Raw genomic sequence first — 72,089 nt, 5'->3', positions numbered from 1 at the left:
GTGATATATTGAAGAGGTGGGTAATGTCTTGAAGAGGCTTTCTAATAATAATCCGGCGGCATTTGATGCATTTGCTGTGAAAGTGAACAACTGTGTTGATGTTGGTGATTTGCTTTGAAGAAGAACTAAAGGGAGGGATGGTCTCCTTGTTGCTTTGTTTTGAGCTCCCCATTTAACTTCTCTGAGAAAAGAATCAAGAAGAAGGATAGATCTAAACTATGAGAACTCAAAAGCCGGTTTGGTTCGGAAGGGTGGATTAGGGAAGGTGTTTGACAATGGTTCAATGGAGAATGAATTGAAGGAAATGAGGTATGTAGGAGATTAAGGCGGGAAATTGAGTTTTCAATTTTTGGTTTGATGGGTGAATTTCTCAACTTTGAAAAGCTTCTCAAATTTGGAATATTTTTAAATCTGAAGGAGTAAAAGAGTTAAGAGAAGGGTAATTTGAATTTGTTGGGAATTGGCCAATGTTTTAACAGGAAATCAATGATTTAAAGGAGCATAAGATTCCCAAAATATGGGATTTGCAATGTTTTTGACTAAAAAATTGAGCCGCGCAACTCAAGTGTCAAAATTTGAAGGCGCGCTTTGGGTTTAGCAAGAAAGGTAGGCACATACCGCAAAGTTGAAACACACATGAAAATTTGCTGCCAAAAGAAAAACAAAGATGACCACCATCTCAAAAACTCAATTTTGTATTTTTGTAACTTTTTTCCCGCTCCAAATTGTCAGACTTGCCAACAACATTACTTATCGTTTTATTTTTGTAAATTACCTTTAAGATTTTAACTTTTACAAATAACTCCTTTTATAGACCCTATAATGAAAACATTCACGGAGAAGTTATGTTATATATAAAACAGCGCGTCTCCTGTAAGACCAGTCACACCATCAATTTGATGGTGTGACGAGCACGAAACCAATAAGGTACCTCCCCTAAAACTATAAAAACAAAGTAATAGATCTAAACTATAGAAATAACATATCTAAACTGAAAAAGTACCTCCTCTAAAATTATAAAAAAAAAAAGTAACATGTCTAAACTATAGAAGTAACATACCTAAACCAAAAATGTACCTCCCCTAAAACTATTCCGTATAAAATAAGTAACATGTCTAAACTATAGAAGTAACATACCTAATCTAAAAAAGTACCTCATCTAAAATTATAAAAAAAAGTAACATGTCTAAACTATAGAAGTAATACATAAACTAAAAAGGTACCTCCCCTAAAACTAATCCGCATAAAAAAGTAACATGTCTAAACTATAGAAGTAACATACTAAACTAAAAAGGTACCTCCCCTAAAACTACTCCGTATAAAAAAAAGTAACATGTCTAAACTATAGAAGTAACATACCTAAACTAAAAAAAATATCTCCTCTAAAGTTATTAAAAAAAAGTAACATGTCTAAACTATAGAAGTAACATACCTAAACTAAGAAGGTATCTCCCCTAAAACTATTCCGTATAAAAAAAGGAACATGTATAAACTATAGAAGTAACATACCTAAACTAAAAAAAGTACTTCCACTAAAATTATAAAAAAAAAAAAGTAACATGTCTAAACTATAGAAGTAACATACCTAAACTAAAAAAAGTACTTCCACTAAAATTATAAAAAAAAAGTAACATGTCTAAACTATAGAAGTAACATACCTAAACTAGAAAGGTACCTCCCCTAAAACTACTCCGTATAAAAAAAAGTAACATGTATAAACTATAGAAGTAACATACTAAACTAAAAAAAGTACCTCCTTTGAAATTATAAAAAAAAAGGTAACATGTCTAAACTATAAAAGTAACATACCTAAATTCGCAAGTGTGAACTGGTCTCACCATCAGTTGATGGTGAGGACAGTCTCATATAAGAATTTGGTTATATAAAATGACAATGGTTTGTAATAAAAAAACACTTTTCATAATTATCACCTTATAAAAATCAACTTTTTAGACTTACTACTTATAAAAAAAGTTATTTCAAAATTACCACCTTAAATTTGTCTAAACTTTCAAAGCGTCACTGCTTAATGGAAACTGTTAAGTATTTCGTTTCTGGGTCATTCTTTTCATTGCTATTATAAGTTACTCGTAACTGACAATGGCAGTAGCATACACATGCTAGTCTAAAGAAAAAAAAACAACCGTCGTGAAAGCCTTGAAGATATATTGATAGTGGACGATAGACATGATACGACAGCTGGGTAGGTTTTCTTGCATGTGCGTTATGTATAAGGTTAATCAAGAACAGGTCCAGGAGGTGCATGACTGTGCGAGGAATGCAGTTCAAAGGGGTTTTCTAGGGATACTTTTGCTTGAGAGCCTGATTAGCTTGATTTTTGTTTTATTTCTTGTTACTTTTCCTTTCCTTTGCTTTTTCTGAATGTCAAAAAAAGCCCCCGAATAAAAGCCACTAGTAGAAAAAACCTTGTTATAACCCCCTTGTTGCAGCGTACATGTATTAATACGCTTCAACATACAGTAGGTTAACGCGGGTCAAACCCTTTAAAGGTTGTTGCAGCGTACAAATTAATTGCCCTCCGCAAAAGAGTTTTTTGCAGCGTACAAAGTAAAAGCCCCCTGCAATAACCCCTTTATTTTGCAGCGTACGTGTAAAAGCCCCCTGCAATAACATGTTAGTAATTTTCTTCGGCTGCAAAGTTAATTCAGACCAAATATTTCATCTCAAACCTCAAATACCAAATTCGAAAATCATATCCGCGCTCACTCCCTTCTTCTTCCCTCAGCGTTCCCTGCATCTCGCTCGTCGTTGGTGGTTCTCGCCAGTCACCGTCGCCTCTGGGTCTCTCCCGTCGCTGGTGGTACTCCAGCAAGGGTCTGTTTCCTCGTCTCCTCACCGGTGGTCCCTTGCTCAAAAAAACCACCTTCCCTGCTCGAAAAACCACCGATGAAGTCCATCCTTGCTCGAAAAACGAAGCTACTTTCCTCGGCCGGTGGTTCCAAGTGATATTGTTGCTCGCGAACCCTCTTCTCCGTCAATCCTCGCCGCGGCAAGTAACTTTCTTCCCTTTCCCTCTTAATTTTCGTTTTCAGAATTAGGGTTTGTTCATTTTTTTTTTTTTTTTTTTTTTTGTGGCAAGTTGTTCAATTCGTTATTAAGACTGTAATTTTGTTTAGAAAATTTCAGGTGAGTGCTGCTCTACTAAGAGTGTAATTTTGTTTAGAAAATTTAGCTAGTGGTCTTTTCTTTAATCTTACTTAGCCGTATTGTCAAGGTTTTAGCTTGCATTTATGAGTCAAAACAAGATTTGGAAGCTCATCATTGATTCTGCTTGGTCTTTTTTTTGTATCAATGCTGATTATGTTTTGCTGGAAACTAATTTCACATTTTTGGGAACTCTTGAGGATTGGATGCCTAGCATGTTTTAGATCAAGCTCTTGCAGATAACAATTGAAATTGGGAAAAAACTGAACTGAAACTTACTGCGAGATTCAGCACGCTCTTGAATTGATTCAGTTTTGAGTTGAAAATGGATCTAACTCAGAGTTCAGCCTCCAAAAGACGATGGACATATTTGATTTTTCATTCTTGATCTCCTTTTTTCTTTTCCGGTTGAATTCTTGATCTTTTTATTGTACCAGTGCTGTTGATATTGATGCTTGATATTACTTCGTAGATAGCCTTAGTTATACCCTCTCTGTCAAAGTTGTGTTTAGTTTAAGTGCTATTCTTAGAAATTGGTAATTGCAAATTGAGATTCGTATTAACATGAATCTGACGCAAAGCGTATGAAGATAATTGGAGTGATGGGCCTGAAGACTTGGCAGGTCATTCTCGGTTTGGAGTAAGCTTGATCACCTCTTGCTGCTTGCAGTGTAGTGCAACTTTGATTGCCATGCTTGCTAGTGTAATCGGCTTTAAAGTACGAGTAGACTGCTTTTGATGTTTGCTAAAGATTAACTGTAGAACTTTGTTATTAAATCATTGTATAGGCTACATAAATAGCCTGATGTTAATATGCAAACTTTTCACTTCCCTTTCATATCTCGTTGGTCTTCATCAAGTACTTACTATGCAGTTTTATCACTTTATGTAAACTAATGAAGTGGGCAAGAAATCAAATCACACATCAGGTAGTGCTGTTATTTAGTTGTTTGAATCTATTGTGACTATGAAGTGATCCAGTCGGGATAGTTCTTTGATTGTGAATCTATTGGGAAATCATAGAGTGCAATGTCAATGCATTGCTAGTTGTCTTTACAGATGAGGCCGGGATAGTTCTTTGATTTCCAGTGCTAATAATTGTGTCGACAAGTATTATTTGAGTATGTTTAATTGTTTATCTATGTTCTTTCTCTTGCAACTGCATTACAGCTTGAATTGGAGATTCGATTTTTCTTAAGTTCTGTTGTGGAAAATGGGGATTTGATGCCTATATATTCTATGGACTTGTGGGGGAGTTCAGATAGTCAATGTTATTCTGATTTGATGCCTATATATTCTATGGACTTGTGGGGGTTTGATTCTTGTATATTATTCTGACTTGCTAAAATCTCTATCAGGTATGAGTTTAAAACAAATCATGGAGAATGGATCACTTCAATGAAACCAAAGTTTGGGGACGTGTTCGTACAACAATCAAGTCAGTACCTCAGAATGTAAAAAAAGTTCTGTATAAAGTGAGGACCGAATGTACCTCAGAATGTACCTCAAAATCCTATTCCCATTTCCTGTAGTTTTCTGTTTTTATCACTTAATCTTTTGGTGTTAAGAGTATACTATTTATGTTTTTTGGTGCAGATTTCGCAAACATTATACATGCCGTATATAGAAAAAGCTCCTCTTTTTAAAGGATGTTCTCCAGAGTTCATCAATCAGCTGGGGCCTCCTTCATATGAATATATTGCTCTTGAGAAAGAATTAGTTGTGGATATGGATTATGGCAAAGCTGTAGATGATGACGCAGTACTGCATTCAAGAGCATCCTTCTCAAATGCATCTATTTCACAAGATCATTCTAATGAAGGCGTTCCCTCTACACCACGACCTGCAGTCACATTAACACCTGAACTTATTCCTACACTTCACGCATTTCTGCCACCCAATTCCCAATCTCCGGTGGCTCAGAGTGCTCAGCCACAATTAAGTACTTCCACAACAGCACACTCACATCCTCATTCGACAAATGAGAAAGGAACTTTCTCGCAGGGTTGGAGCCAACAGCCTCAAGCTACTGATCCAACTGGACAATCTCAACAGTTTGGGGTACAAGGGTATTCAAACGCGCCCCTTTCTTCTAATTTCCAGTCATATGCGTCCAACTTAAACATGGGCCGCCACCCTGTCCCAGTTCCTTCAACAATTATGCAAATGCAAAATCCTGTATACAACTTCCAAGAGCAGGGTTCTGTCTTCCAGGCCTCCTGGTAATCACCCAGTTACAACACAGAGCCAACAGTTTGTGCCAGCAATGCAGAATATGCATCATTATCACCCAGAGGCTCCTCATTACAATTTGCAGCACAAAACCAACGCTATCAGTCTACATTACAATTTGCTGCCAGTCTTCTCCTTCAAATACAGCAGCGACAACAGCAGCAGTAGGCAAGTCCTCATATGGGAAACCAGCTGTGAGATTTTGGTAGGTAAGTACATCTCATTCAACCAATTTTTTGTTTGTTTTGGCATTTCTTGATTACTGCTTTGTTGTATGATGAGCTTGGTAGCTGATTGGTGGTTTGTTTACTTCTTCATGTGCACACGATATGCAGTGTATTTCCTTTGTCTTTGTCTTTGTCTTTTTTGTTTTTGTTCTGGCCGGGGCCGGGGCGGGGGTGGGGGTGGATTGAGTATTTTGAGTCCAGCAACACTAGATCATCTTCTGATTATGTCTCCTGTTATGCTATTATGAGATTCGTGTATGTTGCAGCTTTCATAGCCATTATTGGGCTGTTCTATTTGTCATGCTCACATCGAGTGTTATACTATTATGGATTGTCTAGTCATAGAGTCCTTTTTCCATTTGGTTCAGTCGGGGAGGGGTGTCACTTTTGGTTGTGAAGATCTTCAAAATTGCCTCTATATTTGCATTCTTGTGTTTGGTTAAGAACTCATTTCAAACTTACTACATGATTCATATGATTAGTTTTAACTTTCCTAAACTCAATCCAATCTATTTATACACATCTGAGACTTGTTTGGCCATTATAGGTCATATTTAGGCTAAAATGACATTTTCGCTCCCAACTTTGAACTAACGAACTTAAGGACTCACATCCAACTTATTACATGATTAATATGATTAGTTTTATGTTTCCAAGATTCAATCCAATCGATTTATGCACATTTGAGACTTCTTTGGTCGTTATAGGTCATATTTAGGCTAAAAGTGAGGCATTTTCGCTCCCAACTTTGAACCAACGAACCTAAAAAATCATTTCAAACTTACTACATGATTCATATGATTAGTGTTAACTTTTCAAGACCCAATCCTATCTACTTATACACATTTGAGACTTGTTTGGCCATTATAGGTCAAATTTAGGCTAAAATGACATTTTCGCTCCCAACTTTAAACTAACGAACCTAAAAACCCATTTCAAACTTACTACATGATTTATATGATTAGTTTTAACTTTCCAAGACTCAATCCAATCTATTTATACACATTGGAGACTTGTTTGACCATTATAGGTCATATTTAGGCTAAAATTACATTTTCGCTCCCAACTTTGAACTAACGAACCTAAGGACTCACATCCAACTTATTACATGATTAAAATGATTATTTTTATGTTTCCAAGATTCAATCCAATCGATTTATGCACATTTGAGACTTGTTTGGTCGTTATAGGTCATATTTAGGCTAAAATGAGGCATTTTCGCTCCCAACTTTGAACTAACGAACCTAAAAACTCATTTCAAACTTACTACATGATTCATATGATTAGTGTTAACTTTCCAAGACTAATTCCAATCTATTTATGCACATTTGAGACTTGTTTGGCCGTTATAGGTCATATTTAGGCTAAAATGACATTTTCGCTCACAATTTTGAACTAACGAACTTAAGAACTCATTTCAAACTTACTACATGATTCATATGATTAGTTTTAACTTTCCAAGACTCAATCCAATCTATTTATGCACGTTTGAGACTTGTTTGGCCATTATAGGTCATATTTAGGCTAAAATGACGTTTTCGTTCACAACTTTGAACTAACGAACCTAAGGACTCACTTCCAACTTATTACATGATTAATATGATTTTTTAAGTTTCCAAGACTCAATCCAATCGATTTATGAACATTTGAGACTTGTTTGGTCGTTATAGGTCATGTTTAGGCTAAAATGAGGCATTTTAGCTCCCAAGCTCCCAACTTTGAACTAACGAACCTAAGAACTCATTTCAAACTTACTACATGATTCATATGATTAGTTTTAACTTTCCAAGACTCAATCCAATCTATTTATGCACATTTGAGACTTGTTTGGCCATTATAGGTCATATTTAGGCTAATATGACATTTTCGCTCCCAACTTTGAACTAACAAACCTAAAAACTAATTTCAAACTTATTACATGATTCATATGATTATTTTTAACTTTTCAAAACTCAATCCGATCTATTATGCACATTTGAGACTTATTTGGTCGTTATAGGTCATACTTAGGCTAAAATGAGGCATTTTCGCTCCCAACTTTGAACTAACGTACCTAAGAACTCATTTCAAACTTACTGCAAGATTCATATGATTAGTTTTAACTTTCCAAGACTCAATCCAATCTATTTATGCACATTTGAGACTTGTTTGGCCATTATAGGTCATATTTAGGCTAAAATGAGATATTTTCGCTCCTAATCTTGAACTAAAGAACCTAAAGACTCATTTTAAACCCTTTACATGATTAATATGCTTAGTTTTAAGTTTCCAAGACTCCTTCCAATCTATTTACGCACATTTAAAGCTCATTGGGTCGTTATAGGTCATATTTAGCATAAAATGACATTTTCGCTCCCAACTTTGAACTAAAGAACTTAATGACTTATTTTAAACTTATTACATTATTAGTATGTTTAGTTTTAAGTTTCCAAGACTTATTCCAATCTACTTATGCACATTTAAGGATTGTTTGGTCGTTATAGGTCTATTTAGGCTTAAATGAGACATTTTCACTCCCAAATTTGAACTAAAGAACCTAAGAACTCATTTTATACTTATTATACATTTAATATGCATAGTTTTAACTTTCTAAGACTCATTCGAATCTATTAATGCACATTTAAGGGTCATTGGTTAGTTATAGGTCATATTTAGGCTAAAATGATATTTTCGCTCCCAAATTTGAACTCAAGAACCTAAGGACTTATTTTAAACCTTGTACATGATTAATATGCTTAGTTTGAAGTTTCCAAGACTTATTCCAATCTATTTATGCACATTTAAGGTTTGTTTGGTAGTTATTGGCCATATTTAGGCTAAAATGAGCATTTTCTCTCCCAAATTTGAAATAAAGAACCTAAGGACTCATTTTAAACATTTTAAATGATTAATATACTTAGCTTTAAGTTTCCAAGACTCGTTCCAATCTATTTATGCACATTTAAGGTTCATTGGGTCGTTATAGGTCTTATTTAGGCTGGATTGACATTTTCGCTCCCAACTTTGAACTAAAGAACCTAATAACTCATTTTAAACTTGTTACATGTTTAATATGCATAGTTTTAACTTTCTAAGACTCATTCCAATCTATTTACGTACATTTAAGGCTCATTGGGTCGTTATAGGTTTTATTTAGGCTAAAATGACATTTTCGCTCCCAAATTTGAGCTACATAACCTAAGAATTCATTTTATACCTTTTACATGATTAATATGCTTAGCTTTAAGTTTCCAAGACTATTAGGACATTGTCATTAGTTGCTTGAATGTTAAAATGTGATATTTAATTTGCATTTAATCTAATGCTTAGTTGAAATTTCTGTTTTTGTAAAGGTCTACACTCCGAGGAATGCGCCTATACTAGTGAGGAAATTGATGTGGTTCGTGAGCAACGGGCTAAGTTTTTTACCCGCAAGTATTTACTATTGGCTTGAGCACGCTTGATCGAGGTGGTTTAGTTGTTATAGAACAATCGTTTACATTAAAATGTATGCGTACATTGAAATTGGAACGTATATTTGAATGTAGTACATGCACTTTGGTTTTGGGATATATATATATATATATATATATATATATATATATATATATATATATATATATATATATATATATATATATATATATATATATATATATATATATATATATATATATACATACACAAAACACCAGTTATTATTTTTTATATTTGTTCTACAGGTTGCGATATTTTATTTATTGTTGTTGACAGGTTCCTATATTTGGTGCAAGACACCCTAGGTATAGATAAATAAAACTAAAATTTTCCCGCCAAAAGCACAGCTTTGTTGCAGGGGGCATATACTTGTTCGCTGCAACAAGTGTGTAAAATTAGGCAAAAATCAAGACTTGTTGCAGGCCCCCCAGTAGAAAAAACCCTTATTGCAGCGGGCTTTTAGACCCCTGTTGCAGCGTACATCGTATGCTGCAACTGGGGGGCCTGCAACAAGTCTGAACTTGTTGCAGCGTACAATGTTCGCTGCAAAAAGTACTTTTTTGCAGCGTACATTCAAATGTACGCTGCCACAAGTGTCAAAATTTTGGCAAAAATATTGACTTGTTGCAGCGTACAAAGTCGTGTACGCTGCAAAAGACTCCACTTGTTGCAGGGTACATCTATTTGTACGCTGCAACAAGTCTGGAATTTTGCCAAATTTTTTACCCTTGTTGCAGCGTACACATATATATGTACGCTGCAACAAAGCACTTTTGGCGGGAAAATTCTAATTTTTTTAGGGATACCTAGAGTGCCTTGCACCAAATATAGAAACCTGTCAAAACAATAATAGAATATCGCAACCGGTATAACAAATATAAAAATAATAACTGGTGTTTTGTATACCAAATATCCCAAAACAAAGTGCATGTAGTACATTTAAATATATGTACGTTCCAATTTCAACGTCCGCATACATTTTAATATAAAAGATTGTTCTATAACATCTAAGCCAACTCGATCAAACGCGCTTAGGCCGATAATAAATACTTGCTGGTAAAAAACTTAGCCCATTGCTCAAGAACCACATCAATTTCCTCACTAGCATAACGCGCATTCCTCGTAGTATAGACCTTCAAAAACAAAAATTTAATGGGAGCATTAGATTAAATGTCATATTAGTCTAAATATGACCTATAACGACCCAATAAGCCTTAAATGTGCATAAATAGATTGGAATGAGTATTGAAAACTTTAAAACTAAGTATATTAATAATGTAATAAGTTTGAAATAAGTCATTAGTTTCTTTAGTTCAAAGCTGGGAACGAAAATGTTATTTTAGTCTAAATATGACCTATAACGGCCAAAGAAGTCTCGAATGTGCATAATAGATAGGATTGAGTCTTGAAAATTTAAAAATAATCATATGAATCATGTAATAAGTTTGAAATTAGTTTTTAAGTTCGTTAATTCAAAGTTGGGAGCGAAAATGTCATTTTAGCCTAAATATGACCTATAACGGCCAAAGAAGTCTCGAATGTGCATAAATAGATTGGATTGAGTCTTGGAAACTTAAAACTAATCATATGAATCATGTAATAAGTTTGAAATGAGTTCTTAAGTTCGTTAGTTCAAAGTTGTGAGGGAAAATGTAATTTTAGCCTAAATTAATATGAACTATAACGGCCAAACAAGTCTCAAATGTACATAAATAGATTGGATTGAGTCTTAAAAAGTTCAAAATAATCATATGAATCATGTAGTAAGTTTGAAATGAGTTTTTAGGTACGTTAGTTCAAAGTTGGGAGCGAAAATGTCACATTAGCCTAAATATGACCAATAACGGCCAAACAAGTCTCAAATGGGCATAAATAGATGGATTAAGTCTTGAAAAATTAAAAATAATCATATGAATCATGTAGTAAGTTTGAGATGATTTTTTAGGTACGTTAGTTCAAAGTTGGGAGCGAAAATGTCATATTAGCCTAAATATGACCTATAATGGCCAAACAAGTCTCAAATGTGCATAAATAGATTGGATTGAGTCTTGGAAAGTTAAAACTAATCATATGAATCTTGCAGTAAGTTTGAAATGAGTTCTTAGGTACGTTAGTTCAAAGTTGGGAGCGAAAATGCCTCATTTTAGCCTAAGTATGATCTATAACGACCAAACAAGTCTCAAATGTGCATAAATAGGTTGGATTGAGTCTTGAAAAATTAAAAATAATCATATGAATCATGTAGTAAGTTTGAAATGAGTTTTTAGGTACGTTAGTTCAAAGTTGGGAGCGAAAATGTCATATTAGCCTAAATTTGACCAATAACGGCCAAACAAGTCTCAAATGTGCATAAATAGATGGATTAAGTCTTGAAAAATTAAAAATAATCATATGAATCATGTAGTAAGTTTGAGATGAGTTTTTAGGTACGTTAGTTCAAAGTTGGGAGCGAAAATGTCATATTAGCCTAAATATGACCTATAATGGCCAAACAAGTCTCAAATGTGCATAAATAGATTGGACTGAGTCTTCGAAAGTTAAAACTAATCATATGAATCATGTAGTAAGTTTGAAATAAGTTCTTAGGTTCGTTAGTTCAAAGTTGAGAGCGAAAATGCCTCATTTTAGCCTAAAAAAGACCTATAACGACCAAACAAGTCTCAAACGTGCATAAATTCATTGGATTGAGTCTTGAAAAATTAAAAATAATCATATGAATCAGGTATTAAGTTTGAAATGAGTTTTTAGGTACGTTGTATTAGGTATTTGAGAAAAAAGAGCTAGAATGTTCTTGAATCAGAAACTCTGAAAAGAAATAATGCCTTGAAGTGGTATAGTTAAGAAGTAAAACCTTTATTTAGCAGTGCGTCATTTCAGAAACATAGATAATTTGTTCAACTCCGAAATAAAGCAGTACTTGAGCAACTTCCATAATTGCCCGATTATTGTAGCTAGAAATCAAAATCCAAAGTAAATTAGAAACAATTAACAAACCACATAATATACACACTGGATGTAATAGAGAAGGTTATTATTAAGAGTAGTATACCGCATAAGTTAGTACTCCGTATTTTCATTGTATTCTGTTTCAGATGTTATATTCCGCTTACATAAACAGAATTAACCTTTCAAGTAGTTCAGATGAACTTCGATGAATGAGGATGGAGGTTCAACGAGCAATCAATGGAGGGAACAGACAACCACAAACCCCACAGAGAAAAAAAACATGAGCCTACAAGAACAATGTTAAACACAAGAATATAATACCTGAGATGCATTCAACTCTGGAAGACCTGGAGCGCCAAATCGATGAGGCAAAGTATTTCAAACCACCTGCATCTCGACTTCATGTCCCAACAAATGGTGATAAATATACCTGTACCAATTTACAGACTTAAAATATCAAGCAACAAAGTGAAAAGGAATACAATGCTTATAATTGCATGGAAATGCTGACATAAAGAGATGTAAAAGAATAACTAGTATTTTACAAATTACGACAAATATCAATACATCTTGTTCTCAAAGATCAACTGTAGTTGACAATAAAATCATGTAAATATGGGATAATCAAACTATAAAAGCAAAAAATTAAACAGGAGGGGCAAAAATTGCGTAAAAATCTAATCACATGGCGATTTAAGGTCTACTTGAAATCTAAATCTCACATCATATATGAAGTATATATGTTTTAGAATCCCTCAAGTTCATCTCATGTAATTGTTCCACTGTGAGTGGGGTAAAATTTCAGCATCTCTAGAGTATACGACGCCTATACTCGGCGAAGGTAGCACACAAGTCATGTATGACTAGTTTAGTTTAGTCCTAGCATTGTTGAGGCCACTGTTGGCTTTGTGTCTCAACTCGTGCTCGTTCCTTATTGAACCATTTGGACTCCCTGAATCATCGTGCCATCTACCATGCCAAAGGATCGGAAAACAGAAATCAATCATTGAATAAAAGGAGAAAGTGGAAGTTTTGAACATTAACAAAATAGTTAACGAGGAAAAGATGAATTTGATCAGGATTTAGAGATTACGCTAAGCGAAGCATGATAGGAGCACATTACTTGGTAAAGATGAGAACACGGAGATGTCTTCGAGTTCTCTCAATTTCCTTCAAATATTCTGCATTCACCAACCTGTATAAACTTTGTAGCGAAAATATAAGTTTAGCCTTGATTATTTTGCTAAAAGTAAGAAGGCCTGTTTAATTGATTGTCTATTTTACATATTCAGTAAATGTGACAAGAAAGCTCAACATGTACAAGTTATCCTCAACAGTTACATTTCAGTCTAGCCCTAAGCTGACATGCCTGCATGTATCTTTCATTTTTCAGGCTTTCGTAGCAGAGCAGGGTGGGTGAACATCATCTTGTGTGACTCCGCATAGTGAGCGAAGAACAACTTTTCATCCTGACAATTTAATACGGAGTAGACAACTACTCTTTGGTCAGTTCGTTACTTGACAAACAAATTAAATGTTTGATAATTAAGTAGTTTATTCAAAGATTGTTAGTATTCACTTTTCCCTTTAATTAAGCACTATTAGTGGTTTTCTATTTTTTCAGTAGCAGTGTGTTTTGTACGTGGGATATTTCTTGCCCACTTTCCTTCCCTTTATCTTAAGAGCATTGCATCAAGAAAGAAGTAACCTAAGCTTGTGCAAATTTTCAGTGCTAATAGCCAAATATTGTAATATGAATTGACACACAACAACGCAAATTCGATGGAATCCCTTTTTCACAACATTTTACTATCAACACAAGCAACACTCAGCTTCATAATTAGTTCTATTTGACTTATCAAGTTACATCCAGCCAGATGTTCTTAAGGCCTCATGAAATTAATGTCTTACAAAATAATCAACATCTTAACTATCCACATTCTTCAATCACCGTGTGGAACTTCTCCAAAGATTCACATACAAAACTGACAAGTTACTCTTGGAAAACAAAGGCAGAAATAGTGAACATATGAGTATATATCCTAGCTTGTAATAGCACCCAACACACCCACAATAGGATGAGCCATCCACCTCAATGACAAAAGGGTACACCATTCGATTACAATCAGAAACTCTTGATGTTGTTGATTTCTAGCTACTTGGGAAACTACTACAAGTCTACAGATCAAGCATGTACCTTTGCAACCTAATCATGTGAATTGCTAAAAACTAATTGAACAACAACCAAAAAAAAATCAAAAAAAAATATAAATTGAACAAAACCCTAATCCAAAAACGGAAATACAGCTGGGAAGATAATTACTTACTGGTTGTGGCGAGGAGAGTAACGGCCGAGCAAGCACCGGAACAAGGACGCGACGGGGGGACGCTGAACCCTTGGCCGACCAAGCTGACCGAGTTTTCAGCGACTGAAACGTCACCCACCAGAGAGGACAGCGACGGGGGAGATGAGGCAAGAACAGACACCACCGGAGAGGACATCGACGCAGAGCCGAGCAAGGGCGGAATTCGACGGCGACGCAGGGCCGAACAAGGGCTGTAGTTCGACGGCTTGTTCTCAAAAATATGGAGATGTTTGGAGAGTTGGAGTTGAGCGGGGAAATGCGTTCTAAAATTTTGAGATATTTTGGAGTATTTTGAATTGCAGGGTATTTTGAAACACGGAGCCCGCAACAAATTTTGAGAAATGGGCTAACTTATTTTGAAACATGGATCAGGACCTGTTGCAGGGTACAATAGCATGTACGCTGCAACAGAGTATGATTTTTGCTGCGGGCTTTAATTTTGTACGCTGCAATAAACTATTTCGCAGCGAACAATAAAAATGTACGCTGCGATAACCCTTTAAAGGGTTTGACCCGCGTTGACCGACTGATTGTTGAAGCGTATACGCTGCAACTAGGGGGTTGCAACAGGGGTTTTTTCTACTAGTGTATAAGGTCCTATAATGTTCAATAAGGTCGTATAAGTTCCTACAAGTTCCAATAAGGTCCTATAAGATCCTATAAGTTATATAAGTTCGTATAAGTTCAGATAAGTTCCTATAAGTTCAAATAAGTTCCTATAAATTCAGATAAGTTCGGACAAAATAAATTCAGATAAGTTCAGATCTTATAAGTTGAAGAGAACACAATTTTTGTTTACTGTTCTTAATTCAGACATCCATGATAGGCACTTCTATCTTCTGGAACTTAGCAGGGTAGGTCCATATGGAAGGTATTTTGGATTAATCCTCTGAAGGGGGCGAAATAATCAAAAACATTGAAATGTGAAAATACAGAAGAATGCGCTTTTACGTTGTAAAAACTTTACTTTCCTCCAGGACAACAAAATCGACCATATATATGTAACTTATGTAATTTATTGAATAAAATAAAGAACTTGTGCCTCTTTTATTGGATGAAAGAAAATGTAATTGTAATGCCGATCAACCAAATATATTACATATATTTTGTAATAAGGTGTCAATATCATGAAAAGATATTTATATTTTTGGAGTTATAATCCTATACAAAAATAAATAAAAGCAGTATGGAAATTAGTTCTACAGTAGTTGGGCTACTAAATAAAATAAAAGACAGCTTAAAATGGAAGAAGTAAACTAAAAATCAAAATGAAAGTCCGTTCTTGAAATAATATGATAACTAAAAAAACAACAACAGTGGATTAGCTGGCGTTAGCAAAGAGAAAAATAAAGGGTAAGGGCTCGTTCGGTATCATATCAAATTTCAATTTTTTGTTTTTTGGTTTTATAAGCCAAATAATTTATATTGAATCATGAACTACAAAATAATCACACTTATAGTAATCATGTTAATTTTGAAAACTGAAAACCACTTTTTGTGATTTTCATATTTTGGATTTTAGTTTGGTAAAAAGTAGAAAATTGGAAGCAAAATACGATATCGAACGAGCCTTCCTAAAAAAGTGTTGTTAGCAGTAATCGAACCCACAAACACAAAATTTCACGCATACATTTCATTACTCATTCCTCTACCACTTACCAAGGTTTGAATTTGACAGGCTAAAGTCGTATCACCTTATCAAAAATAAATCTAAATTCACTAACTAAATAGCAAGGAAAGTCAGAATCGATTCCACAGGGAAACAATATTCTTTATTATTACCAATCAACAAATTTAGACTACAAATTGCCAGTAAATTTGGGTGTTGAATTATTATATTAAGGCGATAATTAAATCAAGAAATATCAATAATTAAAAGGTCTAGTGCAACGGTTCGGCACAAATGTAGACTAGGATTGGACAATGGACAACAAATTAATCAATAACCATAACTGGGGAAAACATGCATCTCTCGAATCTTATGATTCCCTTAGGAAATAGAACTAGCAGGCTCTCGCAGTTTGCTAGCAATAATCCTGTCTAATAGTCGTAGGTCAAAAACATCAGATTTATACCCCTCGACGCATAATTTAAGGCTAACTAAACTTAATCAAAATAGTCCGGTTGAACATAATTGACGAACAATTAAACCGTAATGTAGAAATTATAATTAACAATCAATATTGAAACCAACCCATGTAACCCCAAGCAAAAATTTACGGATCCCTAAACCCTATAAATAAACTACTCACGCATAATTGAAATTGAAAACATAACTAAATATAATTGAAAACATAATTAATAACGAAATTAGAATAGAAAATAAATAATACCGCAAAGATTAACGAATTGAAGAACTAAAAACTGAATCTTGGATTGAACTTGAATAATATAATAACAAAGTTTGAGAGAAAATAAGTGCTTGGAAATAAAACTAAAGAAACTAAAACGTAGGAAAAAAATATTGTTTCGGCCTAAAACACATTAGGTATTTATAGGCCCTCTAAATTAAACTAAGAAATTTAAAACAAAGTAAGTCTCCTAAAATACGGTCGGGCCGATCAGGCCTGACGCGAACGCCCAATTGGGCGCGACGGTATTCTCCTGCTGTTACGTTGCTGCACTACTCCGGCCGTTCATACCGGGGAACTCCGCCCGATCAGGCGCGAGAGTAAACGTGAATTTACTCAAATGATCAGCCGGGTCAGGCGGTGCTGTCCGATGGGACCAGACGCGACGTCTTCAGGTCGATTTCCTTTTTTCACGAGTCCCAAGTCTAACTCTTTTGCGCCTAAAAAACCACATGTGGCTTCTTGAAGTTGACTGAAATATCTCGAACATGCCCGGGATCCGTGTAGTCGTCCAGGAATATGAGAAAAGGGTCTCAAAAGACCGATTTCCATCAATAAGCGGTCATGCAACTATGTATATTACATAACACACATTAGCACTAAAAATGCCCCTAGAGAGCTCAATTAAGACCAAAAGTGCACATAGGATGGGGGTAAAAACTTTATATAAAATGTACATATCAACATTATATACTTACTACCTCCATTTCCTAAAGATCTTTACAGTTACTTTTTGCACAAATATTAATTAAGACAAAAGTAGAAAAGGTGGGTTTATTTTTAATTTTTTATAAGTAAGTGTCACCATCCCATCATTACTACATTTCTAGATGCGACGGTTTAAAAAAAGATAATGCGACGCCTCATATAGAACCGTTTCATTAGATACGGCTAATGCGACGACTTTCTCTATAACAGATCAGAAAGTTGGGCTAATATAGCGGCTGTGATAAACCGTCGCATTAGGTTGTCTAATGCAACGCCTTGTTAGGCTAATGCAACAGTCATGGTATTGAAAAGTTTCAGCGCGACCGTCTTTTAACTTATTTCCTCCTATTATCTCCGAAAATTTCAAAACACGCGCCCTTGAATGGTTACCAATTTTTTTTTTAAAAAAAAATAGTAAAACAATAATTAGAAAAAACACAACAATTTCCTTGTTCATTACTCCACCAAAGAAACGGAGAGGAGAGAGACTGAGAGCGTTTACAAACACTACTACAAAATAGGGAATGGAAAACGCTGAATAGAGGACGGTTAAGTTTGTTAAGCGTTGTCTAGGAGTATAGAGAACGCATTTTCCTCATAACAGTTGTGTGAAAAAAAGAATAGAGGACGGTTATCTTACCTAACCGTCTTATATTCTTTACCATGAAAATAAAAAATAAAAAATAAAAATACTTAATACAATATAAAACTGTTCTCAAGATAACAATTTTGTATTCTTTTACAAAATTATTTTACAATAAAAAAAATAAACCTTAATTTAACCAAATCAAATTTCTCACACAGAACTGCAGAAGCGTAGACTACATACCCGAAAGCTAAAGGTCACTATTTCTCTCCTCCCCCCCCAGCGCCGCTCAACCCTCTGAGGCTCTGAGTCACCGTTACCGGCACGACGGCACCACTCACCAGCCGCATCCACTGTCCGCGGCTCACCTCACCGGTCATCGGCAGCTTTCCGGTACTCCGTCTCCAGTCGCCCAGTTCTTTAATTGCTCACCAGTCACCTCAATTCCTCAAGTTACGCGAGGTCGCGAGAGCCCAGCCAGTGAGCCAGAGAAGCCTCCCTGGCCGGCGGCGCCCACCTCAACGTGTTCTCATCAGGAACTCCGGCAGCCGCCCACCTCACGAGTCAACATTCACCATTCGGTCCTGTCCATTCTTCAAGGACGCAAGTATGCAACTCACGCTCACGCAAGGTTGGTCTCTAAATCTCTAATTGCTTCATGTTTTTATTACAATTTATGAATTATGATTGATTTCTCATGTTAATTAGTCAAAATTTCAGTTATTGCATTATTGGTGAATGGTGATTGACTGATTGGAATTGAGATATTACTCAGATTAGTATTGTTATGATTTGTGATATTGGTTATTGCTGGATTTTAATTCATTTATGATTGAATTATGGTTGATTGGAATTGGAATTGCAAATGAAATGAAGCAAAAAAAATTGAATAGCAGAGCGTTATCCACCATTCTGTAGTCCACTGACTTGATTTTTGAGTTTGTTTTAAAATTTTCAACATTTAATTCATGAATTTGTTTTAATTGTTCAATTTGTTGTTGTTGTTGTTGTTGTTGTTGTTGTTGTTGTTGTTGTTTGTTATCAGGGGATTATAGTAATTAGTTCATGAGTTAACAATGGAATTTGTTTGGTTACTTATTTATTTAGAGAGAGATTTGTTTTTAGATGTTCCCATGGATGATGTTATAGATCGATATCAAAACATGAAAACTCGTAGAGAGCAATAGTAATAATTTTGTAGGTATTTGATTGTAATATAGTGTGTTTTTATATTGATTTTGCGGTGCGTTACCGATAGTGACCCAACACCCTAAAATTCCCGGATACGCCACTGGAAGGCACTAAGAGGTTTGGTGAAGTTGCAGGCGTTGGTAAGGGGTCATTTGGTAAGAAAGCAGGCAACAGCTACACAGAGATCTATGCAAGCGCTTATCACGGCTCAAGCTCGAGGTCGAGCTCAAAGGATCCGATCAGGGGACGAAGGACGCCCATTAATCATACACAGTCTACTCACCGACGAAACAGCCAAGAGAATATCAACCACATCAATCATGCTAGTATTCTGTTATTTGACTTTTCTTATCCATCATTTTCCATTAACATTGACATTTTGACAGAGGCAAGTGCTTCAATTCTTAGAATTATTTGATACAAAAATATGATGAAGATAAAACTAACAGATGCTATCCCAATTAGCAGAGTCAATGTCATTATTTCGATCAATGAAAGAATCAGGATTTAGTTTTCCTGATCTATCTTGCAACGTCAATTGATTATGTCTTACTTAATCATATCATGTAATCTTGTTGTGTAGAATTAAGTGTCACTAATCGATTTAATTTCGTATTAGTAAATCCAATCATAAATCATTATTTTGTAAGAAAGTTGACAGATATTTCCTGACATCTCAAAGTAGTCTTAATGAGTCTGGATCGAGGAAGTCGTATATTAACGGTGCTGGTATATGTACACACTGATCTCTTAACAACGAGGATAAAGCATGATGTTGTGAAGAACTATGTATAAGCTTATCTCTCACTTTAAAATAATGTGGTCAAATTTTTACAATAATGATGAATATTTTGGAATTTGTATAATGATGCAGGACATGGAGGATAATATCAAGATAGTAGAAATGGATCGCGGAGATTTTATATCAAATGTTGAAAGCAGGGATAGCTATTCGATATCAAGCCAACAACAGATAGATGATAGCAGGGTTTAAACCTTAGTTATTATCTTGAGAAGAAGTGGTTTGATTTTCAGGTTTTCTGTAACTCGTGTTTTCTTTAATTAACTAGAATATTTTCTCAATCTACTCTTGTGTGATTGCTGGTCTGGATTGTTTCTTGTAGATTAGTTCCCAAGATTTTTAAAATAAGGTGTTTAAGAGAGATGCAATAGGAGTGTTCTGTCCGGGATTGGCATACCTGGTATCATAATATGCAGTTAAGAAAACAACAGGGCATGTAGAGATATCATGATACATAGGCATATAAATTTTATAGTCTTATTATTGTCTTCTCTGTTCATTTTGTTTACTTTTGTGTTAATTGTTATTGCAGGTCTTATTTTTGCGTCTTTTGGACCAAGTTGTTCACATTATCTCTTGAGATTGTTGTATGGACAAAAGTGGAGTGATGGAGAAGCTTCAACTGCTCTCAGATACTACTGCTTGTACAGTACATTACATATCTGACGCTGAATGGTTAGTGACATATAAGTTTCTACAATATACCCTCGCTGGAAGTTAGGATATGAGCAATATATGGTATCCCGACTATCATGTTTTACTTGTGCAGGCACCATTTAAAAATGGAAATGTATATCAGTTGGCCTATTTCAACAGTTACACCTTCATTTGCGCAAACACCGGAGTGCAATCAAGCTGAAGTTTCTCCAGTCGCGCGAACACCTGCGTTTTGATGCTCTCCTACATACTGATTTGCATGATCATTAAGAACCCAACAGGCTGGAAAGAAGGGGGTTGCATCATTTTTTTCTTCCTTTCCATTTTTTAAACCTAGTAGTAACTTGTAAAATTTACGTTGTTTTTCAATATATTTAATTAATGCCTGTTTATGCAAAAAAATATATATATATATATATATATATATATATATATATATATATATATATTTGTTCTTAAAAAAAGGTGGAATAGAGGACGGTTATCTAAGAAAACCGTCCTCTTTCTTTATGTAAAAAAGGAAGAATAGAGTACGCCTGTCTAAGCTAGTTGTCCTCTATTTTAATAAATACATAACAGTTAAGTGTCTTAACCGTTCTCTATTCCTTCTATATTTTCTGATTTAAGGAAGGGAATAGAGGACGGTTAACTGAGACTAGCATACTCTATTCATATGTATATAGAACGCGTATCCCAACCGTCCTCTAAACTATAGAGATCGCTTAGAAGGAGAACGGTCCTCAGGCGTCCTCTAAAGCCTATTTCAACAGTTTTCTATTCCCTTTTTTGTAGTAGTGAAAGTTAGGGTTTCGAAAGGTCTAAGGATTTGATATGCAATTCACAATTTGGTTCGAGCTAATCGAATTTCTTGCAAGGTTAGCCATTGGCTGCGAAAATTCTCTCACTCACGTCGCTGAATCGAGTCACAGGATTGAATTGGGGCAACTTACGAGGACAAATTCTACTTAAATCAGCCGCTACTTTCCTGGTAATTTTTTGGTTTTTTAATTTTAACTATGATTTTCTAGGGTTTCTTAATCGAATGAAGTTTTCTTTCAGGGTGGGGGGTTTGAATTTCTGGGCTTCGTTTTACGATAATTGCAGAAATTAAATTTTGATAATCGCAATTTTGATGTAATTATGTTTGTTTATTTGATTTTTGATGGTGTTGAAGTTCTTGGAATATCATGATTTTATGAATTTTTCTAGATGCAATCAAAAATCTTCAGTACTTGTTGGATTTGGGTGTTACTAAATGAAGAATTGAATATCCATGTAGGAGATATACGGGCAACACATTCTACTTCCAATCAATCTCCCTTAAGTGTTTCTCGATATATTCTCACTCCATATGCCAAGAATTCAGCGCCTGTTACATGTATGATGCAACCAACATTACTCAAGATCACTTATTTTTCATCTAAAGTAATGGTTTATGTTGGTTCTGTTTCCCCCTCACAAAATCTCCTTACGTTTTATTGTACTGTTAAAACTCAGCCAAACCTTTGGTTGTATTTTTCATCCCATCTTCCCTTATTCTTCTCTTTCGAAATTTTAGGCCGAATCAAATTATTTGGTATAAATTCACTGTGCTAGGATTGAAAAGACCCCAGGGGAAAAAATAAAAAAATTTGGTTGGTTATATTGTATTTATACTATTTTCAAACTTTTCTTGGTACTTAGGCTGCAAAAAGGTTAATATTTATTGCTTTGACACAACTAAAAATCGGAACAAATCGATTTCAAGCATATTCATCAAATTGCGGTCAAAGATCGGAACAAATGGGGGTTGAAAATTAATTTCTGTTTTCGACGGAGAAATTGGAGATGCGCCGTTGTTTCTTCACCAATGGGTCCAACTGACATTGGAGATCGGAGACTGATTTTCCGACGACGAGGAAGCAGTGGCGAATCAGTTAATATTGTAAGATTTATTTTCTGTAATTTGATTGAAACCTTCGAATCTCTCTCCAAAATCACCTGATTTGTTTTCCCCAAATTTGAAATCGAAATTCTTCGAATTTACTTCGAATTTACCCAGCAATTCAACCAAACACTTAAAAAGTAAGTTTAATATTAAACTATTTGTTTAATTACGAAATTGTGCACATTTGACAAAAATGAAAGAGAAAACGGTTATTGCATTACCTACGCCCTGCAATCTTGCGCAGAATGGCTTACGGTGGCTGACTGGCTGTAGGGAGCTGAACCCTGGAAGAGTACGTACGTAGTAGATCCGATGTACTGAGGTACATGGTGCCCCAACGGTACCATCGTCTGTCATTGATCTGGTGGCAACTGGCAAGTGGGAAACGAAGACCACAGAGCGCAGGTGAGACTTGAGAGAGGGGGGAGAAGGACTTCAGCTGTGATTTCTGCTGAGATTTTTAATTTCTATTTTTTTTTGTTGACATAGTAATTTTTATTTATCAAATTGCGTTAATTCGCGAGGAAATTATCAACCACATCACATATTAGAACATTAATTTCAACACCATCTTGGTATTCTAAATGTATTATACGTTCATTTAGTTGTTGATCTAATTTTTCTAAATTTTGTGGGTTTATTTTTTGAATTTATGAATTAATTTATGATTATTCCTGAATTTTTGAATTAATTTTGGGATTATTTTATGAATTTATGAGTTAATTTATGATTATTTCTAAATTTTTAAATTAATTTGTGATTTTTTCTGATTTTTGTGTGATTAATGTCTTAATTATTTCTTAATTAACATAATATTACTCCACAATTTACTCCATAATATTTAGCTTACCTAATATGTAAGATATGCGATTGTTAGAATATATGGAGATATATTCTCCTTAATTATAATCATTTGATTTGTAATTGATTGTAATTACTCAAAGTAGCCTAAGTTGTAGCATGATTTGAGATTTGATTATCAAAATAAACGCCATAATATATTTATTGTATTTTGTATATATTATGTTTTCAGCAATGAGAATAGAAAGGGAAAATTAATTTCTTTCATGTTATCAATGAATAATGTTATATTCAATTAACAAAATTACAAGGCTTTATATAGTACATATAGGTAGCTAAATATGTACGAGAATAATCTAACTAGAAAAACTAAATAATGTCCGAAGTAATGGATTATATACATAAGCAGAATATATCATGCTCTTAAATAAAGAATATGTACAGGAGATATAAAAAATGACGTACTATATGGAGGAGATTCTCTCTTCTTCTATAATTGATAAGAAAATAAAAACCAATTTCACCTCTTTATGCTAGAATAACTCCCATCAACTTAATTGTTGTCATTTATATTTCTATATTATTGGAAGTTTGTTCCTTGATTAATTAGGATGACAAAAACTGCCATATATACAAGCGTAGAAGAATGTAATTCAGCAACTTTTCGGTGAGACCGCCTTACGGCGCGTGTAGAAAAGACCGGGTGAGACAACCACGCGCGCGTGGCATCACGCGCGGTATAAATACAATTTTTTTTTCTCTCTCCTCTCATTTTCTGCAAACGCTGAACCTCATCTCCTCTCCTCTCATCGTTCTCTCTGCAACCGAATCTCTCCTTTGCCTCAAAATCTCCTCCACCAAGAAGATCGAATCGCCAAAGCACCTACACCATGGCCGTCACCTGGCGCGGCCGAAACGACGGTCATTCTCTCTCCTCCTCTCCTCTCAGCGTGCAAAGATTTCTTCCTCGCCGGAGAGGACACCATCATCATCATCATACTTGTCGCCGCCGCCGACCTTTATCCCTCTTCGAACTGTCGAAATCACCGGCGATCTCCATTGTCAAGGTATCTAAATAAGTATGCTAGAGTTTTTAATTTGGATTATGATTTTAGGTTTTTGATTTAGGTTATTTTAATTTTGATTGAATTTTTTTTTAATTGTGCTGAATTAATAATTTGCATTTTGGCTAGATCGTGTTTTTGGAACTAATCAATTGTGCTGAATTTAGGGTTTTTTATTTTAGAATTTTCATTTGCCTCTGATTCGTTGCGGTGGTTGTGGTTTTAAATTTGAATTCGTTGATTGAATTTGATGTTGCCATGGTTTCTTCAGTCTCGCCACCCATCACTGGTGGATTCACTTCCACCGTGCTACCAAATAGACTGGATGCTGCCACCAGAGATCATGGCGAATTAGGCGGCGGTGAAGGAGTCGGAGTGAGGAATGGAGTCACAAGCCTCGATGTATTTGTATTTCTGTGGATTGCAAAAGAATATGTACTCCAATAGTTTTTTTGTATAGATTTTTCTTTTAGTTATATTTTTTTATATTTAGTTATGAAATACACTGTTTTAGTTACGAAATATACTGTTTTAGTTACCTTTTTGCATTTTATTTTTCTTTTAGTTCGGTAATTATTAGTGTCTTTGATGTCAGTTTTCTAAATTTGTGAGATTCGATTTAATAGACGAACTTATACACTTATACCGTTGTACGTAACCTTGCAGAGAGAAGGAGGTGTTCGCCTCTCAATGTCAATCAAACAATTGATGTAAACATCACACACTTGTCATTCACAATTAGAGGAATTCTGATACTACTCAAAAAATCCTATGTAACTACAACTTCTCAAATCGTAACTAATACTAAAAAAATCTTAACTAAAACTTCAAAAATCTTAACTAAAATTCAAAAAAAATTAACTAAAACGCAAAGTAACGAAACTAAATCCACTGAAATCTTAACTAAAGCTCAAAAAAATTAACTAATACTGAATTTTTTATAACTAAAAATATGTAATTTGAACTTAATTTTTTTCTTTTTTGAAATCCTAACTCTTCCAAAACCATAACTAAAACTCGGAAAATCTTAATTTGTTACATTGCTTTAACTAAATTGTTTTATTGCTTAATCAATTGGTTCTATTGCTTTAACTAAATAGTTTCGTTGGTTAACTAATCTGTTCCATTACTTAACTAATTGGATTTCAAACTTAACTAATTGAATTTCAGGCTTAACTAATTAGTTTCATTGTTTTAACTAAATTGTTCCATTGCTTAACTATTTGGTTTCATTGGTTAACTAATTGGTTTTATTTCTTAACTAATTGAAATTCAAACTTACTAATTCATTCAATTTCTTAACTAATTGAATTTCAGGCTTAACTAATTGGTTTCATTGATTTAACTAAATCGTTCTACTGCTTAACTAATTAGTTTCATTACTTAACTAATTGGATTTCAAACTTAACTAATTGAATTTCAGGCTTAACTAATTAGTTTCATTGTTTTAACTAAATCGTTCCATTGCTTAACTATTTGGTTTCATTGGTTAACTAATTGGTTTTATTTCTTAACTAATTGAAATTCAAACTTAACTAATTGGTTCAATTGCTTAACTAATTGAATTCCAGGCTTAACTAATTGGTTTCATTGCTTTAACTAAATCATTCAATTGCTTAAATGAAATGTTTAATTACTTAACTAATTGAAATTCAAACTTAACTAATTCATTCAATTGCTTAACTAATTGAATTTAGGCTTAACTAATTGGTTTCATTGATTTAATGAAATCGTTCTATTGCTTAACTAATTAGTTCAATTACTTAACTAATTGAATTTCAAACTTAACTAATTGAATTTCAGGCTTAACTAATTAGTTTCATTGTTTTAACTAAATCCTTCCATTGTTTAACTAATTGGTTTCATTGCTCAACTATTAAGTTCCATTACTTGACTAATTGAATTTCAGATTTAACTAATTAGTTCTGGTGCTTAACTAATTGATTTTATTGCTTAACTAATTTGTTCGGTAGCTTAACTAATTGAATTCAAAGCTCAACTAATTGGTTTTATTGCTTAACTAATTGATTTTCGACTTAACAAATACTTTCTTTATATCTGTAAACTTATTTGTTTTATCACTTAACTAATTGGCCTAAGTGCTTAAATAATTGGCTTCAATGCTTTAATTTGTTCAATTGTTTAACTAATTGAATTTCACGAAATCGTAACTAAAACTCAAAAAATCTTAACTAAAATCCAGAAATTTAATCTTTAATAAAAATAATTTATTCTTAACTAAATATAACAAATGTGTAACTAAAATAAATGTATTTATAACTAAAACCTATTTAACCATGACTAATATAAATGAAACAAAATTGTTACAATACAAACAGTCAAACATGGATATTAATTACATTTCTTTGCAATTTTAAAATACAATTTATTACTAAACCATTTTATTTATTAACTAAATATAACCACCAGGAAAGCAGAGTCACCAGCACAACCACCACAAGAACATTTCATAACTAAATATGCCAAAAGTATAACTAAAATGATATAATTATTCACTAAAACCAATTTATTCATTACTAATATAATTAAAACAAAATTGAATTACATTTACAATTCATATCGAAAATTATATTAGAAGCGAGGAAAAAATGAAAATGAATTGGAGCTGCCACCATGCCGGCCGCACAATTGTTCTTCCTTCGCTTGCAGCCACCGCCACCAGCGCAGCCATGGACCACCAGTCCACCACGGTTCATTCTTGTGCAATAACCGGCGGCGAATTTGTTGCCTCTATTCCTTAGGTGGAGCATGATCTATTTCTCTGCTTGTGTAAAGACATGACACCGATAACCACAAACACGTGAATCGCATAGCCACTTGCGAAGCCTTTGTGCCGCGTCGCCGGTCATCTCTTCGATCGGAAGAAACAGCAATACAGAATCGTCGGTCTTCTCGTCGTCTCCTCTATTCATCCACATCTCTTCCATGATTTCACCGGAAAATTAACAAAATAAATTTAAAAAACTCAAAAATAAACAAATCGCAGTAGTTCCTCTTCTCAATAACTAAATGAATTTCTTCTAAAAACGTCGATCTCTTACCCGCAGGCGGCAGCCAAAAACGTCGATCTCTTACTCTCTTGCCTCTGCCTCGACCCGCGCAAGGCCACCACAAGCTCGCCACCACCGCAAGGTTTCGGTCGCCGGAATCTATGTCGCCTCCCATATTGAATACTCATCGAAAGAGCCACAGACTAGGAGAGAGAATGGCAAGGAGTTTTTAGGAGAGAGAATGGCGAAGAGTTTTTAGGAGAGAGAATGGTGAGGAGTTTTAGGAGAGAGAATGGCAGACTGATTTTGAGGAGAGAGAATAATGAATTAGGGTTTGGGATGGGTAAATCATGTTTTTAAATGATCCGAAAATAAAAATTCGTGACCCGTATCCATGGTTAATGACCCGCGAATATAACCAGTATAAGGTGGTCTTACAGGAAAGACCGCCTTATACAAAAGTTTGTAAATGTAATTAGCCTACAATCAAGTAATTGAGGTACAATTACGGTAACCAAATTATTACATTTAATTACAAAATAAATGCTAAAGACTATTGACTTTCTAATATATTCTATCATAAATGTTATCAACACTTTTTATTCGAGTATGATGATCGAATAGATGGAAAAAAAATTATATGTTGTATGCAGGTAAAGGAGAGAAATATGGAAGAGGTGCAACAAATGAAGTTAAATTATCCAGGCCAATGCGTCAAATTTCCTACTCTCGCATGCCTCCACCTTGACTAAAATAGTGGTCGGAAAATGAGAACTGGCTCCTTAAACAAAGCATTTTCAGAACTTCATCCACACACAAAAATAGTCCTAGACCGTTCAACAAGTTATTCAACAAGGAAATAGATGGTCACGCTCAACAAACTGGATCATAAGACAGTCTGCCTTTTTAATATTCACATCTATATTTTTATTTATGTATAATCTCGCACGCATCGCGTGCATGTAAGACTAGTGAAGAAATAATTGAAGGGGGAATATAGTAGTACGTGGATTGTACAAGAATTTTAGAGAGTGGTAAATTTGTTTGAAGTACGATGAATTATTTTGGTTACATATATTCCGTACTACTATTCAGACATTTTTCTGAATCCCTAATAAATTCAAGAAGTGACGAATAAATTAAGAAAAAAGAGTAAAATCTATATACTATGAAATATATATTAAAAGGCGTTTCTAAAGAAGTTACATGACACGTGACGCTCTGCTTATTAGTCATTCACTCTATGCGATTTTCACATACATTAAAAATAACTAGATTTTGAGCCCGTTCATAGAATGAGTGGTTGTATAGTGGTTGTTCAGATGTCTTTTGAAGTTTTAATTAGTGAGTACTTGTGATTTTTAGTATTATATGAATTAAATAGAGGTGTAATTTGAAGGTTGGAAAAATATAAAAATTATATGTTGAATAAATATTGGATGTTAAAGGGGTGGAGTGGAAGAGACTAATGAGTATATTAGACTTTTAATAACTTGATGTTGAATAAGGAAAATGGAGTGGAAGAGGCATTAGAAGTTGTAAATCATAGAAACAATAAAGAAAATTTGAAAAAAAAACAAAACAAAATGATGGATGAAAGGAGAGTGCCATGTGGCTTCTAATAATGAGATGCCACATGGCTTCTAATAATCTATGGTGTTCCTAGGTATAGGCTAGGTATAAATGTGAAATATATGGTTTGCATAAGGTTTGAACTCTAAACTTGTGTTTAAAAAATAAAGGCTTTGCCACTAAGGCTCCGTTTGGTAGGGTGTAAACGTTTGAAGGAAATATGTCCTTCACCCAAGGTGCATTAAGTCTAATACCAAGGTTCAGATTAATTGCGAACAATTAATTCAGTAAGATCAAGTGATCGGAATAGCTAGCTGAAGCAATGCTTCCGATCAATGAGTTCTAATCTATAGTAAGCTCACAACTTACTCTTGACTGAACCTATAAGGTCACACCAATGACATGTAACAGATCACCGGATTAAATGAATCAAAAATTCATTTAATAGCTTTTCGGGAATTAGTTTGGAAAACGTATTATACGATACGACCTTATATCGGAATCTTATATCGTATCGCGAATATTAGTAAGCTAGGAGAAACGAATAATCGTATCGTACGACGGTGATTCGTCGTATACGATACGATAAATAATAGCCGTAAGGCGTTCGTCGCGAATACGAGCCGCATCGGAGTTGTCGGCCCGTCGAGCCAAGCGCGCATGCGCGCAAGGCCCAACGAGCCAGCGAGCTCGCAACGCAGCAAGCAAGCCAGCCCACAAGGGCGTGGCAGCGCGCACAAACGCGCAGCAGCACAACAGCAAGCACGCAAGGCCCACGACCCATGATACTCGGCTGCGCGCTGTGGGCTTCGCCCTGCAGTGTGTTGGTTGTGCGCGGGGCTTGTGCTCGCGTGTGTGAGTGTGGCCGGTCAAGGACCTTTGGTCTTTGGCCGTTACACTAATATAAAATTTAGGTTATATTATTTACACACACACTCCCATAATCAGTTTTCCATGTAAACCTAAACCTAATTCCAAAATTACGTTCTTCAGTTTTTCTCTCTGCTAAAAAACTGTTCATCCCGAAAAGCAAAAATCTTGTTCGTTATCTAAGCTACAATAATCAAGACGGATCTGAACGTGTCGGTGAACCAAATAGAGGAACGACAAGTGGAGTTCTTTGTTCGTGTTCGTTGATACTATACTCGGGAAAACACGCTTCAAATGTAAGTATGCTTAAACTGTGCTTTATACATGTTTCCTGGCTTTGGGGATGTTCCGCACATGTTATGTATACAGTGGTATCAGAGGCTTATGTATTCAAAGCATTTTTTAGCATGATTTGTTGTTTTCGCTGGTTGTCGAATTTTTGTTGATTTTTTCGAATTATTATGAATTATTGGATGAATTGCGTAATAGATTCTGAATTAGAAAAGTTTCGTATTTCGACTTTTCTGACCCTAATCTGATTGAAAACGATTTTATAAGATCAATTCATTGGAATGGAATTGCAAAAACAGGCCTTGAAGTATGTGTTTTTGGGCGTTTTTGTTAATTTTCGTGTTAAAATTAATAAATTCGGAAAGGTTTTAAATTAATTGGTCTACCTAAACTACTCGGAATTGATTGAAATTTTGACACAATTTTGTTGGGTATATTCTTTAACTATGGTAAATTTTCAGCCATTTTTATTAAGTATAAACCCTAATTTTGCTTTCCCCAAATTCGTAAATTTTAAATCGCTAATTGATTTTTTAAATAATTTGGATCTAGTAATTTGGTTAATTGGGAAAGGGAATATAATTTCATGTTCAGTGGCGGATTTTAAAAAATTATTGGATTAAAATTTTGATTATTTTCGTTAATTTTAATCAACACTTAAACCAAATTCGTAAAAATCTGAAATTTAAATGTTTAGAACGATTTAAAGTTTTAGATTTGATTATTTAAAAGTTCAAATTTTTAGTTGAAATTGTTCGTTCTTAAAATTTGAATAATGTTACCCTAGATTTAATAATTTTAACGAAATTTGATTGTTGTTAAAAATTAATTAAATCTTAAAATCGTTATTTTTCGAAAATAAAAATCGTAAATTTTGTGAAAAATAACTTTATGCAAATGTTCGTGAAATTAATTTTTTTAATTAGTTGGTTCGTATGCAACGAACCAAAGGCATGAAACGAGGGTGTGGATGGACGTGTGGCTCGTCGAGCCATGCGGGCTACCACATCACTGCCGAGCCGCAGCGGCGCGGGCAGCAGCAAGCGTGCTGCGTGCCGCGCGCGCTGGGCAAGGAGGGGCGCGAGCAAGGCAGGAACGCCTTGGCTTGCGAGCTGCGAGCAAGCAAGGGTTGCCTTGCCTTGCGCGCAGCGTCGATCACAACAGCAGCACGGGCAGCGACGAACTGCGGTACGTGGGGCTGCTCGTGTGTCTCTAGGCCACACATTAGCGTGCATTGCTGGGCTGGGCGCAAGCCTACCCCGCATTGCACTCGAACAAATTTTGTTTTGTTTTCTTGGGCTTGAAATTTATGTTTGCATTAAAATTGGCTAACGGGATAATTAATAATTATTTTATTTAAATTGGGCCGAGCCGTGAGTTTAATTTAATATTTAAATAATTAATTATCCGGAATAATTATTGGTTTGAGTGGGAGCCGCTAAATGAAATTAAAAATGAAATAATTATTTTCGTAGGTCGCATTATTTTAATTAAATTAAATTTTAATTAGAATAAAGTCTAAGGATTAATAATTTGGAAATTGATTAATCTTTTAGGACGCGTTTATGTGAACGTGAATTTTAATTAATTCACGTAAATACTTGCATAATTATATGGGCCATTCGTTTTAGCATACGAATGGGTGAATGCATAGAATGTATATTTTATGTAATGCAGGTACTCCAAGTGACCAGTATGGCCATTCTAGGATAGTTAAATACGGTATACGAACCGTTTTATCTTTGAATGTAAAGTTTTAAATATGGTCTGCGAACCATTGAAATTTTGATGTAATTTTATTATTTGAAGTATTTCTAGTTTAGAACTTTAAGTTAGCATTGAATGAAGATTCAAGATGATGCCAAGCTAACAAGATGGTGAAGAAGATTGGATGCTTCAAGACAAGAGTTTTGGGCCATACTAGTTCACCAATTTATTTATTTATGCAATATATATATATATGAGAACCCCTCTTATAATGAGAACTCTCGTCCTCAACCCTTGGATTTTGATCTACGGCCAAGATTAACACGCTAACTAAAACTCATTAAGATTAAAAAAAAATATATAAGAATATGAAAGTCTAAAATCAGATCTCTCTTATACTCTCTCTCCTCTCGATTCATTACCCTCCTCCTTCCCTTTAATCTTTTCCCAGTTCCCAACTCCCTGCAAAATTGTAAACATTCAAATATCATGGAGTATTCGGCCTTAACAGCAGAAATAACACTTCGAAGTGTAGTTACTAAGCCGAATAAGGTATGATTTTTTGTCTTGAGACTCCTCTGATCAGCGAATCGATGATAAAAAGAAATTGGTGATGATGAATCTATTACATTAATTCGCCATTTTCAGATAGCAGTTGGGGAATTAGGAGGTGTTTGGTACCGAGATTTTTGGGCCTGGAAACGGAGTTAAGTAATGGTTACCATTATAACTTGTTTGGTATAGAGGATTGGTAACAGTTACCGTTTTCTAAGGGTAATTAATTCCCTTACTTTGTTTCTGCTGCTAACCCTACAATAACAGTTACCATTTCCCCCTTAAAGGCTCAAACAATGGTTCGCCGCTTCCATTTCTCTCCCTCTCTTTCTCTCTCTTATCTCCTCCTCTCTCTCTGTTGAATTTCTCCCCCTCTCCGCCGATCTCACAAGTTATTCGCTTCATCTTCATCAATTTTCCGATCAAACGGTATGATTTAACGCCTCTTCTTCGCAATTTATTTGATTATTGTTCCATTTTTTTTATTTAGCGACTAAATCTTCGATAATTTCATCCAAATTGATAAGTTTTGGATTTTGGTGATTATTTGGAACCCGTTTTTGGAAGTAGATCAATTGTTTTTATTCAATTTTTGGATATTGGATTTGCCCAGATTATCAATTTCTGGACAGTTGCTTCATCGAGTTAATTTTCTGGTTCTAGAGAGAGAAGGAGAAGCTATTCGAGTCAAAATTCTTCGCCACTGTTTCAAATTCAACTGTAAGTCTCTCTATCAATGTTATTATTGTTGTGGTTGTGGAGAAGACGTGCAAAATGTTTAAGTTGGAGAATTTTGATTCTAACCCTAATTTTCAGCTTACTTTCATGCGAATTTATGAATTCTGTTGTTTATATTCATTGCATTTTCTGTTTGATAATTTATTTTTCTTATTTAATTGATTTGAGAACATGTAAATGAGAAATTTATTTAATCCCCGAAATTTAGCTAAAATTAACCCAAATTTCTGTTTGTTCGAAATAATACATGAATTATATTTTAAAAATCTAAAATAAAAGCAGAAGTAGACTTCTTGAGTTGACTGAATAGTTTATTGTTACATGTTGTGCTAATTTAACTCATAATTATGGCCTTATTGGAGTTATGGGAGGTAGATTTAGTGTTAATTATACTCCTGGAAATGGAATTTGTGTTTTATTATTCACATTGATAAAGAAATTCATGTTTGGACTTATTAGGCAGTAAGAGTCTGATGGAAAATATGTGCAGAAAAGTGTATTTTAGTTGCTGGGATTTTTTGGCCTTGATATATTATGTTGTAATTTATCTATGTAGTCACATGTTTATTATTATTGCTTCACTTCTAGGTTATTGAAATGGCACGTCTAGGGAAGAAAAGAAGCGCAAAACAACTTCAGTTAGTAATTACAATGGTTATTGTGGTTTTTATGATGTATTGGGTTTGGTATTTGACGAGTGTTGCTTCAATTAGGGGTGCTCAAATTAGGGAAAGAAAAAAGAATAAGAGATTGTTTCGCTCATTATTCTTGAATCATTTAATAAGAGAGAGCGATGTAAATTGCAAAAGTTTACTTTGTGTTAATAGACGTACCTTTAGTATCATTTGTGAGATGGTTAGAGATATTGGAGGCTTAAGTGGAACTAAAAACATGTCTCTTCAAGAGATAGTAGCCATGTTTTTGTACACATTAGCTCACCACCAAAAGAATAGAACTATAGGAAACCACTTTTTAAGAAGTGGGGAAACCGTGAGTCGACAATTTAACCTATGTCTAAGGGCCATCCTCAAATTGCATGAACACTTACTTCACAAGCCCACGGCGATACCTGATGATTGTGAAGATGAAAGGTGGAAACCTTTCAAGGTAATAGTTCCTCTTGTTGTGTATTTATTACTTGAATTCTAGTATGTATGAGCAAAAATGAGTTATAAATGGCTATTTTCTTGTCTTTTATCTCGTAGAATTGCCTAGGAGCTTTAGATGGCACTTACATTAATGTGAGAGTACCTTCACAAGAAAGAGGAAAGTATCGAACAAGGAAAGGAACTCTTGCTATGAATGTATTGGGTGTTTGTTCGACCAATATGGAGTTTATTTATGTACTCCCGGATTGGGAAGGCTCCGCCCATGATGTACGAGTCCTTCGCAATGCTCTCTCTAGGCCAAATGGTTTTAAGGTACCTCGTGGTAAGTAGAAATTATATATTTTGGTGGAGAAAGAAGTAATATTTAATAAGAAATATATATATATATATATATATATATTTATATATATATATATATATAATATATTATATTGTAATCATCTTATTTTGATTATTATGAAGGTAATTACTATTTGGTTGATGCGGGATATACCAACTGTCAGGGATTTCTTGCTCCTTACAGAGGGCAAAGATATCACCTTAAAGAATGGGAGGGAAGACGGCCTGAAAGTGCTGAAGAATATTTTAATATGAAGCATGCTAGAGCAAGAAATGTGGTAGAGAGGTGTTTTGGTTTACTTAAAGGAAGATGGAGCATACTTAGGAGTCCCTCATTTTTTCCCATTCGCACCCAGGGCCGTATTGTTATGGCTTGTTGTTTACTTCATAATTTAATTAGGAGTGTCATGCCTACAGATGATATAGAGGAAGGTGAGTTGAGTGAAGATGACTCTGATGATGATGATGACGAACCGGAATTTATAACAAGTGTTAAAACTACGGATAAATGGACCAATTTTAGAAACACATGAACACATGGATGTTAGCTCATTCTCACTGTAAAACTTGTTCGACCAACTTAATTAGCCAAAGCTGTTTCATCTCTCTATACTCTGCTCTCTGGCCACTGTGAATGCCTTTGTTGAGCTATTTGAGCTGGTTCTACTACTTTGATATAGCACAAGCTTCGTATATTTTATCAAGCCCCGTCCAACTTGAAGAAACAATATGTTCTAGATCTTCTCAAGAAAAAAATAGAAGACATGCTTGATTCCGTTCCATGAAGTGCAGTAGTCTTCGCATTTATAATTTGCTTTATTTAATTAATTTTGTAAACTTGGAGTTGCAGATTATTGTTGCTACTGTTTGTTAATATTTTTGTAGCTACTGTTTGTTGATATTGTTGCTGCAAACTTGGAGTTTAATCCTCAGTATACCTTCTGCACCTGGCCTTTATGGAGAATTTTTGGTATTTTACTGGTGTTGTTTAGTAGATTGTTGTATTGCATTGTAGGTTGCTGTATTGCATTGCAGGTTGCTGTATTGCAGGTTGTTGTTTTATGCTGTTTTATGTTATGTTATACCAATTCCATTTCTTATATCTTACCAAACATCAAGTAAGGGAAATGTATATAAGCGATTCCTTTCCTAGGATATACCAAACAACCAATAATGGTAATACGTAATCTTACCCTTTCCCCTTCTTATTTATTTCCATTTCATTTCCATTCCAAGGTTCATACCAAACACCTCCTTAGTGAATTCATTTAGGTAAATTAGTGGTCTAATTCATTTAGGTAAATTAGTGGTCTAATTCATTTAGGTAAAGTAGTGGTGATGATGAATTGCTTACATTAATTTTGCTTACATTAATTCATTTATTTTGGGTTGGAAATGGTGGGGGCGACAAAGAGATTTTGGAAGAAAATCCCAGTTGTGATTTGTAGATATTGATCATGGGAAGGTCGATATTAATTTTGTTATGAGTATTTATCTCCTGATCTTAATTTAAAAATATATGCACTTTGTGGTTGTTGCTTCTTGCTACTGTCTACCCTTCTTATTGTTTGGATTTTGTTAAAAAAAGGATTATTGTTTTGCTTCTAATTTGTGGGAGGAGATCCTCTCCTTTTCCTAAATCTGGTTGTGATTGCATCAAAGGGCAAAAGGGGAAAAGTAGAGAGTTGGGAATTGTATTATTTACTAGATCAAGAATGAACTCTGAAATTCATGACTGCTCTGTATTATGAAATTATGAAATTTGTGATGGGTGAAAATTGCAGTCTTGTTCTTGCTTTCTTTTAATAATCTGTAGTTGGAGTTGTGCTATAACCTATTAGCTCAAGTGGTAGAGCACTATGAAAATTATGCATAGGGGATGTGGGTTCGATTCCTACATAGGTTGTCGAGTATTGTACTGCAATTTCCTAATATGATGATTATCAAGATGATTGGTAGATTTGAAGAACCTTGTGATAAAGAAACTAACAGAAGGGCTGTTATTAAAAATTGATCGTCTATTTTTTCTACTATACTTTAGCGAGGCATCATAATGAGTTTTATTTAGCGTGTTAATCTTGGCCGTAGATCAAAATCCAAGGGTTGAGGACGAGAGTTCTCATTAAAAGAGGAGTTCTCATTATAAGAGGGGTTCTCATGAGAACCGACCCCTATATATATATATATATATATATATATATATATATATATATATTATGCTTGAATGAATGTATATTATGCATGAATATGTTGTTTGTATGACTCGATTAGATTTAGGTCACTATATAATCGAACCAACATAGAAACAACTAGGTCCAAAGAAATATTGAGTTCAAAAGTTGCCTTCCAAATCAAGCACTTACAAAAATCTAAGGATATAACGTAGTAGGTTTACGCCAAAGCGAAGTGCTATATTAGTTGACTTAGATGGTAAGACGTCCCAAAGGATCACGTTGATTGTGGTTTCAACTCAAGCAACAATGGTATTATGTTGTGGCAATGGGATAAATTGTGGTATTAATTTATTAACCAAGAGTAGTTTGGAGATTACTAGCAATAGGTTTTGCTTACCTAGAATCTTAAAATACTTGAGACATGCCAAAACTGTTTAAGGATTTAGGACTTTTAGGGTCTCGGAATCGTTTCATTCATTTTGGACCATGTTTTGCTTTTGCTTTTGCATGAATGAAATGTTTAATAGCTTTAATGATTGCATGCTAGCATTTTTTTTAAATTTATTAAGTTATGAATGGTTATTTATTACAAATTCTTTTCAAATGTAGTAATCAAATGGCCGCAAACATAACAACAATCAAATCATCGGAAATTCTGGATGTCGAGTTAAACTTGACTAACTTTCTTGAATGGGAAAGGAAACTTATCGAAGTTTTAAAAGTTAATGACATGCACTATGTCATTGAACAACCTTTTTTCCTAGCTATGATGCGCAGGGTATGACTCCAGAAAGGTACAGAAGTTGGGCACTTCACAAGTACCTTGTCACGGAGTTTATCCTAAAGTCTATTCCCGAAAGTTGGAGAGGGAGGTTCATTACTTTTGAGCCTCATGCTCTCCTAAGTCGTCTTCGGGATAGATTTCGTGCGAGGTTTCAACCCAAGGGCCAAACTGGTGGCAAAAGGGTTGATAAATTGGCTAATTCAATGAGCAATCTCAAACTCATTACCCCACACAAGTTGTGTCTAGAGAACGAGCTTCTAGAGGCACAAAAGCGCATTTACTCAACTAAGATGGAAAGAAACACACCAATTCGGTCTCATGTGGATATGATGTCTGGATTATTTTTTCGCAATTGAGAGACTTGGTGGTTCCGTCAAAGAGTCGATAGCTATTGCACTAGTGTTGAATTCTCTTCATAGGGATTACGAAGGGTTTAAGATGCACTATCTCTTTAATCAGAAAGAGAGCATATTCTGTGACCTTGTGGAATTGCTCGAGAAATTCGAGAGAATCCTTCAGTTCAAACAAGACCCTTTGAATGTGAGGTGCACCAAATTCAAGAAAGTGTGCAAGGGGAAGAAAAGCAAGGCTGGATCTTCATCCACTCCTGGAGGGAAACTGACGCCTTCCAAGAGCAAGATGAGGAAAAATGCTTCTCCTTCAACATCACAATGCTTCAATTGTAATGAAATTGGTCATTACAAACGAGATTGCCCTACACTAAAGGAAGAGAAGAAGAACGGAAACGTTGCTTCTCCTTCAGGTATGTATGTTATACATTGTAATCTTGCTAATTCTACTTCTTGGGTATTAGATACTGGTTGTGGCTCACACTTATGTTCCAATTCGCAGGAACTAAGGAGAAGTAGAAGACTTGATAAAGGAGAGATGGACCTACGCGTGGGAAATGGAACACGGATTGCTGCATTAGCCGTAGGATCTTATTTTATTTCTTTGCCTAGTGGTTTTGTTTTGGAACTAGAAAACCGTTACTATGTTCCTAGTATCACCAGAAACATTATTTCCGTTTCAAGTTTGGATTCTAAAGGTTTTAGTTTTCAATTTAAAGACAATATTTGTTCTTTTGCTTTGAATGGAATGTTTTATGGTTCAGCACAACAAGAAAATGGTCTGTATGTGCTAGATACGAGCAAACACATTTATAACATAAATACTAAAAAGGATAAAACTAGTGATTCCGATCTCACATGTCTGTGGCATTGTCGATTAGGCCATATAAACACAAAGCGCATGGAATTACTTCAACGGAAGGGATTTCTAGAATCATTCGACTTAGAGAAGATTGATCATGCGAATCTTGTTTCACTAGAGGAAAAAACTTGATAAGTTGCTCTTAAAAGTGGCTTATAAGTTTCCCTTCGTAAGTGCCACCAATGGGGGGGTCACTTTTGTAAAATTATCAAAAGTTTCCCTTAACAAGGGCAACTTGTAATCTTATAAGGTGCCCTTGTTTGCAATAAGGGCACCTTATGTGAAACTTATAAGTTGCCCTTGTTGCAACAAGGGCACCTTATAAGCTGCACATAAGTTGCCCTTGTTGCAAACAAGGGCACCTTATAAGCTGCGCATAAGTTGCTCTTGTTGCAAACAAGGGCAACTTTTGAGTTTTTTTTTTTTTAAAAAAAAAAAAAATCTGCAATATAATTCCTAATATTCTGCAATATAATTTCTGATTTTGCAATATAATTTCTGTTTCATCAAACATCAGCTTGACATTCTCAAAAATGATATAAATTTCAAATTTCCAATAATATTACCGAATTAATTCAAATGTAATTAATTAAATCGATAAATAACAAAATAATGTGAGAGTCACGAATAACTACAAGCCTGCTCTATTTATTACACTGAGGGTAGTTCACAATTGTTGAAGTAAATAGCCCACTTGTCTCGAACTTCATCCAACTCCTTTTTGGTAAGGGCCCCTCCCTTGGAGTTTTGAAAACCTTTAAAAGAACACCGTATATGCAAACCAATAAATTAACACTACTAGAAAAATCGGATACAGGGGCAAGTCATAATTGCCTCTAAAAATGGGGATTTAGCCTCTAATGGGTTTCTGAAGCAAAAAAGTGGATGCCTCTAATAAGTCCGTCGCTAATTATTGGTTGCCTCTAAAGGCCCCATTTTGAGGCAACACAATGTGTTGCTTCTAAAAGCCCATACATTTAGAGGCAACCATATATCCTTGCCTCAAAATATAATTAGAGGCAACCCCATATTATTGCCTCAAAATATAATTAGAGGCATCCATTTATACTTGCCTCAAAATATAATTAGAGGCAATCATATATATCTTTGCCTCAAAATATAATTAGAAGCAACCACATATTATTGCCTCGAAATATAATTAGAGGCATCTGTATATTCTTGTCCCAGAATACAATTAGAGGCTACCATATATCCTTGCATCAAAATATATTTAGAGGCAATAGTAAAAGTTGATTCTAAAGACACTATTCATTTAGGGGCAGCCATATGGTTTTGCCTCGAAATATAATTAGAGGCAGTATAAACGGTTGTTTCTAAAACGACGTATATTTAGGGGCAACCATTTAATTATGCAACTATATATAATTAGAGGCAACATCTTGTTTTTAAAATGATTATATTTAGATGCAATTTAATATTGTCATAAAAGGTGTTTAAAGGCAACGAAAATAAAGATAGTGTATTGATAAAATAACAAAAGTAACCACCAAATTTGATAAGAATCAAATATTTATCAACTCCAATAATATTATTAACAAATAAGAACATCAATTGTTGTCCAATCTCAAACAAAAAAACACCTTAGAGCTTGCAACAACGAGCAAGCCCAAAACAAACAAAAACCACAAAAATAACATGTCTTAGAAGATGTCTAATTGGTATATTTGGATATTACTATCACTCCTGACGGTTTAAACTTCGCTAGATTGGTGCATAAAAAAAAGTCACTGAAAAGTCAAATCAAGTCTAACAAAACGAAAAAATAGCAGCAAGACAGCAGCTAACAGCAGCAGTTTACAGCATCAGCAACAGAAGCTTAAAGCAGCAGCAACAACAGCTTACAGCAACAACAGCTTACAGCAGTTACAGCAACAGCAGTTACAGCAGCTTACAGCAGCTTACAGCAGTTACAGCAGCTACAGGTTACAGCAGTTACAACAGCTACAGCTTACAGCAACAGCAACAGCAACAGCAACATCAGTTACAGCTACAGCAACAGCAACAGCAACAGCAACAACAGTTTACAGCGTAACAGCAGCAGATCAACGTAACAACAGTAGCAGATTAGCGTAACAGATCAACGTAACACCTCACCATGCTCTTCGTCCACATCCTCATCCTCATCCTCGTCCCCCTCCTCATCCCCATCCCCATCCCCATCCCCATCCCCATCCCCTTCCGCATACAACTGCCATTATAGAATTATAATGTAATATATATTAATAATTAAAAAAATTAAGAAAAAATTAAATATACTACTAGCATATAATAGTTTTAATTAACAAATTACCTCATCCATATCAAAACCCAAACGATCAAATATTGTTCCCATGAACCCTTTTATAAGTTCCATATTTTTTTCATGACTTTCATCTCTTTCGTAAGTGCTTCATTTTTCTCATTGGCCTCCTTTGCCTCAATCTTTGCCTCATTAGCTTCTTTTCGCAGTTTTTCTCCTTCACTGAATGACCCATATAATGATGTAATAGAGGGGCTTACTCCCTTGTCACGATCACGACCGCGTTTACCAATGGGTTTAACTTTTGCATAGATTTCTTCATCTGTCATCTTTATTTCTCCCGCCTCACGTTGCGCTAAAAGCTCTTTCATTTTTGACTGCGCAAAAAAAAATCGTTAAGCATTACTAAAAGATTGAGAAACACATAACCACTACATATTGCTTCATAGAAGCTTTTATTTTTCAAGTTCTAACATTGACATATGTAACTAACAGAAGTATTGAAACGATGGAAAAATTAAAATACATCAACAATTAGCAATTAGTATATATATCAAAGCATTCATTTCTTACCATTATTTCTTTTGCCACTTCAGTAACCGGTGTCTTATCCTTTTTTGAATGAGTTTCCTCGTACAATTTCAGCATGGTCGGCATTACTTTGTCACGTTCAAACTAGTATTACAAAGGAAAAATAGATTAGCAAATTGATATTTTACTCTTTTTTTATTAATACAAAAATCGTAGCAAGCAGAGAGTATTACCATGTCTTCAACTTTTTGAGCAAAACTCTTTGTACCAGAAGTGTGTCCGGCATCTTGGTAAGATCGATTTTCGGTATTTCTTGTACTCTTACCCTATATTATGTAAATTTAATTGGAAAATGAGAAGTAGAAAGATCGTGGACGGGTATACGGAAAAAGATTAATATTATACGTAATTACCTTAAACTCGTCTGATCCAAAGTACTCAACAAGCCATTCCCAGTCATCTTTGTCAACATTTGGTGGCTTGTTTTCTTCTTTAAGCCTCTCCTCGTCTGTGCTCTCAATATCATATTAATCAGCTTTCAGTCTTGCACGATAATTCCTATATTTTTTATTCAAAGACCCCATGATATATGTTTTCCTTTATTTTTTTTATTTTTTCACGTTCCCCTTCATCTTGATCATCCTCAAGTCCAATATCGAATTTTTCCTTGCAAACAAAAGTACAACTCTTAGTAAAAACAAATACGACACGAAAAGTATATGAAAATTATTTATTACTAAACAAGAAAAACTTATACCAGAACAAGATCCGACATCTTCTCCTTATTCTCTTCTGGAATTTCTGAAAATACTTTCAACTTTTGAAGTGGGGCATTAAGAGGATCTCTAACAAGGGAGCCACAATAACTTGCAAGACAAGCTCTATTCACACCAATAGGTTGGCCTTTTATGTTGAAATCCACTTTTTTCTTCTCACCGGGTCTCATTTTTGCCATTTGAAGATTTCTTGTAGGACCTCTAGGAGTGACGGTCTTGTATGTTTTCTTCTTTTTCTTGTTTGCTGTAGTACTTGTATATATAGCTTAAACCTGACTCAATACCATTGCAAAGAAGAAAAAATATTAAATTAGAGAGTATAAAATAAGCCATACCAGAATTATCCTCTTCTCCCTCCTTGTCAGCAAGTGTCTCCTGATCATGATTTCTCAACATGTTTGAAATGATATTATTTTCTTGATCTTCTAAACCATAGTTTCTTGTCTCGTCTAGATCGTTACCGCCTTCTTGATCTTCTACAGCATTATTATCATTGTTCTCAACAAGTTGCCTCTCATCATGCTCTAAATCAAATGTATTTTCATGTTAAGTATCAGAATATGTAGATTTAATACATGTTCTGATAAAATATTTTACCAGACTGATAGGTGGGGGGGTTGGGGGTGGGGTAGGGGGAATGTGCTGCAATTATTAATATAATGCTTATTTACCAAATAAAAAGAATAACTTATACCTCTATGGATATTATTGTTTTGCCTATCCTTTAACGCCTTTTGTCGTTGACGGTCTAGCAAACGTGAATTAAAGATTCGTCAATTTCTAATAAATGTGTACTTTAACCATATACGAAATAACATTCAAACTCCAATGAGCAAATAAATAAACCTTCTTGAAAAGTTGAGAGGGTTGCTTTAATTGTTTCCACTTCTTTTGATCCATGTGTTGCTTGTTTTTCCTTGTTCGGTCTTGATCTTAATAACTTGGCAACTGACATCGGTGGGAGAAAGTTGTTTTTTTCCCTACTCCTTTGACCTGGGTATGAACATCCCACCAATCGCATTTGAACAAAATGACCAGATTTCCTCCAATATATTGAACTTCTATGATTTCTTGCAAAAGGCCGTAATATTCTAGATTTGAAGCTCCACTTTCTCCCTTCACAACCACGCCGCTATTTTGTGTTTCTCTCCCCCTTTCACTGTCCTTAGTGCGATACATCGACCCATTAACCATGTATCCATTGACAGACACCACCGCACGATCTGGAGTGTGCTAATGATATTAAATTATTGGTAGCACTTGGATGTTTTCTCTTAGACAATGTTGTGACCTATAAATAAACAAAATATAGGTTTTAGAGGATTGCTACAATTATAAAAAGAAACTATTAAAAAAGGATTTCGTTATTTTAAAATTCTTACTTGATCTCTAAACCATTGAATGAATTTTCTTTTACGTGAAGAAACCATCCCCGTGGCATTTGTCGCATCGCGATTGTACTCACTATGATAAATATTTCAAAAAAGTTATACAATTTTACCATAAAACGGAGAGTATATAGAATGGAACACAAACTACAAACTTACTCGATGAATGGTTGCACTTCTTTACAATTGTTCAACACATAATAGTGAATTTCTTCCCATTCCTTTGTACTAAATAAACGAGGATTTTCCTTCCCAAATGCTCTACCTCTTATCCCGAATATAGGAATGCAGTCAGTTGAACTAATATCATCATCACCATCATCATCATAAATTCTATCTTGCTTGTTGAATTTTGTTTCTATATCATCCATATATCTCGAACAAAATGTCAAGCACTCCTCTAAAAGATAACCTTCTGCCATTGATCCCTCCGGGTGACCTTTATTGCGTACATACCCTATTAGTTTGCTAAGATATCTGTTAAGTACGTAGAAACACTAGTAAATATTTTACTATTATCAACCAAAAAAAAGAAATACCAAATAACATAACTTCGCATACCTTTCAATAGGGTACATCCATCGATACTGAACTGGCCCAGCAATCAAAGCCTTACTTGCAAGGTGTACGGGTAAGTGCATCATAATCACAAAAAAGGATGGTGGGAAAATTCGTTCCAACTCACAAAGGGTAACACCAATTTGCTCTTCGAGTTTCTCTAACTCGTCAATCTTCAATGCTTTAGAACATAACTCTCTAAAAAATTCGCTCAACTTAATAAGTGGAGCGGACAATGATACGGGCCAGTCACGTATGGCAAGAGGCAATAAATGCTCCAAGATAACATGATAATCGTGACTTTCCAACCCAGAGAGTTTACGTTCTTTAAGTGAGGAATTTCGTGAAATATTTGAAGCATACCCATCCGAAAATTTCACACTAGTCAAAAAGTTACACAGATTCCTCTTTTGCTCCAAAGATAAGGTAAAAGGAGCTGGTGGGAACTCTTTTGGGATCTCAGTTGGATTATTAGGATCCCTTATAGGATGCAATGACTTTCTATGTTCATTTCCTCCAAATCTAAACGTGCTTTCATATTATCCTTACTTTTCCCTTCAATATCTAGCAATGTCCTAAGTAAAGTTTCACATACGTTTTTTTCAATGTGCATCACATCCAAATTATGGCGTATTAAAAGACTACTCCAATATGGCAATTCAAAGAAAATGCTTTTCTTTCGCCATAATTTTGTTGCCTTTTCCTTCTTCTTTGTGCGTCGCCTCTTTTTTGAAGTATGTTTTGAAGCAGCTTGTTCATCATTAACCTGTTGTAGCAGTTCCTCACCAGATAACTGCTTAGGTTTTGGTCTTAACTCTTGCTTCCCATCAAAAGTACTTCCATCGTATCTCCACATATGATCCATACGTAAAAATCTACGATGACCCATATAACAATGTTTTCCCCCATTTGACAACCACCTAGAACAAGTATCACTGTTACAAGAAGGACAACCAACAGCTCCGCCAGTACTCCAACAAGATAGATCACCATATGCAGGATAATCACTTATAGTCCACAGCAAAGAAGCAAACATTCTAAAATTCTCTTTCTTTGAGGCATCGTATGTTTCAACACCAACTTCCCAAAGCAACTTCAAATCCTCTATTAGAGGTTGCAAGTAAACATCAATCTTATCTTTGGGCCCCTTAGGACCCGGGATAAGCATAGAGAGAATAAAAGATGGTTGCTTCATGCAAAGACATGGAGGCAAATTATACGGGATAAGAACTACCGGCCATGTACTGTGGGGAATATGTCCATTTCTAAAGGGGCTAAACCCATCACTTGCTAAACCGAGGCGAACATTTCGAGGCTCGGAGGCAAATGTTGGATATTGTTCATCAAATGATTTCCAGGCTTTGGAGTCCGCTGGATGTCTCATTACTCCATCAGGATCATCAACACGTTCATCGCTATGCCATCTCATACTTGCAGCGGTTTTGGTTGGCATGAAAATTCTTTGAAGCCTAGGGATCAACGGAAAATAACGCATTGTCTTGCTAGGAATCTTCTTAGGCTTAGATTGTGAGGTAGAAGATTCGCTACTTGGTTTGCTCTTTTTCCATCTAGAAGCATGACACTTTACACATTCCTCTGCATCGGCATGCTCCTTCCAAAATAACATGCAGTTATTAGGGCATGCGTCAATCTTAATGGATTCAAGCGACAAGTTCTTTATGATCTTTTCAGCTTCATAATAAGATTCTGGCAAAGTGTTATCCTTAGGTAATGCTTCTTTGAATAGGCTAAGAACCATTTCCAAACTTTTGTCGGGTATTCCAGTTAAGCACTTTATGTGAAACAACTTAACTAAGAAGGACAACTTAGAGAATTGCTTACACCCAGGATATAGCTCCAACTCAAGATCACCCATCAATTTGTAAAAAGCTTCTGCTGCATCTTTAGGATCTCCACCTTCACTCACTTTATCTCTCTCTCCCTCAACATCATTTTCTAGCGGTACTCCAAATGCCTCATGTAGCATATCTAACATTTCATCATGCTCATGCTCCTGGAATTCATTTGACTCGTTTATGATATTGTTATGAGTTGCCTGATCACTGATGCTTTCCCCATGCCGCAACCAGCGTGTATAACTCTTAAAAATTCCAAATTTAAGCAAATCCAACTCTATTTCATCTCTACATTTTCTCCTTTCGTTGTTGCATTTCACACACGGACAAGACACCACATCTTTGACACTTTTTTGTGAAAAAGCAAACTATATAAATTGTTTCACACCAATCTTATACCTAGGGTCACTTTTTTTGCACTGCATCCACTCACGACTCTTTGACTCCATAATGTCCTATTTAATTATCATAGAATAAAGAAAAAACAGAAAACATAAGGTAATTATAGCACATAAGTGGCAATCATATATATATACAACACACTACATGCGATCAACCAAGTACCAATTTGAAATCAACCAAGTACCAATTTGAAATCAACCAAGTATCAATTTGCAATCAACCGAGTACCAAAATATCATGGAAAAAAACATCGCAACAAGTTGTATTCTACTTTTCTTATCTCTTGAGATTGACGTTGCATTTACTTTGCTTTCAGTGTGTCTTGTGACATGTATTCTTTAATTGCATAGCTACTAGATCTAGTGATAAATCAGTTCAATTATTGGACATTAAAAGTGGGGAGTTTTTCCATTTTTTCTATATCTATATCCAGTTATTGATAACTACTCAACCAATTTAAAGCAAGTTTTCAGACCAGCTAAAAGAGGTCATAACTGGCTTATGGTTTGGTTTACTATGTCAGCCACCAGTTCATTAACCAACAACAAAAATCCCACCTGAATCATGTTGCTTCACAACAAGCCTCAACAATGATCAAGAGATCAACATAATTTAAATTAAGCAACCTCTTGACATGAAAATATAAAACCATGTACTGTATCATGCCGAAATGGCCACCAGAGAAACTGCTAATACAATGTCAGTAGATGTCAGTTTGTCTGCTGCAGTTCTTATGGGTATTACCAATTTTGCTTTTTTCTTACGAATTTGAGCTGATTATTTTGCAAGTTATTGTTTTAGAATGTTGGTCCTTTTTTCTAAATTAATACACTGACAGACTTCTTAGTGTTAATTGAATAAACTCAATAAAGACAATTAGTTTCCTAACAACAACCACCTTATTTATCAACAAAGCAACATAGAATATGACCTGAAATTATCTATATTTTTGGCAGATGCAGAAATGAAAATCCAAAGATGGCAGCAGCATTGTAAAATCAATGAACAGGAAACCCATATAAGAAAGATAATCCACACCCAAAAACCCCATTGCCTAATACCACCATAAATTATATAATATACCACTACAAACATATATCAGACCACCATAACCATTTTCCACACCGCTACCGGTATCCAAGGTATCACCATAGCCAATCCAATTGAACTGTTTCACCACCAATCCATCCACTCCCCGATTCCCCAACCAATGACCCCAATTCTAAACCATTCCAATTTTTCCATTTATTTGCAGACTGATTCTTGCATAATTTCTTTTAAGAAAAAGATTCAATGATTGGCTTGTGATGCTGATTAGTTTAGAGGTGATACTCAAAATTTCCTTTTACCATCCAAAAACAACAGTAAAATTAAGAAATTAACACAAAGAATCCGAAAATTAATGGAAGATTACATCAATTGCATTATGTAGACACCTACTTTTGTCCCCATTCCCGAAAGGGAAGGTTCGATGATGAAAGCGTAAATATCCACTTGACAACGCATCTCCTATAAAATAAACGAATCTCAATTCCCCTTTTCATTTCACCCGAAACCTGATATTTATGGAAAACTGCTATTTATAGAAACCTGCTAAAAATAGTAACTGCCGTAAAGGGTAGCTTCTAAAAGTGGCAAGTCATAAAAGATAGAAACCTGTCAGAATTAGGTGTTTCATTCCAACATAAATCCTAAATGAGATAGAAAACTGCGAGAATCCTATTCCTTATATGATTCGGAAATAAGAGTTACGTATTAATTAAAATCCTAACGAGCCTAGAGTTCGTAATGGGCCCAGACGCATCCCGTCACAAGGTTAATACTCATTAAAAGACTCGATTAAGTCTCAAACACTACGGATTTCAGGAATCCGAATCTGACTAAGAAACAGCCCAGACCCTATTTTCAACGCCTGGCTCTGGGCGCCGAAATCTTCGGCGCCCAGGCCTGGGCGCTGAAAATACCTGGGTACGTGTTTTTTCCTAATTCTTTGTGGATTAGAACTCTGCAATTCTATCTTTCCACGAACTCTTCCCTATAAATACATCCCCAAAATTCGACGTGAAAAGAACACACACAACACACAATTATATTCTGAGTATTGACTCCAACCCTTAGCCTAAGCCTCACGCTGCGAAATTGTTCACGCGTTCTGTCGCAATCGATCCATAAATCGAACAGAACGTATCCTGTCCCATAATTGAGATTCGTTAAATAAAAAGGAGAAATAGCAAAGTCAAAGTGGTTAGTTTTCTGAGAACCGTGACGCACCTCTCAAGGGTGCGTCGTAATGTGCCCCTTCTCGATGATTTAATTTCTTTCCTCGCCCTTTTTATGAACTGTTAAACTAACTAAATCTGATTGTTCTATCACGCCTAATAAATATGATATTTTTGGGAAATTGGATTATCATGCTAGGTCCCTTAATGCTATTTAAATCAGATAAACACGATCGATCTAGTATTATATGTTGCATATTGCTAAAATCAATTCAGATTAGTTTAATAGTTAACGCATGTCCCTTCAATTATTTATGCTGAGCTAGTAAGGATATCCTGCCTCTGGAGTTATCGACGAGCGAAGTACTCCTCTCGGTAGTTACAGTCCCCCGAACCCTCAATCTCTATCTTGCGGGTGTATGTTGAGAGATCCCCACACCAATGATCACAAGGGAACTTACGGCCGTCGTGGTCAAACATAATTGCACTCCCTTTATGTCACGATAACCGGGTTTTGTCAGTTTTTCTCATTGTTGTTAAAAACTGAATGGCGACTCCTATATTACTAGTTAATTGGGTGTATACTCACAGGAAATCCAATTACACTTGATTGAATAAAAAGAATCGTCACACCCACGAGGGACGAGGTCACGCATTAGCCTTGTGGTTTTTCGACCCCCTCACAGTGGCGACTCCACTGGGGATAGTGAAGGAAATACTCGTGCTTGTAGGTCATCAAAATAGCCGAAGGGTGAAACGATCCTACTGCGCGTTTATTTCCCCATCAAGTTGGGACGACCTGAAAATCAGCATATTAATGTGAACGGGCAGAACCGCATAACGAATCTCGGCTCCCTCGGGAGTTGGGACTAAGGATACCTTTTTCCGCCAATAGGGGGGTGCATACGCCGCGCATGCTGCCCACTCGGTACTTGTGCAGGTAGTACACCTATCCCGAACCCAATCGCTCGCTCATTAGGTCCCTCTCGCCTGCACGCCCCCTTGGCTTGCACTTGCGGGTTGGCCTCTTGGGCGGAATTCGTCTATTGAAGAAACTAACACGACCGGGGCATGTGTTGGATCTACGATAGAAGCGGTACCAAGCCAGGCGCAAATAAACTACCCATAGAAGCCTATCATAAACTACGTGACATATTTAATTTTCAAATCCATGTTTGTAATGTAGTTATGTATAGGGAAATATGTGATTGTGTGTGATAAATGTTAGGTTATGATTCATATGACAAAACATAAATCATGCGGAAAAACCATAAAGCCAGGAAAGCATATTATTTACACATAATCATTTAGCATAGTTTAGATGCATACACTTTGTTGCGTGCCCTCCCTAGCTGCGCCCGAACCGAACAAGAACAAGTCTTTAGGACTCCAAATGTCGTTCCTCCGTAGATAGTCCACAGCACGTCCGGATCCGCCTTAAGTTTGACCAACTAGGATCGCCCTTAAGGTACTTAGAATTTTCGGCTATTGTAGGCAATTATGTGACTGAATTTTTGCTCTCAAAAATCACTTTGAATACTTGAATACTTTAATTGTTGTGTCTATAAATTATGACCCTAGGCACCTATTTATAGAGGTATGGAAAAGGAACTGGAATCCTATTAGGATACGAATTAATTAAACTAGAATCCTAATAGAATTCTTATTTTAATTAATTCATCCTTTTAGGTTTAGGAATTTAATCATATGTCGAAACCTGATAGCTTTAGGATTCGTATAGCACACAAACACACACACGCACGCACAGCAGCCCACGAGGGGCGCCATGCGCGCGCGCGCAGCCCGCGAGCTCGCAGCCCATTGCCACGAGGCCCACACGCTGCCGCAGCCTTGGCGCGCGCTGGGCCTGCCTTGCGGTGGGCCTGGCGCAACCTTGGCTGGTGCGTTGTGGCGCGCTGGCTTGCTGGGCGATGGCCCGACTTCGTGCTGGGCCTTCGTCTGGCAGGCCTCGTCCGATGCTAATTCGTACGATACGCTTCCGATTAATTTCCCGATTCCGGAATTCATTTCCGATACGAACAATATTTAATATTTCCGATTCCGGAATTAATTTCCATTTCGAACAAATATTTAATATCTCCGTTTCCTGAATTATTTTCCGATTCCGATAATATTTCCGATTCTGACAATATTTCCGTTTCCGGCAATATTTCCGATTCCGGCAATATTTCCATTTCCGATAATACATTTCCGATACGAACAATATTTAACATTTCCGATTCCGGAATTAATTTCCGTTTCGAACAAATATTTAATATTTCCGTTTCCGGAATTATTTTCCGATTCCGATAATATTTCCGATTCAGACAATATTTCTGTTTCCGGCAATATTTCCGATTCCGGCAATATTTCCATTTCCATTAATATTTTCCGATACGTACCATGTTTCCTTTTCCGGCAACATCTACGACTTGGATAATATTTATTTTTCCGATACGATCCATATTTCCGTTTCCGGCAATATCATCGTTTCCGGAGTATTCATTTCTTGCCTGGGACGATCTCAGCTCCCACTGAAACCAAGATCCGTCGATTCCGAATATCCATAGATGGAGTATTTAATGCCATTAAATACTTGATCCGTTTACGTACTATTTGTGTGACCCTACGGGTTCAGTCAAGAGTAAGCTGTGGATTAATATAATTAATTCCACTTGAACTGAAGCGGCCTCTAGCTAGGCATTCAGCTCACTTGATCTCACTGAATTATTAACTTGTTAATTAATACTGAACCGCATTTATTAGACTTAATATTATATGCATACTTGGACCAAGGGCACTATTTCCTTCAGTCTCCCACTTGTCCTTAGGGACAAGTGTGCATTTCCTAATTCCTTTGTCGCTCGATGCTTGCTCTTGAACATAAAGTAAGAGTTGTCATCCTTATTATGACTAGAGGTGTTCCTCGGTTTCAGAGTTCAACTGATCAAATAAACAGATAATCATAGCCTATGATTCATCCGAGCACGGCCATGCATTTCACAGTTTCTAGGTCTCCGAGTGGCCTTGTACAACTTTTAAGCATCTCATCCCGATTTATGGGAGGACAATCCCAATCTTGCGATCTTGAGATTAGACTTCGTTTGATAGGTGATTACCTGAGCGTTGCCTTTATAGCCTCCTTTTACGGTGCGACGGTTGGTCAACGTCAAAGCAACCAGTTCTCAAACAAGTAATCTCAAATCACTCAGGTATTGAGGATTTAGTGTCTAATAATTTTAATGAAATTTACTTATGACAGATTTTCATCTCTTACAAAGTAAAGTTTCATAGGTCTTGTCCGATACTAGTCTTCCCAAAGTAAGTATCTATGCAAATGATTATGACATTGCCATGTCCACATAGTTCAAGAAACAGAACTACTAGTCATCTTGCATTCTAATCGTCTAACGTTTTCTATGCGTCCAATTTTATAGAAAACTCCGACTAGGGACCATTTTCAACCTTTGACATTCAAGTTCACTTGATAGACATTTCTTAGTCACAGGACTGGTCCTGACAGTCTATCTTGAATATATCGTCAAATTGAAGGGACTCATCATTTAATACTAAACCAAGATTAAATGGAATATGAAAATACATTTCATATATGATAAATGTTCAACCCCAACGTTTTACAACCATGGGCCTCAAAACCCATCTTTAAAACAGTTCATGGAATTCAAAGCTATGCTTGATTTCCAGTGCTACAATGTGAGTGTTGCTTCTCACTTGTTGCATAGGTTTAGTTATCATGCTTTGCCAATCTTAATATCCTTTTCATCGAATGTTCTTCGAGATATGATGATAAGATCTTTTGAGTTTGTTTAGTATGTGATCTAGTCTTTCTTACTTTGATAGTGGTTCTACGCATTTTGCAATGAAGAACCATCAAGTCAGCAGACATGTGATCCAGCCAAGTTCAGTGAATAACTTTTTAATGTAAACAACTCAGTTTTATTGCTTCTTAGGCAATAAGTACTTCTACTTCAACTGTATAGGTTGCTAGTGATGCTTTGGTTTGGATTTACTTATCCAAGCAGTTCACGGATATGTGGAAGACTTTCCAGTTGTATCTTAGAACATAGAAATTAATATTTAATTTCCCACGCAACAACTCATGGTCTCCAATCCATGTTGCCATTTCAAAACACGATGCTCTATAGCTCGTCCTTATCAATGGTTAACTCCAAAGGGTCTTGCTTGATCATTTGCCAGTGTTTATGTGTGTAGCATCAATATTTATCATATCTTTATTTCCTTGAATCAAGAACTATTCCTATGTACTCTTTTCAAGTACCATAAGTATTCTTGATCTCAATCTAGTTGATCTTCACTTAGATTAATAGAGATTGGTATATGTTCGTCATGCCTAAAGTCATACGATACATTTTTGGCGATCCTAATATTATATCATACATGATAAATTCTTTTGCAGAATAATTCCCAATTGAATTCTATTCATGTAAGTTTAGCTCATCTAGTTTCAGTAGATACTAAATCCAGCTAAATTCTTTGACATATAATATAGGTTAAGAATCTTACTTAGATCCTTTGATGTTTAACTTAGTAAATGCTTCTACATAGTTCAAACATTCTTTACTTAGATTTATTCACATGGGTCGAATATCTCCAATGGAGTCTTTCGTGTTTGATTTAGTAAATTCCATTACTTAATCTAAAACATTAATATAAGATCTTTGTAAATAGATCTTAATACCCAGTATGTTCTAAGTTTCGCCTTGGTCCATCATTGATGAATAATTTCAAATCTAAGTCATTAGCATTTGAATGTTATTTCACAATAGAGAGATATGTGTGTGATACACATAGGACCAATTAAGTTTTATGTACTCCCACTAAACTTCTTATATATCTATAAGAATCATGTACATTTTATGAAACTAAAATACTTATTAGCTTCACTAAAATATAGTTCTAATTCCCAATTGCTTGCTTAAATATATACTTAGATTTTATAAGCTAACATTCATTTCAAGCATTATTTGGATCCACAAATCCTATGACATACCATGTATATAGTTTCTTCCAACATTTGACTGAGGAATACATTTTGTCATCCAGTTGTCATATGTACCAATATGCAATCATTGCTTGAATTATAAACTTGAGCATTACGATTATGCATGAGGTTTCAACACAATCCATGCCATGAATTTGCCTGTAACCTTTAGCAACTAATCTAGCTTTGTGTGTGAACACAATTTCATGTTTGATGGTTTTTATCCTTAAAACAAACTTGCAACCAATAGGTGTGAAACTATTCTTGCAAATCAACAAAATTTCAATTTTGTCATCAAAACATTGAGTATGTTTTATGGCCTCTAACCATTTAAAACATTTGAGTCTATATATGGCCTCTAACCATTTTAGGGAATTTGGGTTTCGTCATAGCTTTCTTACAGGTCACAAACTCATTAACCTACATGATAATAGTTTGACTGCAAGTTGTAGGTTTCTTCACTATCTAATAGAAGAATCGCATAGATTCAGTGACCTGAACTCTATGCCTACTTGGGTATAGAACATCAAACAATAGAATATCAATAGCCACTTGAAAGTCCTTTGAATATTCTGTTCTCCTTGAAGCACTTGTAAAGTCTTCTAAGAGATGTCTATTCTTTAAAGCCACTTCTAAAGTCCTTAAAGAATACGTGTTCGGATTTTCTAAAGAACTTCGAAAAGCCTCCGGAATGTCCGTTTATGTTTGTTGTTCGCCTCGAAGACTTTCGAGGTCTATTTTCTCCCACTTGTCATTTTGGAAACGAATCTCCAAAAGGACATTATTTCGAGCAAACAAACATTATGTTCTCAAAAATTCGTGGTAGAAACAATACCCTTGTGTCTCATTTGAATAAATCACAATGAAACATATATCTATACTTGGGCCTTAGTTTTTTGAATAACAAACACTAAGCTCCCACCGAGTTTAGGAACTCTTTAGATATATTATGAAAAGATATTCTGAAATTACTTTTCAATAGCTTTGACGAATTTGGTTTAGTTTGGTGGTAGTTGAGCATTTTGTTTTAGAAATTATAGGAAAAATCTTTATGATTCATCATTGATCGAATCAAGTACTAATCGACTTCGATCATTCCAACTTAGATATGCCATATCTTATGGAGCTAGATTGTGAATTTTATTTCACACAATCATTGATGATCATTCTTGACTTAAGTAATCATCAACATTGTAACACCCCGACAATTCCCTTTTTCTAAAACAACCCTTTTATAAATATAACTATAGAGAATTATCAAGGCATTATCGCCCGTGTGAAAACGTACGGCTTATTCAGAATTTTGCAGCGGAAAACATAAAACTAACTTTTAGGTTCATAAATAATCGATTACATATTAAGTCCAAAACCAATTAACGGAAATAAGGAAATACGAATAGTACGACAACTTTCAAATATAAGTTAACAACCCAAATCACTTAATAAAACAAATATAACTACAAGCTCTCTAATCCCGATCCCAATGATGCATCATCTTCAAACCTGTAGATGGGCAACGCTTATTGATCCTTAGAGACTGCTCACCAAAGTTGGGTCATCACAGGATCAATAAGGCATAGCCATGATCAACACACACAAACAAAGCACGTAATCAGCAAAGCTGAGTACTACATACTAAAACAATAATAATCCTAACATGATACTATTAAACATAATTAAGGGCAGACAAAGCATGATAATCTGACGACCATACTTAACTAGACTAGGCTAGACTGGACTAGACTTTTATAACAATAATATTATTTTAATTGAAATAGGCAATGGACCGAGTTTTCTAGCTAAGCGAGGTACGGGCGCGACTCCGTAACCTAAGTGACCTGCGATATCGAGGAACGTTTGACTGAAAATAGGACGCGGTGATCAATCCGGTCCGAATGAAAGGCCATGGGCTACCACCATGAACCCCAACTCCTGTTTGTCCGTCACTTTAGACGTGCACAGTCTAAAGCTATTGCTACTCAGTTTCACTTTACATGATTTACAAATTGACACCCTGTTATGACTCAACAATCACATAAGGCATGCAACTCACATTTATTTATAACTGTTTTTATCTTGGAATTGAGTAAGTGACCACAAAGGCATCAAACAAGACTCATTCCAATTAACTCCAATATTTTCTTTAATACTGATCAACCCCTGAATATGGGTATAAGGTTTCAACTTACTAAATAAGGTCCTCCGCCCTCATAAAGTAGTGAAAAGCTAAAAAGGGAACAACAATTAACTGATCTGAATTATATACTAAATAATCTAGTGTTCCCAATCAAACATGTTTGCATCAATCTTCCATACTAACATGTTATAATCCTCAAAATGCAATAAAGGTTTAATATGTTCATCCAACAGTATCAAACATGCAATTTCAACCTGACTAAGTTCATCAACAACATCAACATAACCAAGTTCATCAATAATTCAACATGGTTTCAACAATTAGCACACATTCCAAGCACACAGGTATGTACGTACCTTGTGTAAACAAACTGATACGTCACTTTAACACTTTTAAAAGTCGCCTAAAGAGAATTCTCCACCTAACAACAACCAATATAGACTCATATCAATTCATATTGAATTTTCAGCAACATTAGGGAGCTTCAAACCCTTCCTAAACATAATTATAACATTTCCCCATATCGAAACTTGAATATTTGATTTCCTAGCATCATAATTGTTATATTAATTATTGAGATTCGTTGAAAACTCTTCAAAGCGTCATACTTTAAATTTCCAGCAATATAACTAATTTCAAACTACTCCAAAACATATTAACATGTTTGAAATCATAAAAACAATAAATTTAATAATTCCCAAACATCATACTATGATTTTCTAACTAATAAAACCTTAAAAATTCAAGCTTTATAATTTAAAACCCTTATTTAACAAAATTAATAAATCTGAAAATTAAATAATTCATTATGCAAAATATGAAATATGATTTCTATATTTAGATAATTAAAACTATAAATTTAAAGCATGAAAACATTAATTAAATTACTAAAACAAAATTAAAGAATTAAATAGTTTTAGGGTTAAAGAAATAACCAAAAAGTGAGGGAATGGGTTGCTGGCCGGCGGCAGTGGCGGCGGCAGCAGGCGGGTGGTAGTCGGCTGGGCGACGAGGCTGAAGGGGCAGGTGGCGGCGCTGGGTGGGGGTTGTATGTGCCGGTGGTGGTGGCGAGATAGGAAGGAGAGATGAAGGTGCTGCGAGCGTGGAGGAGAAAGGGAGTGGCTGGCCGCGGATGGACGGTGAGGCGCGAGAAGGGGTGGCGCAGCAAGGGCGGTGGTGCGGCTGGGCTGACGGCAAGCACGGTGGTCGCTGTTGCGTGCCGGTGGTGCTTCGCAAGACACAAAACAGAGAGCCGGTGAGTGAGGGAAACAAAACTACGAAAGAGACAAAGAAACCCGAGGGGAGGGCGAGAGAGTTACCGGCAGCGGGGAGGACGACGGTGGTCCGGTGGCTGGGTCGACGGCGTGAAGGAAGGGGAGAGAGAAACTGCTGGTTGCTCTTGTACGTGAAACAGAGGGAATGCAAGTTTGCTTAGTATTCACGTGAATTAGAGTAAAGGGAGGGTTTGAGTTTTGGGTTTTAATATTGGGCTTTCCCAAGTGGGCTAGAATTAGGATTTAGCTTTTATGATTCGAATCCAAAACTGAATAGGATCGTTTTCTAAATTCAATCAATTTTCGTAATTCAAATTCTTTTCTACTTAAAATTCTAAAATCATTTTCGATTTCGTAAATCGTTGAAAATATTAATATGTAATAAATAAATATATGTTAATTATATATTTATTTCCAAAATTCATAAATTCTTATTTAAATATATTAAATATACGGTAAAATATATAAATGAAATGTATAAAATTACGGGGGATTACAATCTACCCCTCTTAAAAGAAGTTTCGCCCCGAAACTTGACACGAAAATTCACGTATTTTTCCAAACTTTTCAACTTATTCTTATTGTAGAAGTACTTTGTGCCACTCTTGTGCATTATTTTGCCAACTAAGAGTTACTTGTAATACTCAAAAACACATTTTCTTATGCGGAGAATCTATTTACTTGCATCAACATGTATAAGTTGCTAAAAATAAGCATAAAATGCATAAAAATACTATAAAAATACTATAAAAATAGGTAAAAAGCGCGAATTTCTATCGCATTCTACCCCTCTTAAAGAAAACGAGTTACGCCCTCGTAACTCATCTCAGGGAATAACTTTGGGTATTTCTTCCTCAACGAATTATGTCCTCAATACAATATTCTCACTAATCTCATTCTAATAAGTAAGACTTCTACAATTCTTTCCATACAGTGCCTCAACATGTGACATCGTAATGCTTGCATGGTAACTATTGATGCACGAAAATTCAATCGAACCTAGGTGATTTTTCCAATTACCCTTAAAGTCAATAACACAAGCTTTCAACATATATTCCGTTAGTAATCTCAGTTGTCCATCAATCGCAGGGTGGAAAGTAGTACTCATTTTCAATGTCATCCCCAAGATTCACTAGACCTTTTTGCCAATGTTTCAGACTTTTATGGTCGGTAAGAATCACAAATGTTTTCCCATAAAGATAATGTCTTTAAATCTTCAAAACAAACGCACTAGCAGCTAGCTTTAGGTCATGGGTAGGGTAATTGGTTTCATAAAGTTTCAATTGACGCGACAACAGGTGCGGAGGTCAAACGCTCTTTTAAAATCTAGAAAGCTTTCTCACATTTCTCACTCCACTCGAATTTCGATTCCTCTTTCAACAAGTTGGTCAATGGTTTTGTTCTCTTCGAAAAGTCTTTCACAACCTCCTATAATGGTCATCTAGGCTTAGAAAACTTCAAGTATCAGACACGTTCTTTGGAGTAGGTCACTCACTCACAGCTTGAATCTTAGCATGATCTATATAAACTCCTTCTGTTCAACTTTTCGTTGTTACCGAACCTCATTACACTTTTCATGGGTGTATAACTTTTGGGCTTAACTCTTAGCTCTTGCACCAATTCATGTATTTCTTTTCATTTTTTCCAGACAACAATGATTCTAACGATCCTGGACCACTCAAATCTTCTCTTAAATTTAATCCCTTACGTAACATAGTTCTCAATTAATTTAGTCCTTCACTTTTCCGTCGGTGTCACTATACACATATGACTTCAAGATTTGTATACTTCATTTAATAAAACTAGATTTTTCCTAGGCGTCTCCAAGTAATCCTCAAGTGTTTGTCATGCTCTTTCTCATTCTATGCATAAATAGGGATATCATCAATAACATCATAACGAACTAAATTCGGAATTCGTAGAAAATCTCATTCATCAAATCCATAATTAATGCAGGTGCATTGGTTAACCCAAAAGACGTTACTCTAAACCCATAATGACAATGACGAATCCTAATGAGGTCTTAGGCCCTTATCAGCTATTCTCAATTGGTGGTACTTTAAACGCAAATCAGTCTTCGAGAACACACTCGTCCAATTCAATTGATCCAATATGTCATCTATCCTAGGCAAAGGATGCTTGGTCTTGATGGTTGCATTGCTTAGCTCCCTAAAATCGATACCCAATCTCACACTCTCATCTTTCTTCTTAATAAACAACACCAGGGCTCTTCGTGGTGATGCATTAGGCCTAATATACCCCTCATCGAACAATTCTTGAAACTATGTCTTCAATTCACTCATTCCAGGAGGTGTCATTCTATCAAGTGCTCTGGGTATAGGTGTCGGTCCGGGATTCAACTCTATTGTGAACTCAAGGGCTCTAGCTGGTGACGTACTCGCAATTTCACTCGGAAACACACCAACGAATTCATTCACCATGGGAACATCCTCGATCTTCACTCCAACTTCTTTACTCACATCTAGCACAATACAGAAAAAATAGTTCACACTCTCTATTCATCAATTTCCTCACTTGCATTATAGAAATCACTTAAAGGTTCTTGGACTTCTCAAAACATTCACATGAGGTCAACCTTCCCATAGGGTTCCTTAAACTTACTTTCGGAATTTCACAATCTACCTTAGCCTTGTAAAAACTTGGCCAATCCATTCCCAGAATTACATCTAGGTTTCCCATTAAACTCTATCAAGTCAGAAACGCAATCTTTTATCTTCAAAGGAAAGTTCTTAAATAACTTGGTACACCTTAAGGTTACACCAGTAGGTATACTAACAGGTAAATCAATCATTTCAAAATCTACTAACTTCGGACTCTTAATAACATATGACAAAACGAAAGAATAGGTTGCTCCCGAATCAAATAATGTTTTAACTAGCACGGAGTTAATAGAAAAAGTACCATGAACTACGTCTGCAGAATGTTCAGCTTCATTTCTAGTCATCATGAACGGTTTTCCTGGAGCCTTATTCTGGTTGTTGTTATCATTTGCAGGTTTATTATAGTTCTCTTGATTGTTTTGTGCCCCTCCAGGCTTTGAATTTTGACCTCCAGACTGGTTAAATCTCACTTGGTTCCCATCTCCATTACTATTTTGTTCCTTTCTGTGCTTAGTGAAGCACTCATACTCCCTATGCCCCCTTTTCTGACAATAGTTGCAGGTCACTAATTCTCCTTTGCAATTCTTACCAGGGTGATTATTGTTGCACCTCTTGCAGTGATACATTCTCACGGATTGACTCCTATTGTTGTGCCCCTGACTGTTTCCTCCTCGATAATTTCCATTTCCATTCCCATTCCTATTCTCATTCATATTCTTTTTGAAATTCCCTTGGTTTTCCCGGACATTAAACACTTTTCTTTTCTTTCCAACAACATTTTTCTTGTCCCTTATGGACTGAAAACCATAAATATGAGCGGTTCTCTCATACACATTATCTAAAGGTGTAAGGGTTTCTCCACCTAATCCTAACTGGATCTCATCGGTCAACCCTTGCTCAAACCTCTGAGCCTTTATCTCTTCTGTGGCTACAACCTCAGGTGCAAACTCCGACAGCGCTATAAATTTGCTATAATATTCAGCGATGGTCATACTCCCCATCCCCAGGTTTATGAATTCCTGCGCTTTTCGTTTTGTTATGAAAGGAGGATAAAACTTTTCCCTCAACGCAACGACAAATGAGTCCCAATTAAATCCTTCAACAACACTTAGCCTAGTTCCATTCTCTTTCCACCATAGATCGGCCTCATCTTTTAGGTAAAGGACAGCTTGGCCTACTTTCATATTTTCAGGACAATTTACCGCCCAAAATAGTTTTTCAAACTCCCTAATCCAGTTTTCTAGGAAGGTCGGGTCTGCTTGCCCCTTGAAGTATGGTGGCTTAACTTTCGCAAACCTTTCAAACATGTCCCCTGCAGAATCGGGGCGCTCAGTTCTTTCCTGAGCTAGTTTTTCCGCCAAGAGGCGAATAGCAGCAGCTAGGTCATTATTGTTGGCCATCCTAAAGCGCGACCTGTAAGTAATATATTCTATTTTACGTTCGAAAACTTCACTTAACATTATCCTAGCAATGTAATATCACACCAGCATCCAGAATTCACATACATAAACAATCATTTATGAATGATATTCGCATACATGACATTCAACTGAGAAACAAGGAACAAATTCAATCATCACGAATAATAAGGCAGAATAAAAGAAGAAAACATTCTCTTTGCGTGCCCAAAATAAACTCTTGATCCTTTGGATAATCAATGATCTAACTCTATTCCTCAAAAGAATGTTAATAACAATCCTAAATATCCACAACACACATGTCCTCAAAATAAAATTAAAAGTTCTATGACATAAACATAAACTATTGTTGGCGAATTATGGAATTCTCACATTGGAAACGAATGCCTTAACTTTTATTGCTAATTCTATAAAGGTTTAATACATCCTTGAAAAGAATAAAGAATAACTCAAACTCTTATTGCTTTAACTTTAAACTGTTGTAGCTTTGCTACTTATTCTCCAAAACATTTAAGAACAAACTAACTATTACAACTTCAAATGTTTAAGGCATCTTGTCTATCTGTTCTTTCTTTGGAAATTTGTGAAGTGAAATCTAGATCCTCAGTATTCGTCGATCTTCTCAAAGGATCCTATTTTGGTGTACTTGGAAAGAAGCGTTTTATTCATGAAACAAACAACTTAAGATCTTACTAACGATTTCCCAACCAAAGCATAATCAGAATTCAATAAAACAATAAGTTTGGTGTAATCAAACAATTTTTATGCACATTTACATGCAACACTTAAACATTTAACATATGCACATAGCAATTAACTTCTTATGCTAGCAATTAACTACTAATGCACATATAATTCTATCCCATATGCCCTTTCCTATATTACCCATCTCTCATAATAAATCATAATAGGTCAAACATTGAAGAATTTAAAGAATAAAACAAGAACGATTAGTAAGAAAAAGTTTATTAAACGAATTGATAATAAACGAATAAATAAAATAAAGAAATTTTATTATTATTTTTATTTTCAAACGAATAATTAATAAGAATTTTTTTTTTTATTAAACGAATAAATATTAAACGAATAAATATACTTAAGGGATAAGATTTTTTTTTTTTTTTCCGAATATATTTAATTTAATTTCGAAAATAACGAAAAACGTACTTAATTCACATAAACGAAAAGTTTCGAATAAATAAGTTAATTCTGAACTTAAATAAGAAATATTATATACTTTCAAACAAGATAAAAGGAAATCGGCCCCCGAAAAAAAAAGTACCAATTTTTGAACAATATAATACGTAGAAGCTCGATTTTTAAGAAGTTTATTTTAAATAACTAGATAGTTAGGCGCCTAAAATTTTATTAAAGTAAAACCTTAGCTTCTAGATACCACTTTGTAACACCCCGACAATTCCCTTTTTCTAAAACAACCCTTTTATAAATATAACTATAGAGAATTATCAAAGCATTATCGCCCGTGTGAAAACGTACGGCTTATTCAGAATTTTGCAGCGGAAAACATAAAACTAACTTTTAGGTTCATAAATAATCGATTACATATTAAGTCCAAAACCAATTAACGGAAATAAGGAAATACGAATAGTACGACAACTTTCAAATATAAGTTAACAACCCAAATCACTTAATAAAACAAATATAACTACAAGCTCTCTAATCCCGATCCCAATGATGCATCATCTTCAAACCTGTAGATGGGCAACGCTTATTGATCCTTAGAGACTGCTCACCAAAGTTGGGTCATCACAGGATCAATAAGGCATAGCCATGATCAACACACACAAACAAAGCACGTAATCAGCAAAGCTGAGTACTACATACTAAAACAATAATAATCCTAACATGATACTATTAAACATAATTAAGGGCAGACAAAGCATGATAATCTGACGACCATACTTAACTAGACTAGGCTAGACTGGACTAGACTTTTATAACAATAATATTATTTTAATTGAAATAGGCAATGGACCGAGTTTTCTAGCTAAGCGAGGTACGGGCGCGACTCCGTAACCTCAGTGACCTGCGATATCGAGGAACGTTTGACTGAAAATAGGACGCGGTGATCAATCCGGTCCGAATGAAAGGCCATGGGCTACCACCATGAACCCCAACTCCTGTTTGTCCGTCACTTTAGACGTGCACAGTCTAAAGCTATTGCTACTCAGTTTCACTTTACATGATTTACAAATTGACACCCTGTTATGACTCAACAATCACATAAGGCATGCAACTCACATTTATTTATAACTGTTTTTATCTTGGAATTGAGTAAGTGACCACAAAGGCATCAAACAAGACTCATACCAATTAACTCCAATATTTTCTTTAATACTGATCAACCCCTGAATATGGGTATAAGGTTTCAACTTACTAAATAAGGTCCTCCGCCCTCATAAAGTAGTGAAAAGCTAAAAAGGGAACAACAATTAACTGATCTGAATTATATACTAAATAATCTAGTGTTCCCAATCAAACATGTTTGCATCAATCTTCCATACTAACATGTTATAATCCTCAAAATGCAATAAAGGTTTAATATGTTCATCCAACAGTATCAAACATGCAATTTCAACCTGACTAAGTTCATCAACAACATCAACATAACCAAGTTCATCAATAATTCAACATGGTTTCAACAATTAGCACACATTCCAAGCACACAGGTATGTACGTACCTTGTGTAAACAAACTGATACGTCACTTTAACACTTTTAAAAGTCGCCTAAAGAGAATTCTCCACCTAACAACAACCAATATAGACTCATATCAATTCATATTGAATTTTCAGCAACATTAGGGAGCTTCAAACCCTTCCTAAACATAATTATAACATTTTCCCATATCGAAACTTGAATATTTGATTTCCTAGCATCATAATTGTTATATTAATTATTGAGATTCGTTGAAAACTCTTCAAAGCGTCATACTTTAAATTTCCAGCAATATAACTAATTTCAAACTACTCCAAAACATATTAACATGTTTGAAATCATAAAAACAATAAATTTAATAATTCCCAAACATCATACTATGATTTTCTAACTAATAAAACCTTAAAAATTCAAGCTTTATAATTTAAAACCCTTATTTAACAAAATTAATAAATCTGAAAATTAAATAATTCATTATGCAAAATATGAAATATGATTTCTATATTTAGATAATTAAAACTATAAATTTAAAGCATGAAAACATTAATTAAATTACTAAAACAAAATTAAAGAATTAAATAGTTTTAGGGTTAAAGAAATAACCAAAAAGTGAGGGAATGGGTTGCTGGCCGGCGGCAGTGGCGGCGGCAGCAGGCGGGTGGTAGTCGGCTGGGCGACGAGGCTGAAGGGGCAGGTGGCTGCGCTGGGTGGTGGTTGTATGTGCCGGTGGTAGTGGCGAGATAGGAAGGAGAGATGAAGGTGCTGCGAGCGTGGAGGAGAAAGGGAGTGGCTGGCCGCGGATGGGCGGTGAGGCGCGAGAAGGGGTGGCGCAGCAAGGGCGGTGGTGCGGCTGGGCTGACGGCAAGCACGGTGGTCGCTGTTGCGTGCCGGTGGTGCTTCGCAAGACACAAAACAGAGAGCCGGTGAGTGAGGGAAACAAAACTACGAAAGAGACAAAGAAACCCGAGGGGAGGGCGAGAGAGTTACCGGCAGCGGGGAGGACGACGGTGGTCCGGTGGCTGGGTCGACGGCGTGAAGGAAGGGGAGAGAGAAACTGCTGGTTGCTCTTGTACGTGAAACAGAGGGAATGCAAGTTTGCTTAGGTTTCACGTGAATTAGAGTAAAGGGAGGGTTTGAGTTTTGGGTTTTAATATTGGGCTTTCCCAAGTGGGCTAGAATTAGGATTTAGCTTATATGATTCGAATCCAAAACTGAATAGGATCGTTTTCTAAATTCAATCAATTTTCTTAATTCAAATTCTTTTCTACTTAAAATTCTAAAATCATTTTCGATTTCGTAAATCTTTGAAAATATTAATATGTAATAAATAAATATATGTTAATTATATATTTATTTCCAAAATTCATAAATTCTTATTTAAATATATTAAATATACGGTAAAATATATAAATGAAATGTATAAAATTACGGGGGATTACAAACATGATCTAACCTAGATCTTTATGATTTCTTGCCAAGTGGATTTTATACTTCTGAATCTTTGAACTAGCCAAACAGATTCAACTTATATCACATTTGAGTAAATAAACCTATATTCACTCAAATCCATAAAGTCATAAAATCTCTCTTTAGCTTTGAACTCTATTGTCTAGGCGTTCTAACAATAGTTCATATCTTTTGTTACTTTCAACAAGTAAGACTAGTTGTCTTAAATTGATCTAGAAATCAATCAACTTTCAAAAGTCTATCAAAATAGAGCTTTTGAATGTTAACTTGTTGATATGGTCTAAGCAACAGTGCCAAAGATTAGTGAAACTCAAATCAAGGGGTTGATTTGAACCTAGTAAAGTTTTTATTGTTAAAGAGTTGTTTGTTTTAATCAAGCATATTGACTCATCCCGTAAATGACCATTTCATTCAAATAAACAAACAAATAAACATTGTTTTTGTTCTTCTGAATGTGAGTCTTTCTGTGTTTGAAGCAGAAATTTAGGTATGCTGATTACGGAACAAAATAGCCATTAAGTTCCAGCCTTGAAAGGACTTAAAACAAACTAGATGACCCTACAACTAATGTAGCATTGCCATGCTTCATTTCCCACTTGTAGGTCATTAGTGTAGCCTAGCTTCCATTGTTTGAGTTATTACCGAAGTAAGAACCTCAAGCGGTATATGATACCAAGGAAGTTTGATTGCTAGGTCACTTCTCTTTAAACATAAACTTATAGGTAGAAACGGAATCGTAAATTCCTTTCATTTGTTCCTCGTTTTCCTATTTCTTGTACCCTTTCTTATAGTCTTAAGAATTGAATTCTTTAGTGTTGACTTTTATACTTTGTTAGACATGTCCAATGTCACTCCAACAAGGTTCTTACCATTTAATTTATGTTGAATATTCTGTTTCAACTAGATGATCTTACCAGAAGCTTCTAAAGTTCTCTAAGCATCGATCTATTCGAATGTCTAGGGACTAGACTCATTCGAGAATTAAATGGACAAAGATATTAGGTTGTTAACCATTGGTAAAGCTGAGTGTTTAAACTCAATGCTTTATGATCTCAAAACTACATTGTATTTTGAATTCACAAGCACCAATTGGTTTGCCATTCGATTTTGATATTCGAAAACAACCATAAAAGTCGATATAAGAAACGTACATTTTAAATTGCTCATTTTCTCTCATTTCCGTGAATCGTTCTTGGATTCACTACCAATCGAGGAAATTTACTGTTACCTTTCTAAAAGGATTTATTGCAGTGCAAGATATTTAATTATAAACAATAATTAAAACATACATTGAAGCATGCAAAGTCTAAACATTTATCATGAGTAATAACTTGAAAAATTAAAGCAATCATGCAATTTCAACAAGTTATTAGCATTTTATTCGAATTTATTGTTCCGGCAGGTGTGAATAAAATGATTCCAAGATCCTAAAATCATTGAAGAATTAAGCACAGTTTGTCGACTTAATCCTAAAACATCTTAGGTAAGCAAAAGTCTTTTGCTAATAGTCTAGAAACTATTCTTGGTTGATAGGTACGTCTAAGAACTTATTAGGTAAACCTATCGATTTTTCCACGACATAAAAGGACTCCTTACTTATATCGTTGAGTTTCACCAAAACTAACATGTACTCACAATTATTTGTGTACCTTGCCCCTTTAGGACCAATAAGTAACACCTCGCTGAGCGAAAACTATTACTAGATTGATGTAAAGGATATCCAAGCAAGTGTATATTTTGGCATGGCACCTTTTAACTCAATTTTTAAGTTTGGAACTTAAGGGTCTTACTATGTTGGTTAGATTTTAAGTGAACTAAAATCCTTAATCATGCAACATAATCAAGCTTTGATCTCATGCATTTTAAGACATATTTAAAAGCAATAAATAACTTAAAACATGCATAAGATAAATGTGATCTAGTATGGCCCGACTTCATCTTGAAGCTTTAACTTCAAAGTCCGTCTTGAAAATCTCCGTGGGAGGCACCATTTTCTTCAAATAGGATAAGCTATAATTAAAACTAATTACAACTATTTGATGGTACGCAGACCATATTTGAATTGAAAAACAACTTTGGTACTTTAGACCAATTACATTCAAATTAATGGTACGCAGACCATATTTTCTATCCTATTTGGGCCATACTAGTCACTTCATAACCTGCAAAACAGTACATATACAATATATACCATTCACCCATTCATTATCATGAATGGCCCACATAGCTGGTTAGTAAAACACATTATGCATCACATAAACATTTGCAGCAATTAATCAAGGGCACCAATATTCTACAAATTATTCAGTCCTTATTAATTCTAATCAAGTTGTTTTAACCTTAAGGATTTGTAGACCTAATCAAGAGTATATGACTAAAAGGGCTCCCACTTAAACCAATAAATTCATATGCTTTACTAATTTTAAACATAAAAATGTATTTCTAGTCTAACCGGAAACATACAAATTTAATTAAAATTTAAAGCTCATATAAATTTATAATTGAATCCATAAATTTAATTTAATTTCAGTCGTATTTAAATTAATTCATGATTTTAATTTTAGTAAAATAATTAGAATAAATAAAATTTATTATAATTACAATATTCAAAATTAAAATCCAAGAAAATAATTTAAATTATTAATTTTAAAATTAATTAAAATTACGTAAACTGAAAATTTCAAATTAAAATTTCAAAACGATCTAATCGCAACGCAACAACCCCACGCAATGCACGCCCATGGGCCACACGCACACAGCCATCGCTGGCCATGTGCGCGCAGCCCATGCGCTGCGTCGCATCGCTGCTGCTCCCCATCGCAAGGCATCAATGGAACACGCGAGCTGGTGCTCGCTGCGCGCGCCAACGCTCGATGCACGCGAGCCATCGCTCGCTGCGCTCGCTTGCCAGCGCTTGATCCATGCGAGCCACCGCTCGCTGCGCGTCTGCCTTTCCCGCACGCGAGCTTGCGCTTATCGCACGAGGCAGCAGTATGCGAGCTGGCGCTCGCTGCGCGCGAGCCATCGACGCTGTGCGTAGCGCTCGTGGCACGCGAGCTTGCGCTCGCTGCGCGCGAGGCTCCGCATGCTTGCGCGAGGCAGTGCGCGCTGTGGCGCAGCACGCTTGCTGCCCACACGCGACTGCTCGTGCCTTGCTCTCGCCCCTGCCCACACACCCATTGCTCACAGCCCACGACACAAGGCAGGGCTGCTGCCTTGTGCTCGTGCACCATGCCCTTGCTCGCTGCATTCGTACCGCATGGACGACGAGCTCCCTTGCTCGTCGTCGCATGCCCGCACTATACAACACCCCTTAAGGGTAACACGTAGCGTCCATTGCTTTGTGCGTGCAAGTTATATGAGCGAGTCGCATAAAAATTAAAAATTTATATTCAAAATTAATGACAAATTAATAAATAATATTAATTTCATAATTTTAGGGCGAAAAATCGAAAATTTATTATTTAATTGATTTCCGATTAACATGGATTCAAGTCTAGGTCATAAAAATTTAAAATTTAACATAAATTTATAATTTTTATGGTGGTTTTTAATGATAGGTATCTAATTAAATTATAACTAATTATGAAAATCAAATTAATTCTAAATTATTCCAATTTTCAACAAATTAATCATAATTACAAATTGGATTGCATAATTAACAAGGCTAGGCATTCAAACTTGTTAAACATTATATACAGTAGGTCAATCAAAAATTCAAGATTTATCAACAAGAATCGCAAATATTTAATTTAACATTTTAAATTTACGAAATTTTGCATTCGAAAAACTAAAACCTCCGAAAAGTCATAGTTAGGCTTCGAATTTGAGAATTCTGGGTTCGGCCGAATTTTTTTTTTTTGACAAAATTTTAGAATGCCTTTTACATGCGGAATTGACACAAAAATCACTCGATTTGGATGAGTAACGAAGAAACTGCCGAAAAACTGCGTACGTATAATTAAATAAACGCAATTTGCAATTAATTAACAATTACGAAAATTAATCACCCCTTTTAATTCTTGCAAATTTGTAATATTTAACCATGTTCATGCAATTTAGATTATGAAAATAATAAGAGGCTCGTGATACCACTGTTAGGTTATGATTCATATGACAAAACATAAATCATGCGGAAAAACCATAAAGCCAGGAAAGCATATTATTTACACATAATCATTTAGCATAGTTTAGATGCATACACTTTGTTGCGTGCCCTCCCTAGCTGCGCCCGAACCGAACAAGAACAAGTCTTTAGGACTCCAAATGTCGTCCCTCCGTAGATAGTCCACAGCACGTCCGGATCCGCCTTAAGTTTGACCAACTAGGATCGCCCTTAAGGTACTTAGAATTTTCGGCTATTGTAGGCAATTATGTGACTGGATTTTTGCTCTCAAAAATCACTTTGAATACTTGAATACTTTAATTGTTGTGTCTATAAATTATGACCCTAGGCACCTATTTATAGAGGTATGGAAAAGGAACTGGAATCCTATTAGGATACGAATTAATTAAACTAGAATCCTAATAGAATTCTTATTTTAATTAATTCATCCTTTTAGGTTTAGGAATTTAATCATATGTCGAAACCTGATAGCTTTAGGATTCGTATAGCACACAAACACACACACGCACGCACAGCAGCCCACGAGGGGCGCCATGCGCGCGCGCGCAGCCCGCGAGCTCGCAGCCCATTGCCACGAGGCCCACACGCTACCGCAGCCTTGGCGCGCGCTGGGCCTGCCTTGCGGTGGGCCTGGCGCAGCCTTGGCTGGTGCGTTGTGGCGCGCTGGCTTGCTGGGCGATGGCCCGGCTTCGTGCTGGGCCTTCGTCTGGCAGGCCTCATCCGATGCTAATTCGTACGATACGCTTCCGATTAATTTCCCGATTCCGGAATTCATTTCCGATACGAACAATATTTAATATTTCCGATTCCGGAATTAATTTCCGTTTCGAACAAATATTTAATATCTCCGTTTCCTGAATTATTTTCCGATTCCGATAATATTTCCGATTCTGACAATATTTCCGTTTCCGGCAATATTTCCGATTCCGGCAATATTTCCATTTCCGATAATATTTTCCGATACGTACCATGTTTCCGTTTCTGGCAACATCTACGACTTGGATAATATTTATATTTGCGATACGATCCATATTTCCGTTTCCGGAGTATTCATTTCTTGCCTGTGATGATCTCAGCTCCCACTGAAACCAAGATCCGTCGATTCCGAATATCCATAGATGGAGTATTTAATGCCATTAAATACTTGATCCGTTTACGTACTATTTGTGTGACCCTACGGGTTCAGTCAAGAGTAAGCTGTGGATTAATATAATTAATTCCACTTGAACTGAAGCGGCCTCTAGCTAGGCATTCAGCTCACTTGATCTCACTGAATTATTAACTTGTTAATTAATACTGAACCGCATTTATTAGACTTAATATTATATGCATACTTGGACCAAGGGCACTATTTCCTTCAATAAACTATCCTAGAAAACCAACGACCTTAAAAATCGCCCAAACATTCATAGACTAATTTGCTAAGGAGTTATACCGAAACACGTGTTCCGCAAACCCGAATGGTCGCCACAAAAATAAGCGACGCTCGGGATGGCCTGTAACGAATCCCACAAACGCTGCTATGCGTAAAGGACGTTATTAGGCAAGCACGCAAATCGAAGTCGCATAAACAGAAGACAGAAAACGAGAACCAGCCAGGGACGCATTTTCAACGCCCCTGGCTGGGCGCCAGAATTTCTCACGCCCCTCGCTGGGCGCTGAAGTTGCTGCTTGGCCTTCTGGTCAGGCGCAACAGCATCGGTGTCCGCGCGAAAGGAAAATACGTAGCGCAAAAAAAAATGTTCATAAAAAGAATTGCTGCGAGGGCGTAAGGAAAGCACTCGATTTCAAAAGCGACTCGTGAAAAAATTAATAACTCTTTGTGTCGTTGTTAGGCCTCCTACGACGACAATGCTCGGCACCAAAACCGAACATGCTAATGACTATGAATGTCACACGGGCAAGTGTTTCGAAAATCCAAAGAATGACCAAAATAAAAAAAAAACCCAAAAAGTGTACCGACAAAAGGAAGAGTGAAAAACCAATTTAGAGAGTCGAAGTCTAGACTAAGTAATGCTTGAAACTTTGGGAACCTAAACTTTAGCTTATCTTATGCCTAGGACTGGTCCTGCCACTTGGTGCCGATCAGGGAATCAACGGTTAGTGCGTCTCGAAGATACATCGCCAACATCAGGTTTAGTGACTCCAAGCTCCGTCCGTCATCCCTCATTTCAAGGATCTCTGCTTCTCCAACCTCGATTCGCACCTTCAAACATGTCCATCGAAGATTTGCAAGAGCAGATGGCTCAAATGACCCGACTCATGGGCCAACTGAAAATGGAAAATGAAGCTTTAGCGGCTGCGCAAGCCAAAAATGACCTCGATAACGAGAAGAGGATTGAAAAAATGGTCCTACAGCAAACCATGGGGAGCAAATACTTCTCCCTCGATGCTGAACCTTTTCCTGGCAAACTACCAGAAAAGTCCAGTTCATCTGACTTACCAAAGTTCAAGGCCACGGACAACCCCCGTGATCATCTACTGAGCTTTGTGAATGCCATGAACTTGAAAGGC

At 35.7% G+C, this 72,089-nt stretch overlaps 3 protein-coding genes and 1 long non-coding RNA gene across 10 annotated transcripts; 3 read left to right on the top strand and 1 right to left on the bottom strand.

Moving 5' to 3' along the window:
- Positions 1–2,705: 2,705 nt before the first annotated feature.
- LOC130459419 (uncharacterized) lies at positions 2,706–9,157 on the top strand. 4 transcript variants are annotated; one of them, XM_056826789.1, is made up of 4 exons: positions 2,706–3,014; positions 4,524–4,640; positions 4,762–5,606; positions 8,957–9,157. In XM_056826789.1, the coding sequence occupies exons 2-3, from the start codon at positions 4,551–4,553 to the stop codon at positions 5,389–5,391; spliced, it is 720 nt and encodes a 239-aa protein (XP_056682767.1). In that variant the 5' UTR covers positions 2,706–3,014; positions 4,524–4,550; the 3' UTR covers positions 5,392–5,606; positions 8,957–9,157. The 4 variants fall into 4 exon arrangements, with proteins under 4 accessions (XP_056682767.1, XP_056682769.1, XP_056682768.1 ...); XM_056826791.1 differs by having other exon boundaries at positions 4,524–4,665; XM_056826790.1 differs by lacking the exon at positions 2,706–3,014 and having other exon boundaries at positions 4,145–4,640; positions 4,762–5,602.
- An 8,980-nt stretch (positions 9,158–18,137) lies between these two features.
- Positions 18,138–21,101, top strand: LOC110777517 (uncharacterized). Of its 4 annotated transcripts, none has more exons than XR_008918781.1 (4): positions 18,138–18,668; positions 19,363–20,445; positions 20,563–20,705; positions 20,800–21,101. It is a non-coding gene; the product is annotated as an uncharacterized lncRNA (long non-coding RNA). The 4 variants fall into 4 exon arrangements; XR_008918780.1 differs by having other exon boundaries at positions 18,149–18,668; positions 19,296–20,263; positions 20,800–21,100; XR_008918779.1 differs by having other exon boundaries at positions 18,156–18,668; positions 19,363–20,263; positions 20,800–21,099.
- An 11,318-nt stretch (positions 21,102–32,419) lies between these two features.
- LOC110777519 (protein ALP1-like) lies at positions 32,420–35,204 on the top strand. Its single transcript, XM_021982125.2, has 6 exons — positions 32,420–32,482; positions 32,579–32,607; positions 32,773–32,914; positions 33,812–34,330; positions 34,429–34,654; positions 34,795–35,204. Exons 1-6 carry the CDS (start codon positions 32,420–32,422, stop codon positions 35,202–35,204), a joined length of 1,389 nt encoding a protein of 462 aa, XP_021837817.2.
- Positions 35,205–43,951: 8,747 nt separating this feature from the next.
- On the bottom strand, positions 43,952–46,659 carry LOC110777515 (uncharacterized). The gene is made up of 4 exons (XM_021982123.2): positions 46,610–46,659; positions 44,950–46,558; positions 44,358–44,851; positions 43,952–44,273 (listed from the first exon to the last, which is right to left on the bottom strand). Exons 1-4 carry the CDS (start codon positions 46,657–46,659, stop codon positions 43,952–43,954), a joined length of 2,475 nt encoding a protein of 824 aa, XP_021837815.2.
- Positions 46,660–72,089: the final 25,430 nt, after the last annotated feature.

The sequence above is a fragment of the Spinacia oleracea genome, chromosome 4 (assembly GCF_020520425.1).
Source record: "Spinacia oleracea cultivar Varoflay chromosome 4, BTI_SOV_V1, whole genome shotgun sequence".
NCBI classification, from domain to species: Eukaryota; Viridiplantae; Streptophyta; class Magnoliopsida; order Caryophyllales; family Amaranthaceae; genus Spinacia; species Spinacia oleracea.
Note: the sequence above shows the minus strand (reverse complement) of the source record. Positions and strands in the feature narration are given on the sequence as shown.

What these genes read in the sequence shown, in the direction of transcription:
- LOC130459419 (XM_056826789.1), top strand. Translation starts at nt 4,551, where the DNA reads ATGGATCACTTCAATGAAACCAAAGTTTGGGGACGTGTTCGTACAACA. An exon ending in TAAAAAAAGTTCTGTATAAA is followed by an intron (nt 4,641 to 4,761) that starts GTGAGGACCGAA and finishes TTTTTGGTGCAG; the next exon opens with ATTTCGCAAACATTATACAT.
- LOC110777519 (XM_021982125.2), top strand. Translation starts at nt 32,420, where the DNA reads ATGGAGTATTCGGCCTTAACAGCAGAAATAACACTTCGAAGTGTAGTT. An exon ending in GGGGAATTAGGAGGTGTTTG is followed by an intron (nt 32,608 to 32,772) that starts GTACCGAGATTT and finishes TCCCCCTTAAAG; the next exon opens with GCTCAAACAATGGTTCGCCG. An exon ending in ATCAATTTTCCGATCAAACG is followed by an intron (nt 32,915 to 33,811) that starts GTATGATTTAAC and finishes CTTCACTTCTAG; the next exon opens with GTTATTGAAATGGCACGTCT.
- LOC110777515 (XM_021982123.2), bottom strand. Translation starts at nt 46,659, where the DNA reads ATGGAGTCAAAGAGTCGTGAGTGGATGCAGTGCAAAAAAAGTGACCCT. An exon ending in TGCAAAAAAAGTGACCCTAG is followed by an intron (nt 46,559 to 46,609) that starts GTATAAGATTGG and finishes TTCACAAAAAAG; the next exon opens with TGTCAAAGATGTGGTGTCTT. An exon ending in TGATGCACATTGAAAAAAAC is followed by an intron (nt 44,852 to 44,949) that starts GTATGTGAAACT and finishes GAACATAGAAAG; the next exon opens with TCATTGCATCCTATAAGGGA.